The sequence below is a fragment of the Oryx dammah genome, unplaced genomic scaffold, assembly GCF_014754425.2.
Source record: "Oryx dammah isolate SB20612 unplaced genomic scaffold, SCBI_Odam_1.1 HiC_scaffold_11232, whole genome shotgun sequence".
Classification (NCBI taxonomy): domain Eukaryota; kingdom Metazoa; phylum Chordata; class Mammalia; order Artiodactyla; family Bovidae; genus Oryx; species Oryx dammah.
In genome coordinates this window covers 563,632-632,106 of record NW_024080625.1, presented here as the reverse complement: position 1 = coordinate 632,106, position 68,475 = coordinate 563,632, and the positions used below count along the sequence as shown (strand labels likewise).

Sequence of the window (68,475 nt, the reverse complement as noted above, 5' to 3'; positions counted from 1 at the left end):
GGGGTGCATAGGAAGGGCAAAGAGGAGACATTCACAGAAATTATGGGGAGAGGGCCAGAGACGTCAGGGTCGGGGAGAGATTGCTTTATAAGTGTTACCGGAGTAACCTGCACCCTGCGAAGGGGAGCAGCTTTCTGGACGGACCATGGGCTGTCCTCTCATGGGCTTACTGGTCAGCTCAGACAGACCAGCCCCTCCCCACGTGCTGTCCTTTTAACTATATAACCTTGAGTGAGTTGTTTAATCCATCCAAGCATCACTTTTCTCATCTGTAAAATAAAAATAATAACAGCACTTACTTCACAGGGTTATTGTAAGAATCGAATGAGGTAATGCATACACAGCACTTAATATAGTGCTTAGCACACAGTGAGTGCTCAAAAATGTATTGTTGCCCATGCTTATATTTCTATATTATTTATGTCTCCTTAGCTAAATTGCCAGCCCATCAATAATACCTGAAGTAAGCAAAAAGTGAAAATGTTAGTCACTCAGTCATGTCTGATTCTATGTGACCTGATGGACTATAGCCCACCAGGCTCCTCTGTCCATAGAATTCTCCAGGTAAGAATTCTGGAGTGGGTAGCCGTTCCTTTCTACAGGGGATCTTCCCCACCCAGAAAATTGAACCCGGTCTCCTGCATTGCAGCCAGATTCTTTACATCTGAACCACCAGAGAAGGCCTCAGTAATACTGGACTACCTCACAATTTTCAAAGTGATTTCACACACATTTCTCTAATTTCTTTTCTTTTAAATCGCTCAGTCGTGTCCAACTCTTTGCAACCCCGTGGACTATACAGTCTATGGAATTCTCCAGGCCAGAATACTGGAGTGGGTAGCCTTTCCCTTCTCCAGGGCACCTTCCCAACCCAGGGATCAAACCCAAGTCTCCTGTATTGCAGGCAGATTCTTTACCAGCTGAGCCACAAGGGAAGCCCAAGAATCCTGGAGTGGGTTTCTCTTCTTTTTCTCACCCCAATCATGAAAAATAGAAAGATTACTCTCCCTACTTGATAGGCCAAGATGCAGGTTCAGAATTTAAGCTTGGGACTTTCCTAGTTGTCCAGACTTCCCTGGCGATCCAGTGGTTAAGACTCCATGACTCCAGTGCAGGGAGTGTGAGTTTGAGCCCTGATTGAGGAACTAAGATCCTACATGCCTCATGATGCAACCAAAGTGGATGGGGGAGAATTGAAGCTTGTTCAAAGGCTGAGCCGTAACCTAGTGCTAAAACTCAGGTTTCTATAGAACCTGGGTTTATTGCCCTGTTCACTCATGTCCCCTCTGCATCCCAGCCCAGTGCCACAGATGGTCAGTGCCTCATCATTTCCTGACATTGATCCTGGAGCAGGAGTCTCTGGGAAAAGCTAGTCCTGAAGTTTGGGCCTTGGGTTTAACCATGAAGGAAGCATAAAACTCTTAATTGAATCTATAATGAAAAACATTGCCACAAAAGGGGAGTGACTGCTAATGGTTTGGAGTTTCTCTCTGAAGTGGTGAAAGTGTTCTAAAATTGATTGTGGCAATGATTGCACAACTCTGTGAATGTACTAAACACCACTGAATTGTACATTTTAAGTGGATGAATGTATGGTATGAGTTATATCTCAATAAAGCTCTTGTTTTAAAAACTCCCACAGATCAAATACTAGGCTCAGATATGGCACTAGTAAATTCTGCCAAACATTCAAGGAAGTAATAAAGCCAACTGGACACAAATCCTTCCAAATAATAGAAAGAAAAACCGTTCTTCCCAGTTCGTTTTTTTACTTTAAGTTTTATTTTATTTTTAATTGGGGGATAATTCATTACTTTGCTGACAAAGGTCCATCTAGTCAAAGCTATAGTTTTTCAGGTAGTCATGTATAGATGTGAGAGTTGGACTATAAAGAAGGCTGAGTGCTAAAGAATTGATGCTTTTGAATTGTGGTGCTGGAGAAGACTCTTGAGAGTCCCTTGGATAGCAAGGAGATCAAACCAGTCAATCTTAAAGGAAATTAACCCTGAATATTCATTGGAAGGATCACTGATGAAGCTGATGCTCCAATACTTTGGCCACCTGATTTGAAGAGCCAACTCAGTGGAAAAGACCCTGAAGCTGGGCAACCCTGAAGCTGAGAAAGATTGAGAGCAGGAGGAGAAGGGGGCAGCAGAGGATGAGGTGGTTAGATAGCATCACCAACTCAATGGACATGAATTTGAGCAAACTCTGGGAGATAGTGGAGGACAGGGAAAACTGGCATGCTGCAGTACGTGCTCTTGATCAGTCACTTCAGTCATGTCCAACCCTTTGCAACCGTAGTGTGCCAGGCTATGAAGTCTATGTCAGCGGGTTAATGAGTCCCTGAACCCATTCTATGGGTATTTTCCCAGTTCTGCAATGCACAATTGGAATATACTCAGCAGCTGCCAGAATACCAACACTGGTCCCCTGACTTGTGGATTGAGGGCTTTTACTATGGGAAAGGCCAAGTGGAAGCCACTAGAACTGATTCTGCCTAGGAAAATAGTGACCCAAAGCAATACCACATAACCTGAAGGGATTACACATAGATTACTGCCACCCTAAAGTTCTTGAAAGATGCAGGAGTGGTCATTTCCACCACATCACCATTCAACTCACCTATCTGACTTGTGTAGAATATCGATGGATCTTGGAGAATGAGAGTGGATTATTGCAAGCTTAACCTGGTGGTGACTAATTGCCAGATGTGATTTCATCACATGACCAAAATTAACACATCCTTTGGTACCTGATGTGCGTGCTTGGTAGCTGCAGCCATGTCCAACTCTTTGTGATCCTGTGGACTGTAGCCCACCAGGCTCCTATGCCCATGGGATCATCTAGGCAAGAATACTGGAGTGGGGTGCCATTTCCTCCTCCAGGGGATCTTCCCGACCAGGGATCAAATCCGCATCTCCTGTATTGGTAGACAGATTCTTTACCACTGAGCCCCCTGGGAAGCCCTTAGTACCTGACATGCAACTCTTGATCTGGAAAGTGCCTTTTTCTCCATCTTTGCCAATATGGACCACCAGAAGCAGCTGGCTTTCAGCTGGCAAGGCCAGAGATACATCTTCACAGTTCTACCTCAAGGGTATATCACCTCTGCAGCCCTGTGTCATCACTTAGTTCACAGGACTCTCGATCACCTTTTGTTGAAAAAGCCAGTGCTTACAACCTTTCAACTCCCAATCAGCAACATAAGAACGGACGCTGGCCGTGGAACACTTTCTTCTTGTTTGTTGTTGTTCAGTTGCTCAGTCATATCCAACTCTTTGAGACCCCACGGACTGCAGCACACCTGTCTTCCCTGTCCTTCACTATTTCCCAGAGTTTCTCAAACTCATATCCATTGAGTTGATGATGTTATCTAACCATCTCATCCTCATCCTTTTCCAATGAGTCGGCTCTTTGCATGAGGTGGCTAAAGTATTGGAGCTTCGGCTTCAGCATCAGTCCTTCCAATGAATATTCAGGGTTGATTTCCTTTAGGACTGACTGGTTTGATCTCCTTGCTGGCCAAGGGACTCTCAATAATCTTCTCTAGGACCACAGTCCAAAAGCATCAATTCTTCAGCCTTCTTTATAGTCCAACTCTCACATCCATACATGACTACAGGAAAAACTATAGCTTTGACTAGATGGACTTTTGTCAGCAAAGTGATGTCTCTGCTTTTTAATATAGTGTCCAGGTTTGTCATAGCTTTTCTTCTAAAGAGCAAGCATCTTTTAATTTCATGCCTGCAGTCACCATCCTCAGTGATTTTGGAGTCAAAGAAAATAAAGTCTGTCACTGTTTTCACTTTTCCCCCTTCTATTTGCCATGAAGTGATGTGATCAGATGCCATGATCTTAGTTTTTTGAACGTTGAGTTTTAAGCCAGCTTTTCCACTCTCCTTTTGCACCTTCATCAAGAGGCTCTTTAGTTCCTGTTCACTTTCTGCCATGTGTGGCATCATCTGCATATCTGAGGCTATTGATATTTCTCCCGGCAATCTTGATTCCAGCTTGTGATTCATCCAGCCTGGCAGGAGGTAAAGAGCCCATACAGCCTGAATGAGCTTATCACCTTGTGTGGGAATCTCTCTGGGTATCCTGCTCGATGTACTCCTGTGTTCTGCTTAAGCAAATGCACCACTAGTCCTCAGGCTTGCCCCCAGCTATTTCAGATTTTATGGGGAGGGGGAGGAGTCTTTTCACTTGACACCAGAGTGGGTGCGCGTAGGCTAATTGCCCAGCATCGGTTTCCAGGAGGGGACCCACTGGCCACTGGGGACCAATACTCACTATTTTAAATTTTTATTTATTTTTGTTTATTTTTGGCTGTGCTGAGTCTTCACTGCTGTGCATGGACTTCCTCTAGCTGTGGTGAGCAGGGGCTTCTCTTTGTTATGGTGTTCAGGCTTCTCATTACGGGGTTACCTCTCGTTGTGGAGCACAGGCCCTGGAGCATGCAGGCTTCAGTAGCTGTGGCTCGTGGGCTCTAGAGGATGGCTCAGTGGTTGTGGCAGAGGGGTTAGCTGCTCGTGACATGTGGAATCTTCCTGGACCAGAGATCGAACCCATGTCCTCTGCATTGGCAGGCAGATCCTTAACCATCGGACCACCAGGGAAGTCCCCACTATTGAAGTGATCTTGCTCTGTCTCTTCTCTATGTGGGTGACACACTGTTCTACCCAGTGCTTGACTACATTGTTTTCCTTGGCAACTCTGATACCAACAAGCAGCGGGCAGAAGTGCTTAGACTTCTATTCCTGGTGGTCAGCAGGATCTTAGCTCTTCCTCCATGTAGCTGGAGTGCTCCCCTGACACTGGTCACCAGTGCATGAAGTTCTGCTTGACACCTTTCAAAACCAGAAGATATCACACTTATCCACTACACTGATGACATTATGCAGATTGGACTTAGTGAGCAAGAAGTAGCAACTATTGCAGGTATGGGTTTTGTTTCATTTGCTGCATCACGCAACTTATGAGATCTTAGTTCCCCAACCAGGGGATCGAACCTGTGCCCTCAGCAATGAAGGTGCAGAATCCTAAGCATTGGAACACCAGTGAATTCCCCAGACATTGTATTGTTTTTGTCAATTTTTTTTTTTTTGACTGCACTAGATCTGTGTTGCAGTACAGAGGCTGTTACAACCGGGCTTCTCTAGTTTCAGGGTGCGGGCTTAGTTGCCCAGAGGTGATCGGAATTTCAATTCCCCAGCCAGGGACTGAACATGTGCCCTGAATTGGAAGGCAGATTCTCAACCACTGAACCACCAGGGAGGTCCCCAGACATCGGTTTTTATTGGTGAAACATCTGTGTCTCAGAAAATGGGAAATAAACCTAGCTAAAGTCCAGGGCCTGTCAGTGAAATTTCAAAGGCACAGTTGTGTGGGGCACATGGAGATATCCCTTCTGATGTGAAGGAGAACTTGTGTCATCTGGCCCATTCCACAGCCAGCAAAGGAGTCCAACACCTTAACGGGCCTCTTCAGGTTTTGGAAGCAGCATATTCCTCATTTGGGTGTGTTATATTGGCCTGATCACCAAGTGACTTGGAAAGCTATAAGCTTTGAGTGGGACCAGGACAAGAGAAGGCTTTGCAACACGTCAAGCCGCTGCACAAGCTCTGCTGCTCTGCCGTGTGGGCCACACAATCCAGTAGATGCCATGGTGCTGCGGCGAGAGTGGCAGACAGGATGCTGTTTGGAGTATCTGGCAGCCCCAAGAGGTGAATTGCCACACAGGCCCTTAGAATACTGGAGCCAAGTCCTGTCATCCTCCACAGACGACTACTCCTCTTTTTTATTTAAAAAAAAAATTGTTCATAGCTGTGCTGGGTCTTCTTGCTCCATGGGCTTTTCTCCAGTTGTGGCGAGAGGGGGGGTACTCTTTGTGGCATTGTACAGGCTTCTCATTATGGCGGCTTCTCTTGTGGTGGATCACAGGCTCTAGTTGCTTAGTTGCTCCTCAGCAGATCCTGATCTTCCCAGACCAGGGATCAAACCCCTGTCTCCCGCATTGGCAGGTGGATTCTTTACCACTGAGCCACCAGAGAAGCCCCTACTCCTCTTTTGAGAAACAGCTCTTGGCTGCTACTGGGTCTTAGTAGAGACTGAATGCTTAACCATGGGCCTCCAAATCGCTATGTGACCTGAGCTGCCCATCATGAACTGACCCACTAAGCCATAAAGCTGGGTGTGCAAAGCTGCACTCCATCATAAAATTCAGTTCGGTTCAGTTGCTCAGTCGTGTCTGACTCTTTGCGACCCCATGAATTGCAGCACGCCAGGTCTCCCTGTCCATCACCAACTCCCAGAGTTCACTCAGACTCATGTCCATTGAGTCAGTGATGCCATCCAACCATCTCATCCTCTGTCGTCCCCTTCTCCTCCTGCCCTCGATCTTTCCCAGCATCAGGGTCTTTTCAAATGAGTCAGCTCTTCGTATCAGGTGTCTAAAGTATTGGAGTTTCAGCTTCAGCATCAGTCCTTCCAATGAACACCCAGGACTGATCTCCTTTAGGATGGACTGGTTGGATCTCCTTGCAGTCCAAGGGACTCTCAAGAGTCTTCTCCAACACCACAGTTCAAAAGCATCAGTTCTTCTGCACTTAACTTTCTTCACCGTCCGATTCTCACATCCATACATGACTACTGGAAAAACCATAGCCTTGACTAGACGGACCTTTGTTGACAAATTAATGTCTCTGCTTTTGAATATGCTGTCTAGCTTGGTCATAACTTTCCTTCCAAATTAAGGTGGTGTAAAAGAGATCAGGCCTGAATAGACCCTGAAGGTACAAGTGAGTTACAAGAAGAAATGGTCCAAATTCTCACGGCTCCACAAATTTGTCTCTTCTAGCCTCCACCCATAGCCTTAGAGGGAGTTCCCTATGGTCAGGTGATGGAAGAAGAGAAGACTCAGGTCTGGTTTACAGATAATTCTGTGCAATATGCAGGCACCACCCACAAGTGAACAGCTGCAATACTGTAGCCCCTTTGGGGGACAACCTGAAGGGCACTGTAAAGGGGAATGGTCTCTGTGGGCAGAACGTCACACAGTGCACCTGGTCGTTCACTTTGTTTGAAAGGAGAAATGATCAAACGTGTGACTGTATATCAACTCCTAGGCTGCGGCCAATGGTTTGGCTGAATCGTCAGTGACTGGGATGGAACGTGATTGGAAAATTTGTAACATGGAAACTTGGGGAAGATCTATGGGATAGAACTCTCCGAATGGGCAAAAAATATGAAGGTATTTGTGTTCCAAGGAAAAGTTCACAAAGAGGGACCTCAGTAGAGGAGGATTTTAATAATCTAGTGGATAGGATGACCTGTTATGTGAATACCAGTCAGTCTTTTTTCCCAGCCACCCATGTCATTGCACAATGGGCCCATAAACAAAGTAGCCATTGTAGCCAGAACAGAGGTTATGCATGGACTCAGCTACGTGGCTTTTCACTTGCCAAGGCCAACCTGGCTAAGGCAATCACAGAGTGCCCAATCTGGCAACAGCAGAGACCAACACTGGGCCCCCTGCCTGGTGCCATTCCCGCATGAACAGTTGATTACATTTGACCACTTCCATCATGGAAGGGGCAGTGTTTTATTAGTAGAATAAATATTACTCTGGATATGCATTTGCCTTCTCTGCATGCAAGTCTTCTGCCCAAACTACCATTCTGTGGATTTACAGACTGCCTAATCCACCATCACGGTATTCCACACAACATTGCTTTTGATCATGGAAGCTACTTATCAGCAAATGAAGTGTGTCAATGGGCCCATGCTCGTGGGATTCACTAGTTTTACCATGTTGCCTGCTATCCTGAAGCTACTGGTTTGATCAAATGGTGGAAAGGCCTTTTGAAGACTCTGTTACAGTACCAGCAACAGTGGCAATCCAGGCAGGACTACTACCAGCCCAGACCCTTCAGGAATGAGTCTGGGTCACCCCACCAGGTAAAGAGCCATGACTAGTTGAGGTGCTTGCTGAAGGCAGAAAGAATACAATATGAGTAGTGGGAGAAAGTAGTTATAAATTCCCAGTACAACAACATGACCACTTATAGAAATGTGGTTTCTGTAATTCAGAACTATAATTTTTATATTTCCTCATTTTGTTATGAATATGTTTGTGTGTATAAAAATAAAATCGTTTTTCCCCTTTCCTATTCCCTATCATGTAACATAAGATGTCTTGACTTTATATTATAATATTTAAGTATCATGACCTTGTTATTGGCTTTATTTGGAGATTAGGTATAGTTTAAGAAGATGTGTGTTAACAAGAGGTAGACCTGTGATTGTAAAATTTATGTGCCAACTTGACTGAGCCAGAGTGTCCAGACACTTGGTCAAATATTATTCTGAGTAAGTCTGTGAAGGTATTTCTTCATGAGATTAACATTCGAATCAGTAGACTGAGTAAAGCAGGTTGCTCTCCCTTATGTGGATGAGTCTTATCCAATCAGTTGAAGGTCTGAGTAGAAAAAAAGAGCTGAGTAAGAGGGAACTCTTCTGCCTGACTGCTTGGTTGAGACATTGGTCTTTCTGGCCTCTAGACTCAGATTGAAACATCAAATGGATGAAGATATATATTCTATATCTTAAATATTTATATTTTAAATATTATCTATTATATACTTAAAATATTGGCTCTGTTTCTCTGAAGAACTCCAATCCAGGTATTATATCTTCTATTTAAAACAACTCTATTGAGGCACATTTTACATATCATAATTCACCCTTTTCAAACATATAACCCAATGATGTTTTTATCCCAGATTCATCAAATTCTCCAGCATAAATCAGTTTTAGAACACTTTGATCAACCCAATATGCTATCTCTTGTGCATTTAATGTTAATCTCCCTCACCCCCTGCCCCTAGTAATTTGTAGTCTACTTTCCATCTTCATAGCTTTTCCTTTTCTGGATAGTTTACATCAGTGGAAATTTATGTGACCTCTTTTATCTGGCTTCTTTGAGTATGTCTTTCTGGTTTATCCACATTGTAGCATGCATGCATAGTCTGTTCCTCTTTTCATTGTTGAATAGTATTTCACTGTATGGAGAGAGCATATTTTGTCCATCATTCACTTGTTTTTGGAATTTAGGTTGTTTTCAATTGGGCTATTATGAACTGGACATGGAACAACAGACTGGTTCCAAATAGGAAAAGGAGTCCATCAAGGCTGTATATTGTCACCTGGCTTATTTAACTTATATGCAGAGTACATCATGAGAAATGCTGGGCTGGAAGAAGCACAAGCTGGAATCAAGATTGCCAGGAGAAATATCAATAACCTCAGATATGCAGATGACACCACCCTTATGGCAGAAAGTGAAGAGGAACTAAAAAGCCTGTTTATGAAAGTGAAAGAGGAGAGTGAAAAAGTTGGCTTAAAGTTCAACATTCAGGAAACGAAGATCATGGCATCTGGTCCCATCACTTCATGGGAAATAGATGGGGAAACAGTGAAAACAGTGTCAGACTTTATTTTGGGGGGCTCTAAAATCATTGCAGATGGTGACTGCAGCCATGAAATTAAAAGACGCTTACTCCTTGGAAGAAAAGTTATGACCAACCTAGATAGCATATTGAAAAGCCGAGATATTACTTTGTCAACAAAGGTCTGTCTAGTCAAGGCTATGGTTTTTCCAGTGGTCATGTATGGATGGGAGAGTTGGACTGTGAAGAAAGCTGAGCACCAAAGAATTGATGCTTTTGAACTGTGGTGTTGGAGAAGACTCTTGAGAGTCCCTTGGACTGCAAGGAGATCCAACCAGTGCATCCTAAAGGAGACCAGTCCTGGGTGTTCATTGTAAGGACTGATGCTGAGGCTGAAACTCCAATACTTCGGCCACCTCATGTGAAGAGTTGACTCACTGGAAAAGACCCTGATGCTGCGAGGGATTGGGGGCAGGAGAAGGGGGTGACAGAGGACGAGATGGCTGGATGGCATCACCGACTCGATGGACATGAGTTTGGGTGAACTCCGGGAGTTGGTGATGGACAGGGAGGCTTGGCGGGCTGCAATTCATGGAGTCGCAAAGAGTCGGAAATGACTGAGCGACTGAACTGAAATGATTATGACTAATGCCACTAAAAGCATTCCTGTGACAGTCGTTATATGGATACACTCTCACTTCTCTTAGATTGATATCTAAACGTGAAATTACTGGATCACAAGGTAAATTTACCAAAATGGCTCTACCATTTTACCTTTGCCACCAAAATTTGTGAAGATTCCTGTTTCTCCATATCTCTCAAAAGTTATTTATTACATATATTTTAAGATATGGCCATTACGTGAAAAATAATCCCCCCCAAAAGATTTTTAGAATATTCATTGAGGAGGAAAAGACCCTCTCAGAAACTGACTGAGGTCCTCCAGCGAGCAGAGGGCGCTCCAAGACAGGGCACCTGCTCTTAGCTGTTACAGCGCCATCTTAGTGAGATCTCCGTTGCTAGGAGACGGAGATGCGTCCTTTGGCTTGGGAACCCTGCCACACCGCTCTCCCAGGTTTTCTCTAGCCTGAGGTCTGAGATCTAAGGTCTGAGATCTAAGGCTTTAGATCTAACACACATCTGAGATCTAAGGTCTTCAGGGGCAGTCCCAGAAGGCTCTTTTCTAGGGACGTTTTCCTCCTGCCCTTTTAATGCTGGCCGTGGCAGGTGGAGGATCCTCGCCCAGATTCAGCTATGTCTAAGAAAGGGAAAAAAGCCAAGGTGCCGTTGTCGGATGAGGAGCAGCTCCTTCTGTTTCAGCAGAAGTTGCTGGCAGAGGAGGAGATGGCCAAGAAGAAAGAGAAGCTCCTGAACCAGTTCTTGAAGGTGATGGGTTTTTGCATTACTCTCTGCCCAACCCCTGCCTTGGTCTGTCACCTTGACCCTGTCTTTGTGGCAGCCTCATTTTCATGGTAGCCTCCCCTCCCCCTGGAAATCTTAAGACCCAGATAGACTTAGATTTCAGGCAATATTGTATGGGGGAAGGAGCAGTTCTCTGTGAAGCATGGAGGTAGGGAGATGGTATTGAGCTGGACAATCACTACTGAGCCCCAGCACTGGGATAGTAGGTGCTATCATCTGTCTGAGCTATCTGAAAGTCTGATATTCTCCCTCAAGATGAGCCATTACAAACAATGTCCTGCTCTGATGCCTCCATCCAGAAGGAAACTCACCATCAGTTCAGTTCAGTCACTCAGTCGTGTCCGACTCTTTGGGACCCCATGAATCGCAGCACATCAGGCCTCCCTGTCCATCACCAACTCCTGGAATTCACCCAAACTCATGTCCATCGAGTCGGTGATGCCATCCAGCCATCTCATCCTCTGTCGTCCCCTTCTCCTGCCCCCAGTCCCTCCCAGCATCAGGGTCTTTTCCAGTGAGTCAACTCTTCACATGAGGTGGCCAAAGTACTGGAGTTGCAGCTTCAGCATCATTCCTTCCAAAGAAATCCCAGGGCTGATCTCCTTCAGAATGGACTGGTTGGATCTCCTTGCAGTCCAAGGGACTCTCAAGAGTCTTCTCCAACACCACAGTTCAAAAGCATCAATTCTTCGGCGCTCAGCCTCCCTAAAATGCCACTGGGCAGATCCTGTCTTACTTAAGACCCTCCAAAAACAAGAATAAGAACTCCTGAATGTTAGCCATCAGGTGCCTCAGAAAATACAAAGGGTAAGATGTTAGTTGACCTTGTAATTTGATCTTGTTTGTTGTACTGTATCAGGGCTTTTAGCCCTGGTCTCTGGGGTTGTTGTTGTTGTTCAGTGACTAAGTCATATCTGACTCTTTGCAACCCCATGGACTGTAGCACTCCAGGCTCCTCTGTCCTCTATTATCTCCCAGAGTTTGCTCAAATTCATTTGTCCATTGAATCAGTGATGCTATCTAACCGTCTCATCCTTTGACCTCCGGTGTGGGGTTGAGGGGGTATATTTATTCCTTCCCACAGGACAAGCTGGCCAAGGAGGAGCACAACAGTGCTCTGAACCTTAATAAGATTAACACACAGTGGAGAACGGTCCTTCGGGAAGTCAAGACGAGAGAGCTTCATAAGGACATTGAGATCCTCAGCCAAACATTTGAACGAGTGGTGGACTGCAAGGACAGTGTCATCAAGGCAAGCTCTCTTCCCAAAGAAACACTTGATTATGACTGCCTTTGATCTCTTAATAGAATGGGCCTAGTGAGTTAATTCATGTTAAAGCACTCCCAAGACACACGCTGTGAGGCAGCTAGGCTATCGTTCATTTCACTGAAGTGAAAAGTAGAATACTGAGCTGTCACCCCTCCCCTTCTGTTAGAGGAGCCATTCTCCTTGATCATCTGCTGCCTCAAACCAGTACCATACAGTACTAGAGTTGAAAGGCAGAGTAGACATCACCCAATGACTTGAACTTAGTCTTAAACTTTCATTTCAATGTGAGAAGGCTTAGTTCCAGAGAGAAGAAGCAGTTTGCCCAAGATCACACAGCTAGTCAGTGAGAGAGCTGTGACTACAGCATGGATTTCTTGATTCCCAACCAATTCCATGTGGCCTCTTGGATTCAACTTCAGTGGCCCTGGATAAGGTTGTGAAGATCTCTATCGGTAGGAACGGTTCTGGATCTCTAACCAATTCAATCAGCTAACTTTATGCCCTTGGGAGGTTCTTGAGTTGAGTACATACCATCTTTTTCTGTAAGGGATTTTTTTCTCTTGAATTTCAAGTCCCTATATTTAGGATCCCTCAATATCTGTTCCTGTTTGTTGCACTGTTCTTACAACTGAACTCATGAGTTCCTCCTCTCTCCAGTCCCCTTTCCCATACTCCACAATCCGGTCTTCTTCATAATCTCTGTTTGGGTGGCTGGTGCCATACACCATCACCCAACCCGGGAATCTGGGAATCATTCTAGCTTTGGCCTCCATCCCTGACTTCTGGTACTAAGTCTTATGTAAATCTTCTGCTTAAATAAGCCACACCCTGCTCTTCCCCACTATCCTGCTGTAGTTGAGACCCGGGTATTATCTCTACTGCAATAACTTCTTATCTTCCAGTGTTTGATTGTCTATACAACGACCAGGATTATCTTTCTAAAACAAAAATCTGTTCCTGTTACTCCACTGTGTAAATCTCCTTAGTGGCTCCATAAATAATGGCTCCCTTCCTCCACAGAAGGAACAGCAAAGCCTTTCCTGATGTGGCGTCTACCTGTACCTTTCATATAGCCAGCCTTCTTTCCTGTGCCTTTGCACATGCTGTTCCCTCTATCTGGAATTCTCTTTTCCTTATCTCCTCATTTTTCCTGGCAAATTCTTACTCCTCCAAGAGTGACACAAATGACATCTCTACTATGAAGACTTCCCCAGTGCACTCTGTCTTTTATATCCCCTTATCACTGGGGAATCATCAACCTCATAGCATTTTCCATGTTGTGCTGTAACATTTTTTCAAATTTTATAAAATGGGAATTTAATCTGCACCTGGTTTTTTTTTCCCTCAGAATTTATTTGTAATTTTCTGTTTATATAACCTTTTCTACTGCAAGGCTTCAGACTCCTTTGGAGACAGTGAAAATGTCTTTTCATCTCTGAATCCTCAGTATCCAGCATGGTGCTGGTACAGAGCAGATTTAGTACTCCTTAGCTGAGTGAGTGAAAAGTCTTCCATTATCAGCACCTATTTCATAAGATCTTTTCCATACTAAAGTCGCTCTGTCGTGTCTGACTCTTTGCGACCCCACACAATTCTTTGCAACTCCCTGACGGGGCTGTAGCCCGCCAGGCTCCTCTGTCCATGGTATTCTCTAGGCAAGAATAGTGGGATGGGTTGCCATTCTCTACTCCAGGGGATCTTCCCTACCCAGAGATCGAACCTGGGTCTCCTACATTGCAGGCAGATTCTTTATTGTCTGAGCTACCAGGGAAGCCCCATACTAAACAGTGTGGTAGTTTACAGTGAGTGGATCATCGGACATTTGGTAAAGGCTTTTTTGCTTTATTCATTTTAATTTTAATTTGTTTTGCTTTTTTGAATTAGTTCACCCACATTATTCAAAATTCAAAAGATAAAAAAGTTACGTTCAGAAAAGTTCCCTCCCACTGGTGCCTTTCAACCACCCAGTGCCCCTCCTGATAATTTTAGTTGCATGAATAAAGCTTTTTTTACACAGATAGTAGTATTACATAGTGTTCTGCCTCTTGCCTTTTTCAGTTAATAATATATCCTGGGGACTATTCCACATTAGCCCATGCTTCTCATTTTGTTTTACAACTGCATAGTATTCTGTATTGTAATTTAACATGTTACTTTGTCCTCAGTATTTCCTGTGTCTTGGTAATTCCAACTAGAAGCTTGCAGGTGCTGTGTTCTTTTATAGTAGCTGTTGATTAATTCATTGGGGGTTGCAAAATGCTGATTTTCTTTTTTTTTATGCTGATTTTCTAATAGTATCATTCTTTTTTTCATTTATTAGTTCAAATACTTCTATAAAGAGATACTTACTATAATTTACCATTCAGTTACCCAGAGGTATAATTTATATAAAAAATGCCTGACTCTTTCTCTTCCCTTTTATGAACCAGTTTGGTTTTTTTTTTAATTCATTGTCTGGCATCCTCTAATGGGAATTGATTTTTTTAAGTATCCTGATAAACTCATAATCAAACATATTTGATATTTTTTAATCCATTGCCATTCTTATCCTTATTGATGTTCACATTTTCACTTTTTTTTTTTTTTTTTTTGCCAGTGGATGTCTTCTCATTATCTATTATAGCTACATCACAAACCACCTTAAATAAGCGACTTACAATTTATTTCAGTCTCTCTCAGGGTTCTATAGGTTGACTTAGCTTAGCAGGGAGGTTCTTGCCTGGCACCTCTCACATGGTTTTCAGTGAGATGTCACTTGGGACGGCAGTCACCTGGGGGCTTGACTGAGCTGCATGTGTAAGATGACTGACAGCTGCTTCTGACTGTCCACTGGGATCTCAGCGGGGCTGTTGACTGGATGAATGCTTTCACAGGGCCCCTCCACCGGCACTGGCTTCTCACATTCCAAAGCGGGACAACCCGAGCTCCCAGAGCCAAAGAGTTGGCATGTAAGAACTAGGGAAAATAGGAACTAGCTAGCTGAATACATTTTTATTTTCTCACCTAGCTGCCATTCAGCCAAAGTGGTAACTGTTTCCTACCCAGTCTTTAGCAAAGGACCTGTCAGAAGCCGAGGAGCAGCACGCCCACGCCCTGCGCAGCCACTTGCACAGCATCGACCAGCTCTTGGCCCTGCAGAGATGCCGGCTCAGCCTCCTCGAGGAAAATTACAACATGGAGCTGGAGGCCCTAACCAAGGAGTTTGAGACTGAAAGGTGTGGGGGCCTAAGAAGAGCTATGGGGGTGGGGATGGGGGGCGTTGAGCCCAGGGGCGTATCCAGAGCCTATGTCAAAATGCTACCTGTAAGCAGCCACCCATTTTCAGGGATCAAAATCCTACCCATCTACCTGCCAGGAGGACAGCGATAGTGCGGGGAAATTAACAAGATGGCACCATTCAGGCCCTCTCACCCCACCCTCTCATGCCCTCTGCCCCATGTTCTGTAAACAATAACTATGTGATTGCTGAGGTCACTTGTAGCACTGCGCATGCGCCTCAGGAGGTACTCGCTTGGATCCGGACTCCTTTGTGCGGTATGCCTGTATGAGCGTCACCTGAAAAAGCCCAGAAGGGTTGTGTGCAGTTATGTTGTGTTATATCTATGACTGCAGCGTCAGCCAGGAGAGAGGCTGTGTTATGGCTGCCATGCCAGCCTGGAGAGAATAAACCTGGCTACAGTTCCTATAGTGTCTGGGTCTTCTTTCAACCTCTTAGTTCTCGGCTTACCTTTCCTGGGTTCAGCGAACAGTGAGGACAGTGTGAACAGCAAGAAAATTGGCATCTGGAACAGGATCAGAAATATAGATGGGAAAGAGACTTTTCACTGCAACATTTCGTACTTTCAAAATTTTTTTATCATATGAGTATATTACCTATTCAAAAATCAAACTAATATTATTCATTTTTTCTGGCCCTGCAAAGGACAGAATCTGCGCTCCTTCTATTCGTCTTCAGTACCTAAGAGTTTGTACCATTCATATAGTTTTATTACATACTGCTTTGCATTGTCATTATTGGTCCATATGCTTTATGCCTCAGAGCAGGAACAGTATCTTCCCTCCTACAGGAAAACAATTATTGACCAACATGAAAAAGAGATTCACTACCTACAAGATGTCTTCATGGCCATGGAGCAGAACTACATAGATTCTGAATATGAAAGCAAGCTGGAGTTCCAGAGCATGTGGGATGATCTGAAAAACAAGGTACGGAGGGAAAGCAGATGGGCAGGGGGTGGAAAAAGGGAGAAAAAAGTTCTGAAGGTAGTAGAGCTAGAAGAGATCCCTTTAACCAAGACAGTCAATAAAATACCTGTTGCCAATGTAGGTATACCCCTGCGGCTTTTTGTAATTTTGTGAAAATTGGTGAGGAGGAAAGACCATCCTGAAATACCAAGAAAATGCATTTTAAAGCTAACACACACCAAGGAGATCCTCTCACTTCACCTCTGTGATCTGTAGAAGAAGAAATTAAGGTCCAAAGTGGACCTTAATGACCTGCCTAAGTCAGGCTGCTGATCTGTGATCCAGCCAGGGGGTAGTCCAGTTCTCCTGCCACTTGGCACCAAGAGCTTCCACCACCTTGGAGGCTGCCAACTTAGCCAGCCTGCAGACCTGGGTTTGGAGGGTAGAGTGCTTTGTTTTCATTTTGTCCCATAATGTTTCATACAAATTTTTATAAGCTTTCTACATTTAAAATTGGGAGATTTCACAAAAAAATCCAAAACTGCAACTTCCCCTAAACAATTTAAAGATCTGGTAACACCGGGCCACATTTTCAAATGGGGACGTTCCCATGGAGCTGAACAGCTGTGCCCTCACCCCCACCACCAATGGGGCATTTCCTCTGGGGTTCACCACCGGCCCCACAGAGCCCACAGCACTTATTATATCATCTGCCTGGTCTTTGTAGGCATTTTCACTGGCAACCTCTGCACCATGCTGTGCTACAAACAGTTCAAGAGGGGGAGGTGTTGGTGCCAGAGAAAGGGCGCTAATAGGTTAAGTCCAAGCACTGGCTATTGGGGATCACTTCCCAGAATTTAGAAGAGAAGCACTTTCTAAGACTGCAACTGGAGAACATAGTAGAAGATCTGTGGAGAAGGTTCCAGGATGCACTCAAGAATTACACTGATGCTACAGAGGATCGAAAGATTGCCTTCGAGACTCTCAAGGTGAAGGACGAGAAAAGCTCCAAAGAGATTGAAGCACAGATGAAAAAAATACAGAAACTACAGGTTAGTGCAGCTAACCTGGGCGACTCACTGCTTTAACTGCTCCATTATCCCCTGTTCTTCTTCCTGTTTCCCCTGGGCTTCATCACTGTTTGGGGAGAGATGGTATGCTCTGATTTCAGTCCCCAGATAGTCCTTCTATCTGCTCACTGAAGACCCTCACGTAGTCAAGTGTTTCCCCTAATCTACCCTGTTCCTCTAGGATTCCATCATTATTTTAAAAGGAAAGATCCTGGTGCACAGCCGCGAGAGTGAAGAACAGAATCAGGACATTCGTGAAGACAAGGAGTTGGTCCTGGTACAACTGCGAAAACTTAAGGCCCAGAGGACTCAGGCCCGGGGAATAGCACAGGAGAACTTAGTCAAACTCACCCTGGAAAGCAATGCTACCCTCAAGGCCCTGAGGGAGATTGTCAACAAGGTAACAAAGGGGAGAGGGTAGCCAGAACAGAACCAGGGAACCTGGCTCCCTGCAGAGTGAAAGGGGCTGGCAAAACAGAGGGCTTCCTCTAGCTTCCTACCTGAGTGCACACTTGGAATACCTATTTTATTTCATGTTCCCCTGCCTCTCACATATTATTTTATTTATTTAATATTTATTTCTGGGCTGCACCGGGTCTTAGTTGTGGCACGAGTTTCTCTCTAGTTGTGGCGCACAGGCTCAGTAGTTGCTGGACACGGGCTCTCTAGTTGAGGCACTCGGGCTTAGCTGTTCCACAGTATGTGGGATCTTAGTTCCCCAACCAGGGATGGAACCCATGTCCCCTGCATTGGAAGGCAGGTCCTTAACCACTGGACCACCAGGAAGTCCCTCACCTCTCACCTCTTCAATTTAATGAGTTAATAGTGAATGGGTTTTAGAATATGAAATATTTGGAATAGTGCTTGTAAGCCCTTTGTGTTGGATGTATTACTTTTGTATCCCATTTGGCTTCCCTGGATTGAAGCAGGGGAACCAACTCCACTATTTCCCCTTCCCAATCCCTTTCCTGATAGAAGGTTTCTGCTTGCTTCCAACAGGGTGAAAAGATTCTTAAACTTGCTGAAATATGTAGGAAATTTGAAACAGAAGAAGAGAAAGTGCTGCCTTTTTATTCATCGGTGTTGACTCCCAAGGAGCAGGAAGAGATAGAGACAATGGACCTAGAGGAGTTTAATGAAGAGCTTGGAAAGGTAAGGTTCCACGGGCCCAAGGCCACCACCTGAGGCAGAGCAATGGGCTACACTTGCTAACAGATCCTACCACACACCTTCTCCCTGTAACTCACTCCCAGGTGATAATGGACTATAAAGGGATGGAGAATTTCTGGAAAAGGTACAACAAAGTGAAACTGGAGCAACTGAGCCTTCGGCACAGACGTGCTCAGTTGTTAGAAATCAATGAGAAGCTGCGGGAGATGCTCAGGCAATACTTGGATGGCATCTCTGTGAGTGATGATGTGCTGAGCCAGCTCAACCCACTCTTCATCGTCAATCACCGCAGCAACTTACCCCAGCTCCTGCCCACGCCCGCAGCCCAGCCAGGTGACAAAAAACCTCCAGCCACTTACAGCATCATTGAAGCAGCCCATGTGGTCTCCCACACCCTGTGATACAAAGGGGAAAACCTCTTTTCAATTCCCACAGAATGTTTTGAGAAACCCAAGGACTTTGCTATTAAAAATCACCATGGAGTTTATGAACTCTCTATATCTTTTCTATATTGGATAAAACAGTCTACTTGGAGGATATTAGGAATACAGCAGCACTAGGGAGTAGAAAGGGCTTCCCAGGTGGCACTAATGGTAAAAAAAAAAACACCTGCCAATGCAAGAGACGTGGGTTCGATCCCTGGGTTGGGAAGATCCCCTGGAGGAGGGTACAGCAACCCACCCTAGTATTCTTGCCTGGAGAATCCCCATGGACAGAGGAGCCTACGGGCCTACAGTCCATAGGGTCACAAAGAGTCAGCCACGACTGAGCGACTTGGCATACACACAGCACAGGGAGTAGAGAGAGTACCAGGCAACTGCCCCGACGCTTACTTCTCAGTGAGGTATTGCTCCTCGGTGTCAGGACACAACGGGGGCCAAAACCCATGCTTTCAGGACCCAGAGATCCTATGGTCCTTGATGTAAGTTAGGACAGGAAGAGGAGGCCAGGAGAACTGATCCAAAGCCTCCAACCACCCCCTGCCAAGCAGAACCCAACTAAGAATGCCTTTTTCCTCAGCCCTTTATCTCATTCCCACTTAAAAAGGCAGCCGCAGAAAGTATCAGTTGAAGAATGCAAGGTTTTTTTAAAATTGTTTATTATTTCTTTTTGCTCTTGTTTCGTTTCTCTTCCTTGAGCTTCTTTTTGGAGATTTTAGGACTGCTGGCCTTTCTGTATAGATGATACCCAATAAGGCCCAAGAGGGCTGGCACCATGGCCATGCCTACCAGAGGGAAAATGCCCTTCACCAGCTTCTGCCAGTAGTTGGCTCGGATCAGTGCAATCAGTTCCACGTCAAAATGCAGCTCTGCATCCGCTGGAGGCAGAGAGGAGGTGAGGGTTAGAATCCCTGTGCACTGTATCCAGGGCTCAGATTCTGAATGCAAATAGGGAGGGCAAACCGCACTACAGCAACATCTGTGAAGTTGGCAAGATTTAAATGTGGGGCTGAGTTCTCTTAATGCGAGAGGCAGAGGAGGGTTATGAGGCTATTGAGTGATAGTCATGTTTACCCCAAATACACAAGTGTGGCTTGTCTTCACTGACAGGTCTTTGACACAACAGGAGAACCTTTATGAAAAGTACAGGCCGTTCTCCATTTATAAGTTAGAGCACCTCTGTACTAACTGTATCTCTAAACAGCCACATGGATAGAATCTTTGCAAGGCTGAAATTAACTGGACTTCAACTAGACTTTTTAAAATGTCACCAACAAATAAGCACACTCACTATGATTCTTTAAAAAAAGAAAAAAAAAAACAAACAGGTGTTTCAACATGGCTAGAGAGGCAGGATGTGGTTTAAGACGTTCGGAATGGAGAAATGAACAGGAGTGAGATGAGGGAGAAATGTAAACAAGCAGTACTGGAGATGAGGAGGCAACAGAGCTTTGGGTAAAAGAATTTCTCTTTAGTCCCCTGACTCTCTCTCTGGGTCTCCCTTTAAACTAGAACTTAGGATAAGAATTTTTATCCCAGTACAACTCATTTTAGCTAATGGAACATTTCTTATAACCAAAAGCAAAAGATCTGCATCTTGGAAAATTTGTTTAGGCTCAGGCCTTAAAAAGTAGGTATTAGCAGTAACCTGTGAGGGCTTGGCTTTTTTTAAGATTTTTTTTTTTTTGGTTGTGGACCATTTTTAAAGTCTTTATTTAATTTGTTACAATATTGCTTCTGTTTTGTTTTGTTTTGTTTTGTTGGCCCAGAGACATGGAACTCACACCCCCAGCATTGGAAGGGGAAGTGTTAACTAGAACCCCAGGGAGGCCCCGAGGCTTGGCTTTTAAATGTTGTTTTTATTTTGTTTTGAATTACTTGACTGTGACCATTTTCACCAGCTCTTCTCTGGTGGAGGCTGAAAGGAACTGTGGAGATGTGGTGAGAAGCCATGCCAGCTGCACAAATGACAGTCTGGAGTTGTAGGAAAAGCACAGGAAAGAAGTCCAGAGTTCTCAGAGAGGTGGCGCAGGCAGCAGACTCAGGTGGCTCAAGCAAGGGTCACCTCCCTAGAAAGTTGCCGGCTGCCGGAGGACAAGCCTGGTGGCCTTAACAGGTTATATGTCTCTAGTCCCTGCTGGTGATCTGAGGAGGAAAAAGGTGGCCCTGCAGGAGGAGGCATCAGCCAGTCCTATACCATTTAGCAAACTGGGTTTAGACCTCAGGCTTCAAAGTGTATAGCTCCTTACAGCTCCTAGGGACTGTTTTTTCTGTTTGTTTTTTGGCTTTGCTCTCTGGCATGTGGGATCTTAGTTCCCCGACCAGGGCTCACACCCACGCTTTCTGAGTTGGAAGCACAGAGTCTCAACCTCTGGATCGCCAGGGAAGTCCCAGGGACTGGGTATCTCAATAGCCAGAGAGACACCTCGTCAGATTACCTGGGATAGATGGTGGAAATCCCCGTTTTCCATAGGCCAGGTGAGAAGGAATGATTACCCTTCGCTTCTCTCTAAGGAAAGGAATGTGAGTCATAGCCAGGGGTAGAACCAGGCGGGCCAACCACCTCAGTCCATCTGAAGTCCCACCAACAAAAACCTCTGGATATTCACACTCAAAACACGAACTTTCCCACCTGAGCACCAAACAGGTTGACTGGCCAAGGCGTCTCAACTCCACCAACAGAACCCCCAGCCAGAAAAAGCCTGAGGCTTCATCCAGAGCCCCCATGCCCAGAGACCAGGGCCTACCCAGTACGAAGCCAGAGCCCATTCTCTTGCCTCCTCTAGGAGCAGAGACAGCCTCCACCCATGCAGAAAGGGTACACCCAAGCCCACCCCTGCCCAGATACTCACCCCACACACATGTCTAGAAGGCTCTGCTCCAGACCTTGAGGAAGAAGACACAAATGAATAGGAAGCTATCTACATTCCCCAAATCCTGGGAGAGGAAGATCAAACACTCCCCATGACCCTCAATTGAGCTCCCCACTTCTGGAATCTCTGGCTTCCAATGTGGTACGCGGCAAGAGGAGTACTAAGAGTGGGATTTGAAGCTCGGGAGGTGAGTGGCAGAACCCTGGGGGGGTGGGCATTTCCAAGGTAGCTGAGAGGTTAAAGAGACTAAGAAAGGGCTTAGGTTGGGAAGAAATGGAATGGGAGGTGCAGCTCACATACCTGGTATCACCTGCTTTTGGCCGAGTTCTATAACCAGAGGGTCTCTGGTCAGAGATGTGTCAAAGATGCGTCCATCTACCAGGCTGCCCTGGGGGTGGGAGGGAGAGCATCTAGAGCGCACACCTATACCGCTCCCTCCCAGCAGGGTGCGCACACACCTGGCCTCGGGCCGCAACCCCTAGCAGCTGCAGTCTAACGTTCCCTTTCGGGCAGAAAGGAACAGGAAGCCCCAAAAGGGCTGGCAATTCTCGGAGATCCCTCCACCCTTCACTTCACTGCGGAAGAGCAGGGAAGGGGAAAGGGTAGGGATCAGGCGCGCCCCTCCCCCCCGCCACGTGCCGGAGGACCCCAGAGCCGGAGTTACTCCGGGACCGCTTGCCACGTGTCCATGCTAAAGCTGACGTGTTTCAGCAGGGCGCCGCCCCCGGGGCCCCGCCGCGGCCCCCCAGGCCCCTCACCGAGTAGTGTATGTGAAGCGTGTCTCCAAAGGCAGCAGGCTCCGCACACGGCTCAGGGGGCTCCACCTACGATCGCACTACACGAGTCAGGGAGGTTCCTGCCCTCGACGCGGCACCCCTAATTCGGTGCCTGCACTCCCTCCTCCCCGCTCCCAGGATCCTTTAGACCCCGACCTTCCCCGCAACCGGGCCCGACCTCCATCCACAGCGCCCGCCCGGGATTCTCTCCTCCTCACCAGGGTCTCCACTTGGAGGGTCCGGACAGGACTTTCGGTTTCGGACCCAGCCTCCGCCCGGCACACCGCCCCCCTGAGCAGCAGCAGCAGCAGCAGTCGGAGCGGGAGAAGTGAGGGGCGCAGAGTCATAACTGGGTGCGGGCAGGGCTCGGGGCACGCAGGACAAGCCGCTGGATGACAAGGGCTGGGACCGCAGTTCCTTCGGCGCCCAGGCCAGACTGGATGGGACGGGGCGGGTCGCGACGCGCCAGCTCCTCCTCCCGCAGCCCTTCCTCCACCTAGTCCCCACCTCCTGGAGGGAGGAGGCCGCGGGAGCTCTCCCGGCCCTCTGAGATCCCGACGGTGAGACTCCGACCTGTCGGTTAGCTGTTCGTTGGGTCCCACAGCGAGGGGCTGGGTCACATCGTAGCATCCGTTTACGATTACCTATTGGGTTCCAGACACTCGTCTGTAATCCTCAAAACCACCTTGAAAGGTAGACATAATTGTTTATATTTTACAGATGAGGAACTGGGTGTTCGGTTGAGTAACTTTAACTTACTCGTTAAACTAGCTAGTTAAACTCGCTTAACTAGGTTAAACGAGTTTAACTAGCTAGGTGGTGACAGAGGCAGGATTCAACCCTAGGACTACCTGAGTCTAGTCTGCTTGCTCCCTGCTCTTTCCTCTTAAGTCTCCTCACACCTATCCTGCCAGGATCTGGCTGGCCCACCCTAGCCCAGCAGTTGTCAAAGATGGCAGCCCTCTCCCACATCCAGCCATTCAGCTTGCATTCCTGGAGGTCATATACCCAAAAGGAGGCAGGGTGCTGTCCCATCACCCCACCCTTAGGGACAGTAGTTGAAAAGAGCACAGGGCTGTTTACTGTAAGGAGCGGGTGGATCCCTGGTCTTTTCCTCTGAGAGTACCATTTATTTCCTTTTTCAACAAACCTGTCAAAAGGGCAGATACATACACCCCTTTTGTTTGTGCAAAGACTTCAGTTTTTAGGAGTTTTTCTGTTATTTCAGGTGACCCTACCAATCCCCTTCTGCATGATTCAAGCCCTCACTGCCCACTTAGGCCTTAGGTATCTGGATTCTGCCCATCAGTGAGCTCACAGTCATCGTTTGGGGTTACCTCTTAAGCCTTGTCTTCCTTAACATCTCTCCGGTCTGTGATGCCCCTGAGCTCTTACTGCCCTCCCAAGCTTTAGACACAACTTGTGTACTGCAGCCCTCCACCTGGTTGTCTGATCAGTACCTCATATCAACACACACACTACCGTACTCATTTCTCTTTCTCCTCCATCCCACCTGTAACAGTCTGGATTTTGCACTCAGTGTCCTGTTTCTATTTGTTCTGCTATCAGCCTTCTCTATGATTCTTCTCTCACCTGCCCCACATCCAACCAGTCTCCTCTGGATTCTCCACAGCCTCTCCAGCTCTCTTTCCATTCCCATGGCTACCAGCCTAATTAATCCTTCATTCTTTCTTTCTTTGGGGTTGTTTAGGCTGTGCTAGGTCTTCTTTGCTGTGCTGGGGCTTTCTCTCTGGTTGCAGTGAGCAGTGGCTACTCTCTAGTTGTGGAGAGCAGCCTTCATTGCGGTGGTTTCTCTTATTTTGGGGCATAGGCTCTAGGCTGCTCGGGCTTCAGGAGCTGCAGCTTGCAAGCCCTACAGCACAGGCTCACTAGTTGTCGTGCATGGGCTTAGTTGCCCCGAGGCATGTGGAATCTTCCTGGACCAAGGATCTAACCCGTGTTCTCCGAATTGGCAGGCAGATTCTTAACCACTGGACCACCAGGGAAGTCCCTCTTTGGGGTTATCTTTTTTTTCTTTAAAGCCCCTTTATGCAGAGTACATCATGAGAAATGCTGGGCTGGAAGAAGCACAAGCTGGAATCAAGATTGCCAGGAGAAATATCAATAACCTCAGATATGCAGATGACACCACCCTTATGGCAGAAAGTGAAGAGGAACTAAAAAGCCTCTTGATGAAAGTGAAAGAGGAGAGTGGGAAGGTTGGCTTAAAGCTCAACATTCAGAAGACGAAGATCATGGCATCTGGTCCCATCACTTCATGGCAAGTAGATGAGGAAACAGTGGAAAGTGTCAGACTTTATTTTTCTGGGCTCCAAAATCATTGCAGATGGTGATTGCAGCCATGAAATTAAAAGACGCTTACTCCTTGGAAGAAAAGTTATGACCAATCTAGATAGCATATTGAAAAGCAGAGACATTACTTTACCAACAAAGGTCCGTCTGGTCAAGGCTATGATTTTTCCAGTAGTCATGTATGGATGTGAGAGTTGGACTGTGAAGAAAGCTGAGTGCAGAAGAATCGATGCTTTTGAACTGTGGTGTTGGAGAAGACGCTTGAGAGTCCCTTGGACTGCAAGGAGATCCAACCAGTCCATTGTAAAGATCAGTCCTGGGTGTTCTTTGGAAGGAAGGAATGATGCTAAAGCTGAAACTCCATTACTTTGGCCACCTCATGTGAAGAGCTGACTCATGGCAAAGACTCTGATGCTGGGAGGGATTGGGAGCAGGAGGAAAAGGGGACAACAGAGGATGAGATGGCTGGATGGCATCACCGACTCGATGGACATGAGTTTGAGTGAACTCCGGGAGTTGGTGATGGACAGGGAGGCCTGGCATGCTGCGATTCATGGGGTCGAAGAGAGTCGGACACGACTGAGCGACTGAACTGGACTGAACTGAGGGGTGATGGAACACTCTGTATCTTGATAGGGATGTGGGTTACATAGGTGTATGCTTATCAGACTGTATGTGTGCACTGTATGCAAATTCTACCTCAAATTTTTTAAAAAGGAAACAAAATCAAACACAAAAAACTATATTAAAAAAAACCCCAAAACTATTATTTCCAAGTCTCCCTTCAAGTCTGATACAGTCAATAAGATGTAATATTGTCCTGGACTTTCAGGGAGGCTGCTTAAAAGGAGCTAATTTAGCTAAGAAATGTGTCATAGTGCTTCACCTCCTCCCCCAGTCTCCTTCCCTTCCTTCTTCCTGTTACCTAGAATGTAGATGAGATGAACTACACTCTAGCAGCCACATTAGACCACAAGGTGAGCATGAGGATGTAAGCTACATGCTAGGACCATTCCAAGCCTACACCAAGTTACCTTTTAACTGAGGTAGAAATTAACCTCTATCTTGTTAAAACAAAGAGTAATAAGCCCTCAGCCTCTTTCTACTCTAGCCCATTCTGTACACTGTGGCTATCTGTTCAGCTTCAGTCATGTTACCTACCTGCCCACTAAAAAGCCTGCATGGGTCCATACTGCCCAGTGAATTAAATTCAGACAACCTGACATACCAGTTGAAAGGTTTCATTATCTGGTCTTAATCTGCCTTTCCAAATTTTGCTTTGATTCCATTAAAATAAAAGCCTTAAAAACAGGAACTTCACTTTTCCCATTTTTATATTCTCATTGCCTAGTATGGTGCCTGACACATTAGATGCTCAAAAAATGTTTACATAGAAATTGAATCAAATCCTTTTGGCATCATGATGCTCTTGGCATCGGATGAACCTGCATTGTTTTCATCTCTGTGCACAGCTCATGCTCTTCCCTCACCTGTCAAGCTCCCTCTAAGCCAAGCTCAAAGATCATCTCCTCTGGGAAGTTCCGATCCCCTAGCTGAAAGCGACTTAGTTCTGAACTCCAGGCAAACGCTTGGGGACTCTATTGTACTCCCCCTTGTGCTGTAATTAGTTGTGTATTCCTGCTCCTTCCTCCCCTTCTCAAGAGTGACCTCACCGATGGCAAGGACAAGGCTGTGATCACAGCTGGAGTCCCTTAGGTGCCAGCTGCACAATACCCTCCATACAACAGATTCTAGACAAATATGCTTTGAGTAAATACACTATGCAATACTGAGACACCATTAGAGGGAAAACCTAACTATATTAATAGAGAAAACCTCCAAGACAAGCATATATACCTTTAAGGTAAAAAAAAACAACAACAACAAACTAGACTGATACATGTGATAGGAGCCCCTTTGTATTTTAACCCCTTCCCAAATATGGATAGATACATATATTTAGAAAAGGAGAGGATGCACACCCAACAACTGAGGGTGGTTACCTCTGGGAACAGAGGGAGCAGAGGAGAACAAGTACTACATGTTGCTCTGAACATTTATGAGGTATTTGAATCTTTTGCAATAAGAATTATTTGGGTTACAAAAATAAATTGTAAAATTTTGAATGAATGAATGTGATATCCAGCCATCCAAGATGATGTGTGGGAAGTGCTGAAGGAGTTGGGCTAACAGAGCTAAAGGAGCCAAACAGAAGCAAAGCGTCCTTGTGTTGTTTTTGTTCCGGCCGCACTGCATGACTTATGGGATTTTAGTTCCCCTACCAGGGATCGAACCTGGGGCCCTAGCAGTAACAGTGCTAAGTCCTAACCACTAGACCACCAGGGAATTCCTGAGAAACATTTCCTGTAATTACAGAGGACATGGGTAACTTTGCGCTTAGTCACTCAGTCGTGTCTGACTCTTTGTGACCCCATGGACTGTGGCCCACCAGCTCCGCTGTCCATGGGGATTCTCCAGGAAAGAAAACTGGAGGGGGTTGCCATTTCCTTCTTCAGGGGAACTTCCCAACCCAGGGAATGAACACAGGTTTTCTGCATTGCAGGCAGATTCTTTACCGTCTGAGCCACCAGGGAAGCTCGGGTAACTTTGCAGATCCTATAAGTGGGATTTTTTTTTTCTTTCTGAAAGTGGTATTTTTAAACAAGTGAGAAAGGGTATAAAGGCAGAGGGCCAGATATTTGGGGAAAATGAACAGACCAGTTTGGCTAAAGTAAGGGATTTAGCCAGGAGAGTAGACAGAGGTAACTGGAGAGACAAGAGTTGGTATGGAGAGACTTGATTGGTAGTGAGAATCCACTGAAAGTTTCTGGGCAAAGGGGTTACACTGAATACCATGCTGATGCAGGCTGGAGATGGAAGGTTACTCTCTTGTCCAGCTCTGAGGCTTTGTTTAGTAACCTGGATGGGAACGGATGAGAGGGTAATAGCAGAAAAGGGCAAAACAAAGGCAACTGTATCCCCCACAGAGGGCAGCACAAGCCCTCTTGGACCCAGGAGGGACCAGGGAGGGAGTTTTCTCCTTAGGTCAAGTTAAGAGCCTGTGTGTGCATGCTCCGTCGCTCAGTTGTGTCTGAGTCGTGTCTTTGTGACCCCATGGACTGCAGCCCACCAGGCTCCTCTGTCAATGGAATTTTCCAGGCAAGAATACTGGAGTGGGTTTCCATTTTCTATTCCAAGGGATCTTCCTGACCCAGAAATCAAACCTGTATATCCCACGTCTCCTGCATTGGCAGGTGGATTCTTTACCAGTGAGCCGCCTGGACAGGCAGAGAAAGGTGACATGGCCTTGGGAAAGGTAGGGGAGACTGGCCCAACCTGACTCAAGGCACAAGTTAATCAGAGGGCCACCCCTGGAGCGGCTTCCACCTTCAGAGGTGTCTGTGTCAGCAAGTAGGAGAAACCACCACATACTCCTGGCTTCCAAGCTTCAGGGGCACCCACCATGCCCAGCTTGGTCAAAAACAATGATGTTGATTCCTTCGTCAAAGCTGAGTGCCTATTATGTGCCAGATAGCAAGCAAGGCATTGCTTTTTAAATGGTTTTAATATGTTTAACAGATTGCTAATAAATAAAAACTTAAGTGAGTCAGCATATAAAATCTGGGTTCAAAATTGAATGCCATATTTTCAGGAGCATGCATACCCAGGCTGACTAGATTTCTTTTTGCATCTGATTATGTGCTCATAACCAGGAATGATACGTTACCCTGCCCCCCACCCCCACTATCCCCTTTGGCTGTTCCAGCCATGGATGTATTGTGCCATCGATACAAGATCTGGCATAGGCAAAAACAGATTCTCCATCTCCTATTACCTAAAGGCAGGATTCCTATATTCAGAACTCGGAAAAAAGCTAGCATCCAAATCCCTGTAGTTCAAAACCCCAAGCTAAGCCCTGCAACCCTTAGAAGGCCTTGTACTCAATTCCGTTCTGGGACAGTTCTCGATAACATGTGGGAGGGAGTGCTGGGTGGACCAGTTCATTCTCAAACCTCCTGCCTGGCCGAGCCTAGCTGTTCAGACCTCCTCAGAGACAGCTCTCGATGCACCTGTTTTGAAGGAAGGGTCAGGCAGGAAGTGGGTATGGGCCGAGCTGTCGGCTCTGGGCAGAGATAGCAGAGTTCTGGCTTGTGTGCTGCCCTCTCCACCACATTCAGCTCGGAAGTCAGATCTGCTGCTAAACTAGAGCCCAGATACTCTCTTCTGTGGCTCATGGCCACAGTGACACAAACAAGGAGACACTTACCTTCAAGCCTTGATGGTGAATAGTTCTGGCCCAAGTCCCTCACTTCCAGACCTCCACCATGGCCTTTTGGCAGCACTGCGCCCTTTATCAGTCAATGCTTAGATTTCCTCACACCTAACCCTTTCTTCCCTTGCTCAGGAACTCAGGGTCATCCTTACCCTTCCCAGTAATCAAGGCCAGGAAACCTAATTTGAATGAAAAGCCTGCAGAGGAAAAAAGGCACTTGGATCCCAAGACTCCCCAGTGGCCAGCTTGATTCTCTAAACCTCCAGTTCCCAGGTTTAAAAAAAAAAAGAGAGAATTGGACTTTGACTCTTCTACCTCCACACCCTTCTGAGCTGGAAAAGAGACTGTTCTTAATATTATGACTGCCTGCACAAAGACACCACTCCCTGCTCCAAGCAGTGGCAAGCGGGTATCCCTTCTACACTCTCACTACCCTATATGGTACTCTGTGGTTATCCCAAAGAATTCCAGAGCAGCCTAGGAACAGACTTCCTGGTCTCTCCCTTGGTGCCATGGTTAACTCCACTCTTAGCACAGGTCTGCAGACACAAAGGTGTAGAATAAACACCTTCCAGCTGTCTGCTCTAACCAATCTAAGTACCTAAAAGTGCAGACAGTGTGGTGACTTCCCAGAGCTTTCAGACCTAATGCCTCTAGTCCGAGAAAGTCACACTCACTCACACTTATCCTGCCTGTCACTGACTCCATCCCACCTGGCCCGATCCAAGGCTTTCCACTAGCTTTCTCTAGGCTCACTTCAGAAGCTCCCTTGCCCAGATTATCCTGAAGTATATCCTAGGCCAAGCCATGAATGAGGAGCTATTCGTGTTCTGGGAAGAGAAGGTTGCATTTGTCTTAAGAGCTGGATGCTAAACATTCACCTTCCAGGTTAAGTCTCCCTTTCATCTCCCCATGTCCTCCTCCATCCCCCCAAAAGCTAGGAGTTTCAAGCAACTGTCACAAGAGAGCTTACCCTCTTTGCTGGCATCCTAGACTGACTACTGAGGGACACAGGGACTAGACCATCCTCTCCTCAAGTTGTCAGAGGTCAAAAGACCCCCACTGGCCTGCCATCCAGGTAAAGTCCTCTCCATTACCATTATCTTATGCAGGGCTGTAGCTCTGGAAGTTATCTATTTGTTAGTATACAAATAACGCACTTGAGCAAGTGCTCGTAACTTATCAGCAACCTCGGTCACCAAGCAGGACTTCTGAGGAACCCAGGAGAGGGAAAGCATCACCTGGTTTTGACGGTTATGTGGGTAGTGTTCAAAGCTTACAGGGTTGATAAAGCAATGTCTGATTGAAGTAGTTTAAGGGTTTCATAAGGGCAGATGCACTAGACCTTAACCATGATGGCTTATTTTAATAGCAAGAGAGGGGATGAAAAGGAAGATTGCCAGGGGAGGCAGCAGGGAGGTAGCTGAACACAAAGGATAATTTCACACTGGTATTGGGGCTCTCAAACTTATTACATGCCTAAATCCTGTGCCCTTTCCATAACATCAAGTTGGGAAGACCTCTGTCATTGAAGCTTAGGAAAGTGGTGAGAGTAGGGAAGGCCTGCCTGACTCACCCAGACCTCAACAAGAAAGGGGAGCACCATCCCTTTCTTTGCCTGAATAACACCAGGAGAGGAAGAGTAGTGGTGGGAATTGGATGGAAGGACAAGGTTTGTCTTTTTCCTCAAAACATTATCTCTGGATGAGGTCTGGCCTCCTGACAGTGGGGAACCGGACACCTAAAGCAGAGGTGTCATGGGCCATGACAGGACCCTGCCTTACAGCAGGGCCATGAGCTGTAAGGAGGGTCAACTTCATTATGCTACTCAGACCTTTATCCTTCACCTTACTCAATGCCAAAGTCCAGAACTAGATGGGTGAGCAGACTCCAACCTATGGATGAGGGGACCCTGGTCCAACTAGAAGCACCTGAGGCAGAGGGCTGGGGAGATCTGAGAGTGGGGGCTGTGTGAGGCATTAGGGCCCTCTATTGGAGTCCCTAAGTCTACAAGTCTACTAGAAGATGATGAACATGGCTAGGTTCAGGGTTAAACCCTTTACAACTTGAGGGGCAAAGTCACAAAGCCCTCAAACTCTGGGCCCCGATTCATTTCAGCTCCCTTTTGGGGTATCATGGGAAATAGTAAGCAGTGTGGAGATGAACCTCCATCACTTCACTCTCCCCAGTCCAGAGTACCCTTTACCCCTCTGCTGAAACAAAAGGCAGTCTGGAGTGGGACCAGAAGCAGAACTACCTTCACCAATAAACTCTGTGCCACGGCTGCTGCACATCAAGGATGAAGGTCTGCTCCAAAGCTGCATAAAACAAGTTTAATTTCCAACCAGGGTCACAGTCATCGCGTATCCCACATTTTGAGCAAGGAGAGAGAAGGTGAGTTATTAAACATGTACAGTCTACATTCCAGAGGAGAAAAAAAGAAGAGAAAAACCAGTTCAGAACTGCAGTTACCACTATAACACCACAAACAAACTTTTAGGGGGGAACAGGGGAAATTCCCAGGGAGAAGAAAGGCTGGAACAAAGCAAAGCAAAAAATTAAACCTACCAGAGGAAAGTAGGGGAGGGAGTGGGTAGAAGTGGAATGAAACACCCAATTCCAAAAGCGCTTTTGGGTGAATGGGAATGTAGAAAGGACCGCCCCTGCCAAGGGCCTAGCAGCCTGGGATACTAACAAGATCATTTACTGCCCCCTGCTGGACAGATCCTTGAGCAGCACCCAGGCAACCTCCAAGACGGTTTCCCAACACCCTCAGCCCCACCTGTCCCTGAAGGCCCCCAAACCAAGGTGGGGAGTAGGTCTAAAATGAGAAAAACCCATTTGGGACTGACATCTAACTAGGCAGGGTCAGAGAGGGAGTGAGGCAGGAGAGGAGGCAAAGTCCTCACCAATCACAATGATACAGAGTGAGCAATTCTAAGGAAATTTTCTCAAGGAAAAGGGAGACAGAGGCAACAGCAGTGAAGCAGGTGAGAAGGCAAAGGAAAGAGTTCCGGGAGGCAGAGGCAACAGGAACAGGAACCAAAAAAAAAAAAAAAAAATCTGACAAAACAGAGACAAAGGCAAAGTAAAAGTATGAGGGAATCATCTGTGGGGTCAGGGGAGTGAATACATGTTAAAATGAATCAGAAGCTCCAGCAACCCCTCCCCCGACCCTGCCACCAACCACACATACACACGCATACACACAAAGGCCTAGAGCACAAGAGACCTGCATACACCCACTGCATCTTGGATAATTAACATGTCATTAAGGAGCTGGCACTGAGACACCCCTGGAACCTCTCTTTCACAGTTCAATCTGAGGTGGGGTAGGGGGTACTGATCCGCCTGTTGTAGACAAAAGTGGCAGGAAGCCTGGCCCCATGGGATGGGGCTTGGGACAGCCCCTCTGAGAAGGGGTCCCTCAGCCATGCTATGGAGGCCCTGGGCCCTGACATTAGCAAAAAGGTTATGGGTGGCCGTCTTGGAGCTCAGGGCGCAGCCAGCACACACAGGAGCCCACAGAAAAGCCACGGCTTCACAGAAACCGCGGAAGTCAGGAACCCAGGCCAGGATCTCAGGGACAAGTGCCTCCTGTAGACAGAGACACAGTAGCAGCAGTTTCTGAACTACATAATAATGGAGGGAGGACTCGGAAGACCGCTGCATCCCATCAGCACCAACAATCACTTCGGAGCCCGATCTCCTCCATTCCAATGCCCAGATCCATTTACGGGAGGCGGCTGGAGAGGGCAGGGAAAGGCTGTTGGGATGAGTAGGGAGTGACGGCAGGATGGTCTCAGGGTCTGGACACAGAAATTTCTCATCTTTCAGCACACACTGGACTAGATAAAAACAGAGAAGAACTGGCTTGCTGCTGAGGCCTGTGTGCCACCCCCACTCCCCTGCTCCTCAGCAAACCAGCCAGCCGGCTCTGGTGAGGCCAGCACTACCAGGGTGAGGAAACTTCTGACAAAGGACAGGTGAACCACCCAGGCCCAAGATCAGAAGACAGAAGGGGCAGGAAGGCAGGAATAGGGAAACCGATCTGTGTTTCACCTTCTCCTAATAACAAAAGAGGATGAAGACAGAAAACCTGAGCCCCTCTCCCCAGTGCCCTGGGTCCCAAATACAACCCATGGTCTTGCTATCCCTACCTCCCCGCTCCAGCTCGGAGGAACAGATCTAAGGATGAGGGGGAGGATCAGCTGAACACTCTGAGCTGATAAAGAGTGAGTGGGTTCCTCTCTCCTTCCACAAAAAGGCAGGGCAGAATGGCATCTCCTTGGGAACAGTCATCTAGCGACAAATGCCACCCCCCTGACCTGAGTGGGGTGGAGAGAGGGATAGAGGAAGATAGTGGCAGAGAAGCCGTCATCTGCCCTGTATCCAGGAAAACCTACCTGCAGTGGAGAGGCACCAGCCCAGGACTGGGGAAGCCCCCCCTCCACCTCCTTCCCTTTATCTCACCAGCATGGGAGGAACAGCTGATAGACGAGAGTGGGCAGTGTCCTGCTCCAAGCCCTGAGCTGCACCCACCTCCTCTACCCGCTCCTTGGCCCCCATATGTATCTCTCTATACAGATATATACACGCGCACACATGCACGCACACACAGAGAGGCCCGTGCAATTTCCATGTAGAATAGGGGGAGAGCAGCAAAGGAAAGGAAGACGGGGAAGGGAAGAGGGGCCTGTGGGGAGAGGGAAGGGACTCAGATGCCAAGAGCACAGCAACTAGAGCCAAACGAAGCAAACCGGAGGGAACACCCCATCCCACCTCCCAAGCCCCAGAGCTTGAGGGGGGACCCACCCCATGAAACCATAACAACCTTGTTTTTTGTTTTAAATCCGGTAAATTGGAATGATTCATCATCAGGACAGCAACTGGGGACTGGTCATGGATGGGGGAGGGGAGGGCAGGGGAAGCAAGGCTGTTGCTGGGCATGCGGACATGATACCCAGGGCTCTGGCCGCACTGGCAACAGGAAGGAAAAGGGCAGGGCTGGGTCAAGGAGACAGTAGGGGTGCATGGGGTGGTCGGACAGGGCTGTCTGGCTCTCACTTCTTGTTTTTGAGCTGGTTGGCCAGCCAGTCCAGGCCTTCGTACAGCCCGTCCCCGCTGGTGGCACAGGTGGCCTGAATGTACCAGTTGCGGTGGCGCAGGGAATGCAGGCCCAACTTGTCTGTAATCTCAGCGGCATTCATGGCGTTAGGCAAATCCTGGAGCACAAGGGAGACACAAAAAGGAGCCTCAGGATCTTGCAGAAGCTTCTAGAGCACCCACCCAGCAAAGGCAGGTATACCAACACCCTCTCCTCCTTCTTCAGTGGAGGAACCCAGAGCAAGATCCTAAAGAACCACTTTGGATCTAATCATCCTAGAACTCCAGAGCCAAGGCACTAAAGGTCATTCCACTGAGGAGCTGGAAACCAAGTATGGGGTTGCTAGGGAAGTGGAGAAGTGATTCAGATGGGCCAACAAGCAGGTCCATCTGACTGTAAGAGAGAGGGCTGTTCCACTAAAGCAGACAACAGGTGAGATAACAGACGGGCTGGAGGTAAAGGATCTACCACACCAGTCCCTCTGGACAGAAACACTGCTAAGTAAAGCCGGGATGGGGGAAGGGGACAAGAGGAGGAGCATGAAGAAGCCAGCTAATCATATTTCCTACTTTCCAAATTGAGAGCCCAGTCATAGGGTTTACCACACAATGGGCTCCAAGGTCCCATGACTTCCATGGCCAGGCTGCCCTCTCTCAAACGCAGAGGCAGGGAGATGTCACACCTGTTTGTTTGCAAAGACAAGGAGCACAGCATCCCGGAGCTCATCCTCCGCCAGCATCCTCATCAGCTCCTCCCGGGCCTCATTTACTCGCTCTCGATCATTGCTGTCGACCACAAATATCAACCCTGGGGAGGCAGAGCATGGGCTGCACAGAGACGACAGATCAACTCCCCTCCCCCACCGCAAAGAGAAAACACCCTCCTTATACCATTCAAATATCTGCTCCCTCTTCTTCTGTCTCCCATCCCTAGGAGCTGCAGCAGGGCAAGAGCTGGCGCCTGATAACCAAGAACAATGGCCACCCTCTGCTCACACCCAACCAACCCGTGCCAGTCCATGGGCAATTCACACGTCCTACCTTGGGTGTTCTGGAAGTAGTGTCTCCAGAGAGGCCGAATCTTGTCCTGGCCACCCACATCCCAAACTGTGAAGCTGATGTTCTTGTACTCCACTGTCTCCACATTGAACCCTTTGGGGAAAAAACAGACAGTGGTCACTTGGCCAGAAATGCCAGGCCTGCAAACGATGCCCCATTGGGTTATTTCTGTTTCCCCCAGGCCTAGCAAAGAAAAGAAAGTAACGCTTCCTCAGACCTGGTGTTCCCTGACTTAGCAGCATTAAGGCCAAAAAGAAAACCTGAGAGAAGCAGCAGAAGAGGACGAGAAGGGCCAGCCAGGAGGTTCCCAACTGCCCGGGTGAGACAGCATTCCCCACTCGTTCTCAGTCTGACACTCTCCTGCAAAAGAAATGACTCAGCCCCACTCCTGTCCCTGGGCCACCGAGTCGGCCTCAGCTGAGAAGTGGGGCCTGCGAGGCAGAATGGAGAACAAGAAGTGGGTGACAGTCCCGGAGCCCCGAAAGCAGAACCAGCTGATGATGGTGATCTAGAGCTGCTTCCAAATGCTCTCCCTCCCAGAGGCAGGTCTTAACTGGGATCAGGGCCACCAAGGATCTAAACTGAAGCAATTCCAGGCCTCTGGCAGGAACATCAAAGCTCTTCACCTGCTTTTCAAACAACAGAGAACAAACCAGCTCAGCGCTTGAGGGCCACTGTTGGGTGCCAGGCCGCGGAAGTTCCTGCATCAGAGAGGGCCAGGGTAGGTGTGCAAATGGCAGGCCCAGCACCTGCTAGGAAGCTAAATAACCACTCTTCCCTGAACCCCACAGACCGTAAGGACTTGCCTGGTGGCCAGGTTGGGAATCCAGGAATAGGCCCCCTATCTGGCTCAGTGGTGGGCATGAGAGCCTCCAGTGAGCTTTGCCCTTACCAATGGTGGGGATGGTGGTGACGATCTCGCCCAGTTTCAGCTTGTACAGGATGGTGGTCTTTCCTGCGGCATCCAGGCCCACCATCAGGATGCGCATCTCCTTCTTCCCAATCAGGCTCTTGAGAAGGTTTCCAAAGATGTTACCCATGATCACAGCAGTCGCTTTCTGAGGACAGTAGGGTGCAGTGGGGGCAGGGGCAGTCTGGTTCGGGCCTGGACCCTGGTATGGAGGACTTGATCCTAGGCAAAGAAATGCAAACTCACTACCGCCATCTGCTTGTCAGGACTTCAGGCTAATGGGACTGGCCAAAGTCACGGCTGGAGTTCTTTTACGACAAACCGAGAGCCTGAGCGTACCATGAAGATCAAGGCCCCCTCAGATCCTGAGCCTTTGGGAGCAGAGACAAAGCAGGAACACTCAGGTCCCCTGCTTCTGCCAGTAATCCACCCAGGTGACGCTGGATGGGTTATTTCACCTGTTCTTATCTGCACCTGTAAATGGAGGAAGTTGAACTAGATGATTTCTAAAGTCCCTTCAGTCCTGCCATTCTATACTGTATCCCGAGGCATAGGGAGATCATTAATGCCTCTCCTTCCCCCAATCTTGCCCTGAGACTTCTGGAAAAGGTGGGAGAGGAGGGAATGGAATAAGGAGTGGCTCTTTGTGACTCCTGACAAGGTTCAGGCTTGTCAGGTTCCCAAGGTTTATGCTCTCAGGCCTAATCAAGAGATTCTGCTTCTTCCCTTCCTGTGTTTCTACACTTTCCTTCTACACACCAAAATTAAGCAGGAAGAAGTAAGAAAGTAGCACTCCTAAGAAAAGCTGATCCTTTCCGCTCTGTGAACTACCAGCTGCTAAAGCCATACTCTGCGCATACAACAGTGAGCTGAGAGCTGGCGGGGGCGGGGGGGGGGGAGCGTGTGGAGAGGCTCCCCCTCATTCCTCAGCCAGCTAGGTCCCTCCCATGGTCCCTCCTGGGACAGCTGCTCCACATGGTCACCTGCAATGAGGCAGTCAGCTCATTCTCTGCTTCTGTTCTCACCCTCTTCAACCTACTCTCCACAGAGCAGCCACACTGATTGTAAAACCAAAACCAGGTCAGGCTGCTCCTCTGTTCAAAACCCTCTCTGGGCTTCATAGCTCCCTTTCTGTAAAACCCAAAGCCATCCATGGCCTACAAAGTCCGGCACAGCCTGCATTCCCGCTTCTCTCATCAGGCCTACTACTCTCCCCTGGGCATACTCCACTTCAGCTCCCCAACACTCTCTGGTCTCAAAGCTTTTGTCCCTGCTCTTCACTCTGCCTGGAAGGCTCATCTCCCAGACAGCCTTCGTGAGCTCTCCCTTGCTTCCTTCAGGTGTCTGTTCGACTGTCCCTTTATCAAAGAGGCCTTCCACAACCACCTATATCACACACACACACACACTTCTCTAACCCATTATTCCACTTTTTTCTCATAGCATTTATCACCATCTGACACGTTCTGTATTTGTTTCCTTCCGTACTGTTTTTCTCCTCCTACTATAATGTCGGTTCCTTATCTGTTTTGTTCCCTGCTGTGTTCCTGGTGCCTTGACTAGTGCCTGGCACACAGTAGTTGGATAACCGAATTAACTCACAAGGTCTCTACTGACCTCACTAGCAGCTCACTCAGGTTAGACCACTTCTGCCTGATATATCATTGGCGGAAATGAAGGGAGCAGTTAGCACATTACAGAAGTACAAAATGCCTGTCTGCCCACTTTGCCCACTGCCCCAGACTGACAGAATCATAGAGTCATTCATTTCTTCCCTTCTTCTCTCCCATCTGGATGGCTCAGGACAGCCACAGAAATGAGTCTTTGAAACAACAATGAAGCAGGGGTTCAGAATCACCCATGCCAGCCAGCTCTCTGTGCCTGCAGGAGCCGATGCGTCAGCGGCAGCTTATTCAGCAATCACCATGTGCCAGCTGCTGGCGTTCTCCAGAGTCTGGGAACCAGAGGCACACATATGCACACCACAAACCCAGCAGGCAAAGGAACAGGTCAAGACAGAGTGCACCCAAACCCAAGAATGTGAAAGGTGGATAGGGAGGAATCCTATTTTCAAGCTAAAGCACAGGCGTTTGGTGGGAGTTTAGTTGTTTTTTCAAAAACTATTTTAGGTTTGTTTATTTGTTTCCTACTCTCCTCAGTTTGCAGTGAATTCCAGACTGGTAAAAAGGAGCCAGATCAACGGCCTCTGGAGACCAAAGTACTAGTTTGTCCAAAAAACAATCAGTGCTTATGGAGTGTTTCATCTTCAAAGGCCTCCGCAGACATTCACTAATAAGCCAGGCGTGGTGCTCTGGGTAGGTTCCACAGATGAGCCCAGCCCCTGACCCAGAGGGCTCACACCCCAGAGGGAGGGCCTGGCTCAACTTTAGGGTGCAACTTCAGCCAAGTCGCCCACTAGCCATCCACCCGGCCCCTCCTGCCTCAACCACCCAGGCAGACAGATTCCTGAGGATTCTTGAGGCAGGAGGGGAAACCTACCCAGCTAGTAAGATCAGATCCTACCAACTCTGGAAATCCATGGTAGTCAGACTTCTGGTTCTGATGCCTTCACTTCCAGAAATTTACACCTTCCCAAGTCCTCCTAGTTCTTGTTTCCCACTCATGTGTCCTTTCCTTTAGCTCCAGATGACACTTTGCTTTAAAGCTTAGGTAATAGGCTTTGGCCCAGATTCTGAACTGAATTTATACCACCCGTTTATCTTGCCATCCTTCATGACTAGAAGTATTGCTGATTAAATGATTACCAACTGTGAGTAGAGCAATGGCTGAAAGCAAGCCCTTGTCCCAGAACATGCACACACTGTCCTCTGGTCTGCTTCTTTGCTAAGCTATCACACTGAAGTCTTGGTTCAAAAGCGGATCCCCGTGTTACACTGATTTCTATTTCCTGGCAAGCTACATAAAGGCCCCTGAATTACCTGAACCATTCAAGTGGCACTACGTTGTGGAGTTTTTCCTTCTAAATCTGTGCTTTTACTGTCTCCCCAATTTAACCATGTGCTCACCATGTGCAAGGACTATGCCTTTTATTTATTTTGGATCTTTCCTTGTTCCCAGTGCCAAGCCCCACTGTAGGAGTTCAAGCAAGCACACTGGCTGATTTAAGCCTCATCTAAGGCTTGTATCATTTCTTCTGTCCTAGCTGTACTTGGTATCTTGGCGTCTCCATGTGGTGCACAGATGGCTGCTCAGCTTTCCTGTCAATCCCTGGCCATTTTCCACACACACTGACCTTAAGACTGGTTTGGGAAAGCCATGAAAGGACGAGAAGACTAAAAGTGGTAAAATTTTCTCTTGGCATGTAAAACTCAATGGGGCTGGCAGATAACTAATGAAATATTCAAGTAGTTACCATGTGTACCCCATGGCACCCCAGGGCCTTGAAATTAATGAACATTACAACTTTTCTTTAATATAATCAGGAGCTTGACACAGATGAACAGTCCAAAGCAAGTGTTGGCTTTCTTGTCTTGGCTTTCCTTGTTCCTGTCTGTTTCCAGATGGCATGCTGCCCCGACCACCAGGATGGTGGCAACTTTCAGCTCTGTGCCATGAACATACACCTACGGCTATATAGTCAGCTCTCACTTTCACCACACAGCAGAATGGCAAACAAACCAACCTCAGATTGTCTATGTACAGTACAGCCTATAGTCATTCTCTTTTGCCACAGATGGCACTCCTGTGTCAATAGGGCAAACTACCAGGGTTCCATGGGCTGGGAGAAACAGAAAGCAGTTAAGACTGAAGGTGAGTGGCTCAAGATGAAAAATGGAAAACAGCTATATCTCTATAAACAAAAAGGATGTCTCAACATTCTATTGTACAGTTACAAACTTTGTTATCAGTGGTAAAAGCAGCAACAGGAACTCTAAAAAATGCGTTTTAGTATAATCTGTGTTGGACTGTGCAGTTCAATCGGGCACACTGACTGATGTAAGCCTCACCTGAGGATGCCCTCACTGAGGATCACTTATGGCCCCTGATCCCTTCCCCCCAGCCCCAGCCCCCCAGGAGAGGCAGGCTGCCGCTGTCACTGACTGTTCAGTCTCCTGACTTGAGGCCTATCTGCCTCACACTCCAGGTGATTCTGAAAGTCACAGCCCAGTCTGCCAGGCACACTCCCCATTCTCTGTCACAGGCATGTGTCCTAAGACACCCCTGAGGGGACTCCTGATCCAGCACCTTTTCAGGCTGCATGGGCTCAGGGAAAAGACGACCAGAGTCTCCCAAACCCTCTGCTGCCAGGCAGAGTGCACAAAAAGTAGCTATATTTCCAGACAATTTTCAAATTGAGACTTCACTAATAAAGATGCTATTTTTAGCACAGCCATGGAATAGACCAAAAAATTTAGGGAAACCAAAGCAGGGTCTGCCTGTATTTGGTTTCCTTAGTGTAGCTGGCTTGTGACCTATGTAAACTTTCCAAATTTTTGTCTTAGCACTGTAATCAGCACACAAGAACTTGTAGATTAGTATCTCAATGGCTTCTATTAAACTCAAAAGATTTCCCAAAGCCAATAAACAGCTTCTGATGTCAGTTTCCATTCATTCATTAAACGTTTATTAAGTATAATGAACTAGGGATACAGAGGAAGACAGTTTCTGCCTTCATGAAACTCAGTCAATGGGAGAGAAAGACTAGGAAACAGAGGATTACAGTGTGAGGCTAAGAGTGGGATAAGCACACAGTATTATGGGGACAGAAAGCTAGAGCAGTTAATCAAGACTGGAGGATGAAGGCCAATTCCAAGACATGACTCTCTGGTCACACCTGAGCTGACTCTTAAAGGAAGAATACGAATCAGTCAGACACTAAAGAACAGGGAAGGTGGAAGAGGGAAGAGTGTACGCACAGGCATAAAGATGAGTTAGAACAGTGATGAGCCAAAGCCAGGTGCAACCAGGAGGTCATGTATGTGGATGCAGCATCGTGAGTAAAGAGAAGGGATGAGGCTGGAGAGGGAAGCAGGAGCCGGATCGTGAAGGGCCCTAAAGGTAACACTGAGTAACGTGATCAGATATGTGCTTTAGAAAAACCATTCTGACAGCAGTTTAGGGACTAAGTTAGGGAATAAGGGGGAAGGACAGAAGGCAAGAGACCACTTGGGAGGTTCAGTAATAGATAAGAAATCCAAAGTGGGTGGGATGGGGAGGAAGATGAGAGGGAGGTTCAAGACGGAGAGGACATATGTATACCTATGGCTGATTCATGTTGATGTTTGACAGAAAACAAACAAACAAAAAATTGTGTACAGCAATTATCCATCAATGAACAAATAAATTTAGAATTTTAAATAAATAAAATTTTAAAAGAAAAAAAAAAGAAATCAAAAGTTCTGAAACAGAGGTGGCAATAGAGAGAACAGGACAGAATTGAAACACCAAAATAGTAGACTTCACAGGATTTGATAGCTGATTATAGTAGGGAGAGGAGAGTCAAAGACGACTCCCAGGTTTCTGGCCTGTGTGAGTCAGTGGCACTTCTTTAGACTGGAAACACTACAGAAACAGATCTGGCAGCAAAGATGTTTGTTTTTAGATTAATTTTGAAGTGCTAAGGTCTGAAGATCGGGAGAAAAGTCTGGTCAGGGTATTTGGAATTATCTGCATAGACAGTAACTGAAGCCCCAAGAGGAACCAGGAAGATTCAGGGTGGCAGCAGTTACTGGCTGCCTGCCCCAACAGCCATCTTCCCTTCTTTCTTCTAACAGAACCCCTAATTTGTTCAGACATTGGCAGGCAGTGGTAATGAGCTACCCCTCCCCAGCCCTAGGGTATGAAAGCTGATCAGTAAAGGCTCTGGGCATTTCATTTCTCTCACCATGATTTGAGTCACAAATGGTCAAGCACTAATTCTGGGCAATAAGATGTAAGAAAAGTCTACCGGGAATATCTGGGAAAGATTTCCTCAATCTTAAAAAAGAACATATATCAATGTTCTCTTCTCTAGCCTTTGGATGTTAATGTAGAAGGGTGAGATGCTGGAGTAATCTTGAGTATATGAAGGGACAGACACAAGAACACTAGGATATCAGAGCAGAAAAACTTGGATCCTACCAGGTTTAGTTGGTAGATCAAAAGAAATTGTAAGAAGAAATGTTCTACCCCTGAATTACTTCTCCATGTGGTAGACTATGTGCGTGTGTGCTCAGCTGCTGCAGTTGTGTCTGACTCTTTGCAACCCCATGGACCACAGCCCACCAGGCTCCTCTGTCCATGAGACTCTCCAGGCAAGAATCCCTGAGTGGGTTGCCATGCCCGCCTTCAGGGTATCCTCCCGACCCAGGAATCGAACCTGAGTCTCCTGGGCTACAGGTATATTCTTTACCCACTGTGTCACCTGGGAAGCCTTGTGGTAAAATATACATAAATTTTACCATTTTAACCATTTTTAAGTGTACAGTTCAGTGGCATTAAGTAGTTACACTGCTGTGCAACCATCACCACAAGGCATCTCCACAACTGTTTCACCTCCCCAAACTGAAACTCTACTTATTAACCAATAACGCCTCTCCCCTCTCCCCTGGAAACAACCACTATACTGTTTCTGAATCTGACTGTTCTGGGTACCACGTTAATGTGGAAGCAAACAATACTTGTCCTTTTGTGTCTGGCTTACTTCACCTAGATTTCCTGCTAGATGTTTAATAAAGCCTCGGATTATTTGAGCCACAGTGTGTTTTCTTTTTTCTTTTCTTTCTTTTTTTTATTTTGGCTACACTGAGTCTTCGTTGCACATGAGCTTTCTCTAGCTACGACGCTCAGGCTCTAGAGGGTGGGCTCACTAGTTGCACCACAGGCATGTGGGATCGTCCCGGGACCAGGGATAGAACCCAAGTTCTTTGCATTGGAAGGTAGATTCTTAACCAGTGGATCACCAGAGAAGTCCTTCACAGGTGTGCTTTCTATCTTTTGCAACTGATACGTCCTAATCTATATATCTAGAGAGAGTATGTACGCTGAGACAGGAGAAAAGCCAAAGATAAAAACCTGGGGCACATCAACATTTAAAGCAAAAAAAGGCCAGGAAAGAGAGTAGGAAGCAACCAAAAGGGTAAAAAGGAAATCAAGAGACTAAGGCATCAGAGACACCAATGAGGAAAGAAAAAAAAAAAGGAGGGTCAAAGGCTATGGAAAAGTCAAATTAAGATAAGGCCTGAAAGATACCTACTGAACTTAGCTACTAGGCATCAATGAATGGCCTTGTTATAAATTAGAACATGACTAAAATTAGTCTCCACTTAACTAACAGCACTTAGGTTTGAGTCAGAATTGTTAAACATCAGTTTCCCTTCTAGTCCAAGAGGAAGACTCCAGTTCAGGATAACCTGAAGGAAGCCACAAAGTCAAGCAAAGGATTCTCAATTGCCCTGACAGACCCAAAACACCAGAGAAGGGTATGGCTTTTCCCAACGACAAACCTCAGCAAGTGAGTCAGAACAGAACCTCAAGTCTGTTTCAGAATACATGACCTAGCTAGATAAGACAGTGACCAAATAAAAACTAGACTCATTTATTTCCCTGGAACATTCCGTGGCACTGCCCCCTAATCAAAGCTTTCAGTGTCCCCTGTTCCTAGAATTTGACCAGCTTACAACTGTACCATATCCTGATATTTGATGACTGCTCCAATGCCCACATCTCTAGCCTTGGATATCCAGTACACTGTACCTTCCTAATTACAAAACCACTGAAATCCCATGAGTAATCAGCCTAAAGCCCTAGTAAACCTTTGCCCCAATCTGGTCCCACTATGCAAGTCAAGATGGAGCTGCCAGTGAACAGATGAAACAGGAGGCCACGATTTGGACAGGGCCACCTGTAACAGAGCAGCCTAAGGATACAGAAGACAGGGAATGTCCTACCTTGGGGGATAAGAGCCTTCTGTGATCCCTCGGCACCTCAAACACACTTCTACTCTAGGACTTACCACAGAATGTTTTATTTACCTTGGTGTGTTTTGCTTTCCAGAGCTGGAACTTCCCAAATAATGTGCCTTTAATGTAATACAGGTCAGCTGAAGATGCTGATCCCATCAATACTGGATAGCTAGGGCTTACAGTGGCTAGAGCTCATGGGCCAGTGATCTCGGGTTGCAAGCAACCATGCCTGTTTCAGTATTACCATTTTATCAGGACACCATGGTGGGAAAACAACACTAGACTCTCAGTCCCTTGACAGCTGGGACTGTGCCTTATTCATGCTTCACGCTCCCAGCATCCAGCTCCATGACCGATCTGTGGCTAGTGACTGATATACTTGTTGCTGAACTCAGTTCTACTGATGGTGGCAAACGCTTGTGAGGTTGAGGAAGACAGTATGCTATGCGTGATCTCCAATCCTTTTCCTGTAACTGACAAACTGGAAAAGTGGCTTCCATGTTCTCAGAGCCTTAAGGTTCCTTAGATGGGATTCAGAGCCTGCCTAGGGGAAAGGGAAAACTATCTGAGAGACTCTGATTATGGTCCGCCACTCTCCACCACTACCACAGCAGCACTGCTTTTATCCATTTTATGTATTAGACTTCAAATAAGATTTTATATAAGGTAGGGTTAGACTCCTTTTTCTCAAAAAGGGGAGGATGAAGAATTAAACCACTCCAACAGAAAGCTAATGTTCTTCTGCATCCTAAATCATGTTGAAATTTAAACATTCATGCTTGACATGCTTGTGTTTAAGCTCATAAAGGGCAGGTTATGGGAATTCCCTGGCAGTCCAGTGGTTAGGACACCACAATTTCAATGCCAAGGGCCTAGGCTCAATCCCTGGGTGTCGAGGAACTAAAATCTGCCACGCTCAGTCATTTCAACTTTCTTCAGGAATATGGTGATAACTGTGGATCCCTAATATCTTGAGCCATTTCTTTTTCTGGTCCATCTGATGCAGCACGTCCTTTGCAGAAGTCCATGACAAATCTCTAACACCTTTGTAGAATCCCTACCTCAGTCAGTTCTTTCCCAGACTATAAGACAAAGCCTTCAAACATTTGTAGAACTCCTTCCAAATGCTCCCCATGTCCCTTCATTATCCAAAAGCTTTATTAGCACTCCACCTATATTTGCAACAGATGTTGGAAAAGGCATAGTAGGCAGATTTATAGACACTGCAACTCTGGACCATAATACAGTATACTCTGAAACAGAGGCAGACATTTAAAGGAGATATGACTAAGTGAAAAGAGTGGCCCAGGAAATGGAGGATGCTGAAATACCAAGATCTAAAATAATGGGACCCAGGAATCTAAACACCTGACATAGGCCAATCAGGGTGCTCTTCCATGGCAGAGTCAACCATCACCTCAGAGTCACGCTGACTTTTGTATCATGAACACTATTCCTGAGCCCCCACGTCCTCACTCTACATCCCAGTTGATGGTTCAGGGCCCCTGCCTTGCTCCAGCTTCACCTCCCACTCAGGCAACAGGAGCTGCCTCTGTGAGGCTGATGCTGAAAAAAGATTTCATTGCTCATAAGCCTACGACCAGCACAGAAAGTCATGGTAACAATCACCCCTCTACATAGGCGCTTCAGGCAGCAAGTTGGTCTTTTGTAAACCTCCTCTTTTTTAAGGCAGCCCTGAGAGCTCATGTTATTATTACTGTTATGATGGTGATTATTAATAGCAGCTAACATTTACTTGAGGCTTACTATGTGTGCTCTGTATAACCCTAATCACTTTGTATACGTTATCTCATTTAATTCTCATGCCAACACTATGAACAGACACTATCATTATCATACTCTTTACAGATGAAGAAAATGAAGCTAAGAGAGACAAATAATTTCACCAAAATCATACAAGTAGTAATCAGCAGAGGCATGACTTGAACCCAATTGTGTCCGATTCCAAGGTCCACACTCTTAATTATCATACCATGTAACAAAAATGGTGAAGAAAACTATGTTGCACACCTGAAATGAACACAACAGTGTAAATCAACTATACTGCAATTTAAAAAAATGTGAAGGACTTCCCTGGTGATCCAGTGGTTAAGACTTTGCCCCTCCACTGCATGGGACACAGGTTTGATCCCAAGTCAGGCAAGTTCTACAGTAGCCACACACACACAAAAAATGGTGAGGAGCGTGAAATACAGTGACATGTTTTGAGTCTCAGGCCTCTTGAAATCCATTTCTAAAGGTATGTGGGGGAGTAGATTCCACAATTTCCCTCAGTCATTGACTCCTTCTTAACAAACCTGGTTTTAGAGAACTTCCTTCTAAGCAATAAATCCCGCCCACTGTCCTCTGAGTCCATTTCCTCTATCATGACTCCAGTGGAAGAAAGTAGCAGAGACAAACACACTTTATGACTCTGGGCATGTAAGGCTTCACTTCCACTCTTTCTAGCCTGCTGTCTGTCCTCCCTTACACTTGCACTCAGTTTAGTAATAGCAGCTACCTTCATTGCCACCAATTCTATGCCAAGTACCAGATACATACACTGGCTCCCTTCTCCATAATTATCAGGAACTCAATCTGCAGACAACTCTGCAGGACCTAGGTCTAAAGGAGAGACTCCTTTGCTCAAAACAGGGAAGCAGGAGATCTAGGATTTCTGCTAAATAATGACTGTGTTCTAATACTTTTCTCTTGGGGGTCTTAACTTTCATTATCCACAACTCTTTTGTGCCTCTTAGGAAACGTGGAGAGACCAAGACCTTAATTACAAAGGGTAAAGACCTTTAGACCCTCACTCAGCTATCTTCAGGAACTCTATGACAGCCAAGCCATCTCTTTCTCTTTCCTTAAACTGTGGTCAGAAATCCGGAGTTCAGGACTTTCCGGGTTTGATCCCTAGTCAGGGAACTAGATCCCACAACTAAGAGTTACCATGCCCATCCTGCATTCCGCAACTAAAGATCCCAAATGCCACAACTGAGACCCAGTGCAGCCAAATAAATAAATATTTTTTTAAAAAAAGAAAAGAAAACCTAAGTTCTATTTAAAAAAGAAAAGAAAACCTAAGTTCACATTCAGTATTCATGAGAGCATACTGTGTGCCCAGGCAGTATGAGGGACACAAGATGAGATCCAATTCCTGCACTCAGTTTCATCTCTTTGGGAAAGCAAGACATACGCATAAAAAATTTGACTACTAAAGAAAAGAAAATTTTTTTTTCACTACCCAAGACAATAACTCTATGCTGGGAGGCAGGAGGAATGTTAATATGTGATACAAGAGGACCCTTCCAAGCTGAATCCAAGGTCAAAGATCCATTCTGTGAAAAGGTGGATGAGTTTCTTTCTTAGAATGAGCTTTTATAGACATGGTATTCAAACCTAAGTCTAATGCACAATGACCAATTTACTGACCCATTCCAGTCATAGCAAGTGGAGACACCCCAACAAGCTCAAGACAAAATGGTAGCAAATACTGTCACCACCTGAATAGGGATGGGGAAGAAGTATGCAGACCCTAGCTGCACTGACCTAAGCAATCAGACTCCTGCAGCAGATCTCCTACCAAATAAAACTTTCATGCCATAGACCAGGAGTGACCCAATCCAACAGCGACGGAGACACGTTTTAAGTTACACTTCTTCCTCCCCCGATGACCTCACTATTTCTTCTCACTCCTGACCACATACCACAGTCCTCCCGGCCTAGCCAGAGGGAGACCAGCGGTAATACAAGCCAGAAAGAAGGGAACTCTCCCCAAAGAGGAGTTAGAACTTGGCTAATCAAGTGGCCCGGTTTTAACAGGGAATTCCATCCTACCCCTCACCCCCACCTTCTTCCCTCAAACACTGGTGTAAGCAACGGCTCCATTTTCGGTTCCGGGAATCCTGGTACTTCCTAAAGAAAGAAAGCGGATTGGAAGACCGAAACTCAGAGCTGGCGACCAGAAGCTCCCTCCTCCTGTGAGACCGCCCCCGCTACGCCTGGGGGAGGAAGGCACCACCTCTCCTCTCCAAGCAAGACCAGATCCCCCTCCCCCTTCTGCTGCCTCCTCTCTTCTGGCTCCCCACCTGCTGCCCTCTTCTCAACATGCGGTTCCCAGGACCCGAAAGCTCAACCTCCACCAGGGGCTAGTGCCCCTGGGGTGTCCCACTAGCCTGTGTCCCTCACCCCTACGGACCCCTGCCCCACGACAGGGGGAGGGGTGTCATCATAGCAAGGCTTCTCTCTGGTCTATTACCAAGGTGAAAGCGGAAAGCGGGTAGGAAAAAGCGCTATTCCCTAGCCCTTTAATAGGAAAAGAACACAAAACAGTCATCGCCACCCCCATGTCACCTCACCCAGGACTGCTTTCCTCCCCCTTAACCCCGACCCTTCAAAAGCCCACCTCCTGCAGGCGAGGGGCTCCTCACTGCAGCCCAGGTCGCCCCCTTGTGCGAGGCGGAGGACAAAACCGCCCCCCACCCCCACACCAGCTCAGCGTCCTTCAAATGCGGGGGCAGGCGTGTAGCTGGCCCGGCGCCCCCTCCCCGAGCTCTCGGGAGGGAAGGACCACACCGCTCCATGCCAGGCAGTGCCGGGCGGGCGAGCGAGCGGAGAGCGGGGCGAGGGGACTCTATCCTCGCAGCCCCCACCCCGAGCCTCTCCTCTACCCGGACCCGCCTTCCCTCCTCCAAGCCCCTCACCTGTTCCTGCTCCCAGCTCCGCCGCTGCGGCCGCCGCCTCCGCCCCCACAGGCTCCGCTCGGCTCTCGCTCCACTCTCTCTGGCTCCCTCAGCCGATTTCAGCGCGGCTGCTCCCCTGGCCTCGCTCCCGGCTCCCTCCTTCCTGCCCTCCACCTAGCACCGGAAGCAGCGACGGCGACAGGAGCTGTGCAGCTCACCCCCACCCCCAGACCGGGATACTTCCCACCTCCCCGATCGCGCGAGAGCTGCGCACCGGCGAGCGGCAGATCTCGCGAGATTCATCACCATGGCAGCGGCTGCAGCAGAAGCAGTCGGTATTGGAGGCGAAGTCCGGGCGGGGTCCGATGTGGGGGCTGGAATCTGTGGGCGGTGGTGGCGGAAGCTAGGGAATGGGGCTGAGACAGTGGGAACAGGTGAGAAGCCCCAGGGTTATGCCTGTTATTTAAGGACAGAGGCGGCGTAGTGGGCGCAGTGGAGACGGGCTCCTTGGGCAGTCAGGAAGCCAGAGAATGAGTGAACATCTCTTGCTTTGGACCTTACTCCTTCAGTTCTCATTTTCATTTCTTAACCAGGGATAGGTGCAGGCCTCCGAGAGCCCTCACTGCACCAGTGTTGCTACTCACTGCTAAGACTAGGTTGCTGGGGGGTGGGGGGGTGGGGTCTGAATCAAGAGATCTTTTTTTCATAGGGAAGAGGGAGAGTTATGAATTTAAGAGACTGAAGGAAGCAACTGGACACTGGGCCAGTTAGGAAGTTGGAACTTGAAAGATAAACAGTTGAGGCCTAATATTCAGAAGTGTGGTTTGAGGAAGTATACCTCAAGTATGAATTTTAGTATTACAAGGAAAGTGAGGGATTTTGCACCTGTGTTTCTCTGTTCCTGCCCACTCCCACTTTCATCACACTCATTTTTGCACCTGGTCTAGACGTGCAGCGTTACCTTGGAACAGTCACAGCTGTGATACAAGAAGGGCACTAGTAATGCTAAGCACAGAAGGTTCTTGAAATGCCCTTTCTCCTTATTTACAGCAGTACAGATTTTCCTTAGCTTACAATGGGGTTACATCCCAGTAACCCCATTGTAAGTTGAAAATATCTAAAGTCGAAAGTGCATTTACTGAACATCATAGCTTAACCTAGCCTGCCTTAAACGTGTTCAGAATATTTACATTAGACTACAGTTGGGCAAAATAATCTGACAAAAAGCCTATTTTATAATTGTGTTGACTATCTTATTAATCTATTGAATACTATACTGAAAGTGGGAAACAGAATGGTTGTAAGTGTGTCAGTTGTTTACCCTTGTGATGGTATAGCTGACTAGGAGCTGCAACTCACTGCCACTACTGGGCATCACAGGAGAAAGTCATACCACATGGCCTGGGAAAAGATCAAATTCAAATCACAGTTTCTACTCAAGGCATATCACTTTTGCACCATCATAAAGTAAAAATAAAAAGCATTGAGTGGAACCATTGTAAGTTTGGACCATATGTATAAGGGAACACATGGCTCTTCCCTAAAGCTTGAGCCAAAATTGTCGATTTTTTTAACTTGATTTTTTTGGGGCCTTATTTCTTGTCTCCTTCCAAGAAGAACTAGACTCGTAGATAACTCTTGTTATCTACTCTTGTCTACTCCTTGTCCTCATCAATCCCTGGTATATACATTCACCAATCCCTTCCTCTTATCCCAGTCTGTTTTCGCTCTTGTTTTAACCTGGAGAATAACAAAACTCTAGAATGTGAAGTCAAAAGGAACTTAATTTAAAATCGTGAAGGATGAATGATAACCTGTATGAGAAAAGAACCTAAAAAAGAACACATATATGTGTATGTATAACCGAATCGCTTCACTGTCTACCTGAAACTAACACAACATTAGTTTAGTAAATCAACTAGGTGTGCTAAGTCACTTCAGTCACGTCCAACTCTTCGTAACCCTATGGACTGTAGCCCGCCAGGCTCCTCTGCCCCTGGGATTCTCCGGCAAGAATACTGAAGTGGGTTGCCATGCCCTTCTCCAGAGGAGCTTCCCAACCTAGGGATGGAATCTGGGTCTCCAGCACTGCAGGCAGATTCTTTACCATCTGAGCCACCAGGGATGCCCCTAAAATCAACTATACACCAATAAAAGGAAAGGATTATTTTTTTTAAAGTTGGTGAAGGATGATCAAAAACAGACTTGTTACCATATGAGAAATGAGGTGGGAGGTGGGGGGTCGGTAGGGATAAATCAGGAGCTTGAGATTAAAATACACACACTACTATATATAAAATAGATCACCAACAAGGACCTACTGTACAGCACAGGAAACTCAAATATTCTGTGATAACCTATATGAGAAAAGAATCTGAAAAAAATGAATATATATATATGAATAATATACATATGTATAACAATCACTTTGCTGAACACTTGAAACTAACACAACTATAAACTATAAACCAACTATACTCCAATAAGATTTTTTTTTAAAGATGATGAAGAATGAGAGGACTAATGAGTATGTTTATCACAAAAAGAACTGTATCCTATCCGTCCTGGGCTGTTGCCATCAAAGGCCTTTGGCAATCCTAAGCTCTGTATTTTAAATGGCAGAAGACTCCTCCAGTGTTTTTACAGACTCCTAGAGTGTGCTACTGGAGAAAGCAATGGCACCCCACTCCAGTACTCTTGCCTGGAAAATCCCATGGGCGGAGGAGCCTGGTGGGCTGCCGTCTATGGGGTCGCACAGAGTCGGACACGACTGAAGCGACGTAGCAGCAGAGTGGGCTCCATGAGACCTCCAAATGATTTTTCTTTCTATTTCTTTTCCTAGATTTTTTAAGGCACACACCACCAGATTATGCCCTCTCACTGATCACCAAAATTATGCTTTGCAACTGCCCTTGTTAGTGCCTCAACCATACCAAGACGCCTTGTGAGACTCTGACAGGAGGTGACATCTGTCAGTGTTCCTGCCCAAGTCTTCAGATCCTCTCAAGGTTGAGTCCCAGGTATGACAGAAGGAAGGAAATGGTGATAATGTTGTATGGTTAGCCTTAAGTCCCAAGGTATTTGAGTCAGAACTGATGAATGGAACTAGAGAATCTTCCAGCCCTGCTATCCTTCACCCTCTGGAGTCTGGAGAGGGAAGTGTCTATTGCAGCATTACTGGGTGCTCCCGGTAGAGCAAACAGGAGCACAGACAGGCGGGTTGCTGCTCAGCTAGCAATAAGCCAGCCACTGCCACTCCCCAGCTCCCCAGCCACTTGAAAGGCTAATGCTCTAAGGGGAGAAGAGCTGTATTCAGAGCTGAAGGAGGCTGAGAGGCCTGACTACAGTTGATCAGTCTTTCCCCATCCCTCTGGCTGCCATTGGCGCTAACTAAGGCTGAAATTTTAGCCACCCGCTCTGTGGGTTGCACACTCCCCCTCCGCCACTGACCCCAGGCCTGGGCCTGAGCCCATTTCGTGAGCCGGGAGCAGGGGTGGGGAGGGGGTGTTGGCCTCGCTGACAAAATCTATTTGGAATTTCTCAAGGTTGTGGTTTGGGGCTTCAGTTTGCCACAGAGCGTGTCTGACAAAAGAAGAGAGAAAGCTAGAAAGAGAAAAGGAGCCAAAGAGAGCACAGAGGAAGGAACTGAAGGAAAACTGAAATAGTCCTGCTGTGATTTCATTGGCCATTCTCTTCCCTCTTCCTGAGTGTGAGAAATTCCCACTCTGGGTGTTCCTTATCATTATTTTCCCTCATATCCTATGTCTATTCTAGCTGCATCCATCTCTCTCCTGCTGTCCCATGCATACACGAAGCTCAGTCAGTGCCTAAAGGCCTACCTCCATTAAATTCCCAAACCAAGAATTCTCAGTGTGCAAGTGAAAATTTAGGACATCAAGTTTTGCCATAAAGTACTACCCTAAACCAACACCCCTTCCTCTCCTTCCTACCTTGATGCTACCTGATTTTGAGGGTAATTGGGGGCAGATATAGCTATTGCCTAGAGGTATGAAAATGACTATTTCTACATCTCCTGGCCAAGGAGATGACCTGACAGAGTCAGCATCTTGCAACCCCATAAATAATCAGTTATTTGTAAAGTTCTAAATTTGTGCTACAGCTTCCTTTTTTGAATTGAAAGATGATTGTTTATTTTCAATGATACTTGACTAGGAATAGAAAGAAAGTGGAATTGAAATAAAAGAAGTTCTGTTTTCTCTAGATATGAGTGCAGTCGCTCAGTCGTGTCTGACTTTGCAACCCCATGGACTGTAGCCTACCAAGCTCCTCTGTCCATGGGATTTTCCAGGCAATAGTACTGGAGTGGATTGCCATTTCCTTCTCCAGGGGATCTTCCTGACCCAGGGATCGAACCCGGGTGTCCTGCATTGTAGACAGACGCTTTACCATCTGAGCCACCAGGGAAGTCTCTAGATATGGTTATCTCTTAAAAGATAAAGGAGCTGTTTTGCTGAGATTAAGTGCAGAAGAGCTCTGAATAAGGAAAGACAAACTACATATGCAAATAATTCAGGGGGGTAGCATGCTGATTTTGCTGGTTTCCAGAGCAAAAAACTCCAATTTTGAGCATAGGAATCCTTTATATATGTTTCCCGTCAGTCTCGCATCTATCATCAAGTTCTCCAATTTGGAACCACAGAGAAAAGCACCTGCCATTTTTGAGTCCAGGTTCAATGGTGAAACATCTTCAGGACCTGAAAATCTCAGAACAGAGGTGACCTCACTGTGTAGGGTAGGTGTCAAAACAAACCACAGCCAAAGAACCAAATCTCGCCCTGCAGTCCATTTTTGTGAATAAAGTTTTATTGGACATAGGCATGCCCATGAGTTGAGGAAAAAAGAAAAATCCAAGCCCTGTTATAGGGCAGTGGCCAAGGCAAAATCTGGAGGTGGGGCACAGAGAACCTGAATGGGGCCTATGTTTACATCTTCAGCCCCTCACACCTAGAAGTCCCCCTGCCCCACCCAGTTTTTTCCACACTAAAAATTGTCAACTGAGTCACCTGAAGACCATTTCAAATCCTTTCTGGAACGGGGCATGATATACATAAAGTCACTGAGTGTGGGAGGGTAAGAGAATTCACCTGGAAAAGAACCCAGGCTTGGGATCCCAAGTGTGGCTAGAAATATCACCATCTGTAGTCACCATTCCAGGAACTTAATTTATTTTTATTACAAACAAGAACCAAGAACAAGTCTCAGTACAATAAATTAGCCATTCCCACCCCTCCTGCTGAAGAAAGATAAAGAGGCTCAGAGAGTCTTGGGTAAAATTCTTCCTTTGGAGGGTTCCCTTCAACATCTGAATGGGGGCAGACAGCTTCCCTAAGGGCCTTGACAGACAACTTTCAGGGTTCTAGAGTGCCCTGTACCGTGTCCCTTCCCTAAGAAAAACCTCTCTACCACTGGCTCCTATGACGGGGGTCCAGGCTGCAGTAGAGGAGTTTGGAAACAGCCAATAGGAATGAGAGGTCTCTTTCTGGATATAGGTTGTATGGCTCCACACAATGCTGGGGCTATCCCACAAAAGAAAAGAGTGGTCAAAGTATAGGGACTCCCCAGCCAAAAGGAATATGAATATGAGAGTTAAAGGGACCCCAGGTTGGGTGGCTGGGAGAGCAACACAGTTCATCTTATTCCATTCAGGTGTTCAAGGAGCAGAGGAGGGTGACAGCTCCCCCACAAGGCCCTCCTACTGTGGGGGAGAAAGCCACACATCACAGACTCCACCTGACCCAAAGCTGTTTCCAGGTAGACACTTTGAGCGGCCAGGGGCCAAGATTGACCCTGGACAGAAATCAGAGCAAAAGGCTGCAAACGTGGCCCTCCCCTGCCCCAGCCCCACAGTGAGGCTGACCCTCACTTACACACATTGACCCACTCTGTGACCTTGCACTCTTCACACAGCACGTAGCAGCACCAGTGGAAGCGGCAATGACAGCGCTCGACTCGGGTCTGCCGGAGCACGTTGTGCCCGCGGCCACAGCACAGGCTGCCACAGCCGTCCAGCAGGCGGCTGGTCTTGTTGCAGGCCCGGCCCCGCGTGCCTGGGGAGCCCACAGTGGGGTCTCGCTCGCAGAAGTCAGGAGACTTCTCGAAGTAGACCAGCTCTCCTGAGAGGCGACGGGGCCGAAGGCGGGGTTGGAAGGCTCCGGAGTTGCGGTTGTGAGTATCAATGAAGATGGCCCGGCCCAGCCGCTCCCTCAAGACTGCTCCCACTGCCCGGAACTCTGGGGCTGCCCTCCAGCACGTCTTGAACTGGCAGCTGCCTGACGTGCCATGGCACTTGCATTTCCGCTTCAAGTTTTCAGTTACCACCTAGAGCATCAGCGAGGAAGAAATGAGAGGGGAGGGCAGCAAATGGACAGAGCTCAGAGGCACAGGAGAGGGGAGGGAGCAGAGAGCATACAGGAACAAACAGAGGGAAGAATGGCGATGAACTATCAGAAGCGAAAGGGCACCGTGAGACGGCTAATAGCCCCATTCCCTCGTTTTATGTTGGAGAACTAAAGCCAGAGCAGAGAGTAAATTGCCCATCTTCAACAAACAGCTGGTTACGGAGATTTGGCTGGTAACTAGCAGGCAACAGGACTCAGCTCCAGTTTTCCTGACTCCCACTCCAGTGCTCTTTCCAGAGTGAACACTGGTAAACCAGGGAGTCTAGCCCAGAGAACCCCTAAATTCTAGGGAAGGCAGTGACTTGCTTGGCTCTAGGCCACCCCTCGGGTAACAATCACCCCCTACATCTCATCCTCTTATGCTGCTGTGCCCTCTCAAATCTAGCCAGGCCTTAAAAAACGCCAGGAAGACCCAGGACAAGTTGCACACACATACCTGACGCCCCACCCTGTTGTTGTGGATCCGCATTCGTGCCTGGATGTCCCGGGGAGCTTCCCTGGAATCCAAAAAATCCCGAGAGAACTTCTCCCCGAAGTCCATGTCATGGTTACAGCCGCCCCATTCCCACGTGTCCTGGGGACCAGGGCTGGGACCAGAGCCAGGGCCTGAGCTGGGCAGGGAGTGGGGAAAGCTTTTGCCCCGCGATAGTGCCTGCAGCTGCAGCAGTTTGGCCCTCAGTCGATCCTGCTCACCACTGCCCTTCCAGCCACAGCCACAGCTCACCAGCTTGCCCAGGCTGCAGGCGGTGGCTACTGCATGCATGACCCCAGCAGCCAGCATGGAGAAGGAAAAGGCGCTCTCTCGGAAACCTGGGGATGAAAGGGGCGTGGATAGGGGTAAGTCTGACAGGCCACTGACAGTAAGGAGGCCAAAGGAAACAGCCAACCTGCAATTCCAGAATTTCCTAACTGACTCCAGATCCTGCCATTTTGAGTAGCTGAGTAGTTTGGAAGCAAGTCACAGAAGGAAAGGAACCTAAAAGCAGAGTCTCAGTTTCCTCATCTATAAAGGGAGAGTATGAATTGAGATGATCCCTGAGGCCCATTCTTGCTCTGTTTAAGTCTGGGGTTTTCAGGTGTGGATGAAAGAGCTAGGCTAGAGGGAAAGACCCCTGGGGATGAGAGATGACTAACAGAGAGTCCTTGAGGTCTTTGAAGATATGTTCACTTAGTTCTATATCTGAAAGCCTTAGAAATTCCCCAGCCCTGCAGGTGGGATGGAAGCAGAAGGCTTTGGTTTTGTGATGTTGTTGTTTTTTTAATCAAGGTTATTTAAATCAGTCTTTTCACCAACTTACCCTCCACCAACCCAAAATCCCCAAAGTGTTGGAGCTGTGGAGCTGTCCTTCCTCTTTCCAGTTTCTAGTTTTATATTTGCCCATTAAGACTGCCCCTTATATTTATCCTAACCTGCTATTACTCTATAAAATGCTGGGAGAGGGAGAGAGGTGGAGGTGATTCTCCCTAAGGTCCTCTTAAAATGTTGACTTCTTATGTTTTGGAGGTCACAGAGGCTCAGGATGACAAGCCTTCCTCAGGCTTAGATAGACATGCTTCTCATTGGGCCATCAAAGCCTTCCCCTACACCAGGCCCTGTAGAAAAGCAGCCTCCCTCTCTGGAGCCCTAAGTGGATGGGAGCACCTCCTTAGGGGCCAGGCCTCTCCCGTCCCAGGATGCAGGGCTCTTGGGCCCAGCCTCCTGATCCCCCAACCTCAAGCCTCCAGGGGTGAAGCTGTTTGCACAAGTCTTGGGAATTCCCCCACAGATGGCAGCTGCCTATTAACCCCATAGTCCCCAAAGTATTGCCCCCACCCTTGGGCTGAGCCCAGGATGGAAGTTTCCTCCTTGGGGCATGGCCTAGCAAGAGACAGTGATGCCCTTCCAGACCAGGGCCCCCAGGCCAGGCCCCACAGTGCCCTGTTCTCCACACCTCCAGCGCTTCCTCACCTGCTCAAGTGAGAGCCACCTGGGGCCCCCACATCACTGAGGAGAGGGATGCTCCCCGGCTTCAAAGCCACCGGGGTCTTTGTTCCCAGCTTCTGCTCCTGGGAACCCCAGTAATTAGGAGAGTAGGTTTAACCCTTAAACGGTTGGGGGCGTCACCCCACCCCCGCTGAGGCTATGGGGACACCAGCCTGGGCTTGTCCCATGCAGAGAGGAGGGGCAGAAAAATTGGGGGACGAGGAGGAGGGGGGCGTTTAAATCTTCTAGGGCTGGGGGCATCTCTTGCTCACAGGTGCAGCCGAGATCAGCTGGGCGGAGGCAGGAAAGGGGGGCCCTGGGGTAGGGGAGCAGGGACCCAGCTGCCTTGCCGGCAGCGCGCAGGTGGAAGTCTGAAGCACGGGGCCCCAGACGGGTGGCCAGACCCTACTCCGCGCAGCTCCGGGGGGGAATTCCCGGAGAGGCCCCTCCCAGAGTGGTGAACCAGCCCCTTCCCGCCTCCGCTCGCGTCGGCGTGCCCCCCGCCCCCCAGCCCCGGCGGCGGCGCAGACTCGCCCGGTCAGGCTCACCGCGCTTGAGGATGGCGCTGTGGTGCGGCAGGCGGCCGCCGCCCTCGAGCGCCGAGCAGTTCCAGCGCTGATCGCGCAGCTGGTGCTGACACTCGTGGACCGCGATGTGCAGGCCCTGGAGCGCCGACGCCGTCACGTCGGGGCTGCGCAGGCACAGGCCCAGCTGCCGCTTGCTCAGGCCCGACAGCGTCAAGCAGACTGTGTTGGCGGTCAGCGGCGGCTCGCCGCCGCCCGGCAGCTTCAAGCCCAGAATCTCATTGCCGAGGGCCCTGGGAACCGAGAAGGCGTCTCAGGTCTGCGGTCCAGGCCTTCGCGCCCTCTCCGACGCCTCCCGACCCGCTTCTAGCCCAGGGCTTTCTCTCGCGGGCTGGGTGACAGAGGGGCCGCTCACCGACTGCACAACGCCAGGAACAGGAGACCGGCGAGGCCCGAGGGCAGAGGCCGCGGCCGGGGCTCCTCCCGCATGTCGAATCCCGGGCCCAAAGGCCCCGATGGGCAGATCGAGCAGGGCCTGCAGGACAGGGACACTTAGGGAGTGCTCTAGAATAGGGTGGCTCACCTGGGCAACCGAGGGATGCCCAACTCCGGCTCCTAACTCACCAGGGCCACCCCATGGACCCTTCTCATCCTGCTCAAACAAAACAGTAAGATCACGCCCTTGATTCCCAGAGTACCTGGGCCCTGGAAGAAGAGTGGGCCTGGAAACTGGGACTTACGCCAGCGTCCTGGAGCTCACCCAGCCAGACACAGTGCCCGGCACACAGACACACGTGCAAACAGCTGGATAGTCTCACAGACAGCTCTCCACTACCCTGTCCACCGCTCCCTTTTCAAGGGCCCCAAGACTGGCTTCCCAGGCCCAACACAGCTTTACCCGCTCACGCTCAGGAGGCCTGGGGGCAGGATTGAGAGGGGGCAGGGGTGGGGGAGTGTAGTCTCCAAGTGCCATCTAGCAGCTTCCCTGAAAAGGGTGGAGGAATGGGCTCCCCATCCCACTCTGCCCTGTGCAGCCCCAGTAGGGAGCCAGGGGAGGCTCCAGGTGCCACAAGTCTGGGAGGGGACCTTGCTTCCCTCTTGAAATGGGCCATGGTGCCGGCTGAGTCCTTTTCTTCGTCCGCTACTTTTCCTAACTACATGTTCCTCTCCTCCTGGCACTGCCCATCTGGTCCCCACCAGGTCCCCAGCCTCAGCCCCCACCCCTCTGCTCTCCACTCACTGCCCTCCAAATTTAGGGCCACTGCTTTATTTGCTAGGTCTTTTTCTCTGGCAATATCCCGGGCTCTCTCTGCATCTCTGTGCCCCCGTGGGCGGATGCGTGTCTGTCTGATTACCAGAGTGCTTGTCGCGTCCCCAAGTGCAAGTCTCTGCCCTCCCTGCTTTCCCAATTCGGATTACCTCCAGCTGCTCTGGGGCCGAGTCTGCCACCGGCGCGGTTGGGTCGCCTGAACTCGGGCTGTTCAAACCGTGGGGAGACTGCGTCGGGTTCTGGCCCCTCGGCAGAGCCGCATTCTTCCAGGGCAGGGCCACTCCTCTCCGCCGCTTCCCCAGCGCCGCCGCGGCCGCCGGGAGGAAGGGAGGGAGGAAGGGAGGGAGTGATCGAGAAAGCGAGCGAGCGGGCGAGCACAGAACTGGGGGCTCTGGCTCTACTCGCGCGGAGCTTACCGGCGGCTCTGCCGCGGCTGACAGAGCTGCGGCCCCTCCCCGAGCCCGGGGCATCCCCACCCCACTCCTTACACCCCCCGCCTTGACCCCGGGAGCCCAGCCGCTCCCCCTCCTCCCAGCGTACTCACACACCCTCTCCCCCGACGCCTGGGTTTCAGGCTTGGCCCCACCGAAGGGGGAGGTGGCCAGAGTTCCACTCACCTGCTCTGGGACCGCCAAGGCTGCAAGGAGGGTGTGGTGACCCAGACTAGAGAGCCAAGCCCCTGGTCCCCAGTGGTCATGTCTCTTTGCCTCAGTTTCCCCCACCGATAGCTGAGTGACTGGAAGGTGCCGTTGACCAGATGAAGAAGGAACTCAGATCGAACTTGCCTGGCTGGACGGTCTTGGTCTCCGCGCGAGAGCCTGGGGAGAACGCGCTGCAGGGCAATCTGAGCTGGCGGGAGTAGCTCCCTTCTGGGTGGCTTGGCTTCCGCCCACCTCGGAGCCCTACGCCTGCCCCTTGGGAGGGGTCAGCTCTGGCCTCAGAGTTTGGCTGTGGCAGAGGTTCCGGGAGCTCCGGAGATCTTCAGCCTGCCCCTGTGCTTCCTTGGGCTCACAGGCATCCTTGCCAGCAGAGGTCCCCTGCCCTTCCTAAGATCCCAAGTCGCCACTCCGGGGTGGCCCATATTCCTGCTCCAGACTCTCAGACTTGCTTCACGTGGAAAGAGGAGGAATCCCAAACTGAGCCCAGCCTGAGGACGGCCAGGCAAAGAGTCTGATCGTCGGTTGCACAGAGGGAGGCAAACCACCCGAGGGAGTTCCAGCGGCAGCGAAGGGGTTAGGCGCCACTGTGCTCCTGCCTGACTCACCCTCCCAGCTCTAACCACTGTGGGCTATTTTTGCCAGAGAGGGGCCCCAGGCTTCCCAGCCGCCCCCCGCCCCTGCCAGACCGCAGCCCAAGGCATGGCTGGCCCCGCGCGCCTGAGGCTGGCAGTTGACTCAGAGACAGGCCCCCCGGGGAAGCAGAGCCATGGGGTTGAAACCCACAGCCACAGTCATCTCTTCCTTGGTAGTGGCCATGCAGCTCTCCTGGGCAGCCAGCCTCTAGTCTGTGTGGCTGCAGGTCTTGCCCTGGGCTGCAGGGGGCACTGCTGTCTAGGGGGCAAAGCCATCTGAGAGAGATTAATAACTTTCATCTGTTGGGATATTTATTAATCACCTTTATGTGCCAGGCCTCGGGCAGGCTGGGGAGGTGAAAGTACTGACCCTGGACAGCTGTGATCAAAGAGGGCTGCTTTTCTCTGCTTTCCCACCTCTGGGTGGAGAGGGGAGTAGAGGAGAAGCCCTACAGGAGAAGGGGTTCTTGTCCCTCCTTCCTGTTTAGGGGCCAAGAACCAAACCGTGTGTGGCTTTTGAGACCACTAGAATCTGCACCCTATCTTAGTAGCTTTTGAATCCTGTCCTTGTCCTTTCTGCATGTCAGCCTGGAACTTTACCTAGGTCGCTGGAGGAGGGGGACAAGGTTTCCCATGCTCTTGGACACTCGCATTTTTCCATGTGACTCCAAATCTCCCTCAGGTTTCAGACTGCTCCTTCTGATTTTACCCTTGTCGGGCTGCGGTATAGTCAGGTGCCAAGGAAGGGCCAAGGTCACAGCTACTACCACAGATTCCAACATTTTAGTGACCCCCGGGTTCCCCAGGCTGGCCTGTCCCAAATCCAAAGACCCATACTCCTGTTTCCTTTCCCAGCAGAAGCCCAGCTCTGGGACAGGAGGCCACAGGCAGGCAGACTGGGTGGCCTGAGCTGGCCCCCAGTGCCCTCGGCCCGACCGGCTGGCCTGAGCACTGACCCGCAGGCGGCTGGAGGGTGGTGGGGCAGGCGGGGCCTGGAGAGGGCTGTGGGTACACACCCATTGCCTAATACCCCAAGCACGCGGCCAGCTCCAGGAAAGGAGAGGGGCGGGAACCAGAGAGACCTTGACAAGGGTTGGGGCCATGACAGCAGGGGGAAAGTGAGGGGCTGTCATTACTTCAGGGAGGGAGTGGGAGCAAGCTGGTCCCCCTTCCCCTGCGGGGAAGAGTAGGGGGCTGACTTCCCATCATAGGGGTGGACATATCAAGAGCAATCTGAGAACACTGGGGCTCTATAGGGCGGGGGTCAAAGAAAAAAGTGGGGGTCCCTGGAGATTGGGGGATCCAGCAACTGAGGCGGTGGCTAAAGCTGAGTGCAGCCTCGAAAGCCTCCTCCTCCTCCTCCTCCCCCCCATGTTTGCCTTGGCCCGGGGTCCCGGGTGACTCATCTATTGCTGAGCCGCTGATAGGGGCGGCTAGGCCCAGGGAACCCAAATTATAGGCCCTGGAGGGATGGATGCACCCGCGGCGGCGGTGAGCTCAGCTGTGCTGCCCACCCTCCGCCTCTCACGCCTTCTGCTGCAGCACCCTAGGCCACCACCCGGAGGCACCAAAGCGTTCGCAGCTGACTGCACTGGACTCCAGAGAAACCCCCAACACTCAGCAGTTGCCCCCAAAGTATCAGTAAAATTACCCACCACAGAACTTTGCACCCTTCTCCACCAGAGGCTGATGCCTTCCCAGCCCAAAGAGGGAGTGCCACCTGCTGGTGCTTCAAAAGAAGGTAGGCTCCTCTGCCCACAGCTCTCAGCCCTGGTCCCCTGCTTCCTCCCCAGAGGAAAGCCCCTCTCCTATTTTAAGAGGGTAGTTTACTACTGACTTTCCACTTTAAGCCTTTAAAGGTATCCATGCTCAAAAGCGATGCAAAAAATAAATAAAGCAGGGTAAAGGAGATAGGTGGCGGAATTCCATTTTATATAGGGGGAGGAGAGAAAGGGATGTGGAGGAACAAACACATGGGAAGGGCATTCCAGAAGACAGAAAAGCAAGTGCAAAGATCTTGAAATAGTTACTTCCTTGGTATGTTCAAGGAATTAGCAAGGAGGCCAATGTGGCTGGAGGGAGGAACCTGCAGGGGTTTTGAAGACAGAAGAACAGGAGTTTTGTTTTCTGGGTTTTTTTGATTGATTTGACTTGAAAAAGTATAAAAAGGCAGACAAGTCAAGGATGGCTCTAGTATTCTCATCCTATGCAACTGAAAGGACGGAATTGCCTTTCACAGGGATGGGGATGACTGAATAAAGAGTAGGTGCAAGTGAATAACTGGGAGTTTAGTTTTGGATATTGTACATTTTGAGATGTTTATTCAAGTGTTACATATGCAAGTTCAGAGTTCAGGGCCAGAGATAAAAGTAGGGAGTATGAGACTGTATAGTTCGCCAAACGAGTGAGTGTAGATTGAGAAGTCCCAGATTGAAATGGGGTGCAGTCCCATGAGTCATGTAGAAACTGGGTGCAAAGGTGGACCCAGATAAAGAGACTGAGAAGGTGAGCAGTCAGGGAAGTAGGAATAGTGTTCCAGGAATCAAGTGAGACTATTTCAAGGGCGAAGTGTTCAACTTTGTCTGCTATTCCTAAAAAGTTTGTGAGGATGAGAACTGAGATTTGACAGTAGAGCAAAACGGAGGTCATGGATGATTTCGAGGAGGAAGTGCAGTGGGTTGAAAGGTGTGATTAAGGTGGTGGAAAGAGAGAATAAAGAAATGAAACTGGCACCAGGATGATTAAAGCAACACTTTGAGTTGTGCAGTAAAAGACAACAAAGAAGTAGGGCACACTTAGGTGGTAATGTGAAGTCACATAAAGTTGTGGGGTTTTTTAGATGGGAGACATTACAGCATATTTGTAAGCTGATAGGTATGATCCAGTAGAGAGGTAAACTGATGACACAGGAAAGGAAGAGAAGGCAATTGATAGAGTGATGATTTGATCTAAATAAACTTGGGCCAGGTCCTACAAAATTTGACTAGACCTAGAGCCTTCCCACTCTTCCCTACTATTCCTGGTGGGTGGAATAGTGGAACAAAGGATATGGAATCCTTCTTTCCTCCCTTCCCACTTATGCTTGTCACCAGTGGCCACAGACAGGACTGCCGTATCTTCAAGCCCAGCTCTCTCCTCCATGGGGTTTTATCAACCCACTAAACCAAAAGATGTGACCCAGGCCCCAGTGGGAAAAACTCCTAAGGGACAAAGGGCAAGGTGCCCATGGTACACTGTCTACTTACTTGAGCCATCTGTGCTGGGTGGCCTCCTCAGGGGCCACTGGCTTTTAGACCTGTGGAAGATGCTAAGCCAGTACACCTTGTCCCTCAGGGTCAAATCCTTGGAGGGGCAAAGGGCGTGGGAAAGATATTCCCCTCAAAAATAACCTCCATCAGGTTTCATTTGGGTTAATATGCACCCTTTTAAAATGCAAGTGCCCCATGAAGATTCATTAAACTTATCAGGCATTTATTCTTTAGAGTGATTTTCCTGCACTGGCGGGGAGGCCTGATCATTTCTGGGACTTGGAACTCTTTGGGACCAGGCCTGGTACATTACTCAGTCAAAAAAACATCCTAAAGTCAGGGAAGATGAAAAAAAGAAGATCAAAAGGGAAGCAGGAAGATCCTAAAGACCATTTTTATTTCTCTCCCAGTTTGGGGAAGGGCCCCCAGCCTGCTATAGCTGCACAATCACAAGCAGCCATTAAGGTGGAAAAAGCATGGGGTGTGAGTCAGAACACCTGGCTCTACCGTTCATCCCTTTATTAGCTCCGGAGTCCATGGAAAACTGCCTAATCTAGTTTTTCCTTTGTAAAATGGAGAAAGAGAGGAGAAATGTAAAGGAGGAGAGCCTCCTCTTCCAGGGGCAACCTGAGTGTGTTGGCGAGGCCTGATAACCAGGCTGGCAGTGCCCCCTATATCCCACATGGGGAACAGCAGTCACTCCTTCCATAGGAGGCAGAGGGACCCTGAAGCTGAGAGGTTGTAGGGAGGTGCGTTAGGGTTAGGGTTAGGTATCCCAGCATGGTGAGAGAGAAGAGTCAGGGTTTTAGGTGGAGAAGACAGAAACTTGGTAGAAAATTTCAGAAAGAAGCAGAAACATGGATGCACAGGTTCTCTACTCTGGGTTCGGTTTAGCCAGCAGCCCTTCTGCTCCCGGCCCCTCCACACACACACCTGACATCTAGTCTAATGCCTGTCTTTTCTGAGCCCAGCCTCAGAGCCTCCGCTGCTCCAGGCCTCATCCGTTATGATGCCACCTTGGTTACAGGTTTTGTCCCCCGCCCCCAGTGACATGCACAGGTTGACACATGCCATGGGGTGACACACTACAGGATGACACACGGCACACAGGGTAAGAGTGACACACATGTGCATATTTAATCTCCTACTCATCCACCCACCTGCACACACAGTTCCAGACACCGTTCTTCGGTCAACCTTCTGGGTCTCTCCTGACCACCCCCTTCCCGACACGTAGGAGATGATGCACTGTCCCAGGTGGTGGCTGTGACAAGATGACTCGATGATGCCTTCTGACCTGAGCTAAATTCCAGGATTCTTGAGAAACGCTCCTAAAATCCCTCCTCAGAACATGGAGTGTCTGTACGTGAAGACACACACTCGTGTGTATGCACATTCTCACAGGCAGTCTCATTGACAACTCTCCCAGTTAACGCACACACTGGCAGGCATTTGTGCACTTCTTTCCTCCCACAAGTACAAGCCTCTGCTGCCTCAGGTTTCTCTCCATCGTCGGGCTCTGTGTGCTCAGCTCATCCCCCCATCCCAACCCGCCCCTGGGATTTCCCTGACCACAGCCCCAACCCCACCCGTCTCCCCCTTCTCCTTCCCTGTTCAGCCGTCGGGGGTTCACGGGCGGGGAGGCGTCTCCCCAGAGCTGCTGCCCAGAACCACAGTTTTCCTTCTTCCACTCAGGATGGGGGGCCGGGGTGACGTCGAAGGGACAGCCCCACAGCGGGCAGCGAAGTGGCTGAGCTCCTAGCAGTTTGTCCCCGCAGCACACTGGTCGCTGCGCCCCCTGGCGGACGCTGGTCCCCGACGGGCTCCGGACGCGGAGAGGACTGAGGCGGGCGCGCGTGGGAGGGCGTCCCAAGGGGAGGGGTCGGCGGCCAGTGCAGGTCCGGAGGCGGGAGCCACCGGGCAGGGGGCGGGGGTGAGCCCCGACGGCCAGCCCGTCAGCTCTCGCCTCAGACGGGCGGGAGCCACGGCCCCGCTCGCTGCCCATTGTCTGCGCCCCTGACCGGTGCGCCCTGGTGCCACAGTGCGGCCCGGCGGGGCAGCCTCCTATCGTCACTTCAGCCAGCGCCGCAACTATAAGAGGCGGTGCCGCCCGCCGTGGCTGCCTCAGCCCACCAGCTGGGACCGCGAGCCATGCAGCCCGTCGCCCGCCCCCAGGGCTGTTAGAGCCAGACTGCGAACTCTCGCCACTTGCCGCCACCGCCGCGTCCCGTCCCACCGCCGCGGGCAGCAGCCAAAGCCGCCCCAACTGCAGCATAGAGCGGGCAAGGCCGGGCAGGCCATGGGGCACTGGGCGCTGCTGCCTTGCTGGGTTTCTGCTGCGTTGTTGCTGGCGCTGGCCGCTCTGCCTGCAGCCCTGGCCGCCAACAGCAGTGGCCGATGGTGGTAAGTGAGCTGGTGCGGGGTCGCCACTTGTCTCGGGGCACAGAGCCAGGGGCCAGCCCCATCCAGCTCCCACGCTCTGGGATCCGTCCGCAGACAGACTTCCTCCAGCGCTCTGACTTCCCTTTGAGACACCGAGGGGCGCTCTGGAGCGGAGCTGGTCCAGAAATTCCAGCTCTGGTGAAGTGGGGTGAATGGTCCGCCCGGTGGCCCACGATACTCCAGGAGGGGAGCCCTCTCCCATCTAGCACTGCCCTTCTTCCAAGAACCCCCAAACGAGCTTCACGGTGGTAGTCACACTACGGGGCTTCCCAGCCTCTGGAGAGAAAGGGCAGGCGTGCACTCCGAAAGAAGCCCATAAGCGGGTGGAACTCCCAAGCATTTCACGCCTTGGGTGGGCATGGACGGCAGGCCAGGATTTGCGAGCCAGACTGTCCGGAAACAGGCTCTGAGAGCCAAGGTGAATATCTAGTCCCTAGGCTCTCCATGCCTCCGCTGTCCAGCTCCGGGCGCAGGCAGCCCTAAGATTCCTGGGAACACAAAAGTCTGAAAGCCAAGTCCTTTCAAACTAGTGAGTGCCTAAGCGCGGAATCGTTACCTTATTATTGATCTCTCCCCGCTCTTGTGGGCAAATAGCTCCAGGAAGAGGACAGGGCGAGCAAGACCTTTCTGGTTAGGGTTAGGGTGCAGGTCCCCTTCCAGAGCTTGAACTCCTCTCATGCATCTCACCAGGGGCATCGTGAACGTAGCCTCCTCTACGAACCTGCTGACCGACTCCAAGAGTCTGCAGCTGGTACTCGAGCCCAGTCTGCAGCTGCTGAGCCGCAAACAGCGGCGGCTGATCCGCCAGAACCCGGGGATACTGCACAGTGTGAGCGGGGGGCTGCAGAGCGCTGTGCGAGAGTGCAAGTGGCAGTTCCGGAACCGCCGCTGGAACTGTCCCACGGCTTCGGGGCCCCACCTCTTCGGCAAGATCGTCAACCGAGGTGGGTACCCCGGAAGGTGACGCTTCCGGGGACCAGGGGAGCGCGGGGTCACCTCAGGGCACGGGCGGGCAAGTGCAGAGAAGATGTCCGGGGCATCTGCAGGGTCACAGAATCAGCCTGCCAAGAGCTTCATGCCAGCACTAGCTCTGGGCCAGACTCCTTCCACCAGGAGGTTTCAACCCGTGCGCCTCGGGCAGGAAGCTTAGCTTTTCTGAGCCACTGCTCCAGAGAAAGGGAGTGCTGAGTGGTGGACGCTCGCTGGCCACCACTTTCCCGCAGTCCCTCTCAAAGAAGCCTGGGAGGCTGCTCTCTTGCCTCCAGCCCAGCAAGGCTTGCATCGCTGATGTGAGCTGGAGAGTTCTCGGCGGTGCAGAATTCTTCCGCTCCCCTCTATTCTCTTTTCCCTCCGGGGCTGCCCTACTTGCACCGAGAAGTCAAAATGAGCCCGGAGTCTCAGTAAAGCGTGATTACAAGTATGGAGGAGGTAGCGTGCCCACACACGTGCTTTCGCGGGGAGACCAACTTCCCAACACAGCCGGTTGCCAGGCTTCCAGGACCCTAAGGGCGTGGGACTCAAAGATCCCAAGGCCTCCCCTGAAGGTGCAGGCTGCACCCCGCGTGCCCCCTCGCTGATCCCCTCTCCCATCCCCGATAGGCTGTCGGGAAACAGCATTTATCTTCGCCATCACCTCGGCCGGGGTCACCCACTCGGTAGCGCGCTCCTGCTCAGAGGGCTCCATCGAATCCTGCACGTGCGACTATCGGCGACGCGGTCCTGGGGGCCCCGATTGGCACTGGGGGGGCTGCAGCGACAACATCGACTTCGGCCGCCTCTTCGGCCGGGAGTTTGTGGACTCCGGAGAGAAGGGGCGGGACCTTCGCTTCCTCATGAACCTTCACAACAATGAGGCGGGGCGCACGGTGAGCCTGCTTGAGGGTGTCCGTACCCGAAACGGAATGGCAGGGATCTGGGAGTCCCTGCCTTAGGCTAAGCTCGAACTTGGGAAGTAACGGTCGGTGTTAAGGCCAGAGGTTAGGGTAAGGAACCAGGCGAGGGCGTCCGGAGGGCGCGGGGGTTTGGAGGGATTCACAGAATGGAAGGGATAGCCTGACAACGGAGAGGTTAGAAGTCATGTAACCCATGGACTGTGTTGCCTACGCCCGCCACTGTTCAGGTTCAAAAAATAAGGCTGAGAGGCAAAGACAGATTCTCTGGGTGGAGCAGAGTTGGGTTTGGCGTCCAAATCTCTGCGGGACATTTCGTGGCTCCCTTCCTTTGGGCTCGGCTAGGCCTGGGCCTTTGCTGAGATCCCGGCGACGACCAGGAGGGGGCGGTATCCGGAAAGGTGGCTCTGGCTCTGACGGCGTCTCGGGCCGTCCTTTCTTCTCCTCCCCGCCCCCCTCCCGCCTCCCCAGACCGTGTTCTCCGAGATGCGCCAGGAGTGCAAGTGCCACGGGATGTCGGGCTC

The 68,475-nt window shown here is 49.1% G+C and overlaps 5 protein-coding genes and 1 non-coding gene across 8 annotated transcripts in view; 2 read left to right on the top strand and 4 right to left on the bottom strand.

The window, feature by feature from the left end:
• Positions 1-10,455: 10,455 nt before the first annotated feature.
• LOC120861287 (dynein regulatory complex subunit 2) lies at positions 10,456-19,174 on the top strand. 2 transcript variants are annotated; one of them, XM_040236917.1, is made up of 9 exons: positions 10,519-10,541; positions 10,677-10,835; positions 11,956-12,123; positions 15,187-15,356; positions 16,209-16,347; positions 17,181-17,378; positions 17,578-17,796; positions 18,396-18,548; positions 18,650-19,174. In XM_040236917.1, exons 2-9 carry the CDS (start codon positions 10,704-10,706, stop codon positions 18,965-18,967), a joined length of 1,497 nt encoding a protein of 498 aa, XP_040092851.1. In that variant the 5' UTR covers positions 10,519-10,541; positions 10,677-10,703; the 3' UTR covers positions 18,968-19,174. The 2 variants fall into 2 exon arrangements, with proteins under 2 accessions (XP_040092850.1, XP_040092851.1); XM_040236916.1 differs by having other exon boundaries at positions 10,456-10,835.
• Positions 19,175-19,648: 474 nt separating this feature from the next.
• Positions 19,649-23,219, bottom strand: LOC120861286 (peptidyl-prolyl cis-trans isomerase FKBP11). The gene is made up of 6 exons (XM_040236915.1): positions 22,874-23,219; positions 22,638-22,703; positions 22,180-22,267; positions 21,859-21,892; positions 21,445-21,515; positions 19,649-19,884 (listed from the first exon to the last, which is right to left on the bottom strand). Exons 1-6 carry the CDS (start codon positions 23,000-23,002, stop codon positions 19,667-19,669), a joined length of 606 nt encoding a protein of 201 aa, XP_040092849.1. The 5' UTR covers positions 23,003-23,219; the 3' UTR covers positions 19,649-19,666.
• Positions 23,220-27,241: 4,022 nt separating this feature from the next.
• TRNAN-GUU lies at positions 27,242-27,314 on the bottom strand. The gene has a single exon. It is a non-coding gene; the product is annotated as a tRNA-Asn (tRNA).
• Positions 27,315-31,555: 4,241 nt separating this feature from the next.
• Positions 31,556-49,180, bottom strand: LOC120861285 (ADP-ribosylation factor 3). Of its 2 annotated transcripts, none has more exons than XM_040236913.1 (5): positions 48,927-49,180; positions 36,299-36,538; positions 35,389-35,499; positions 35,031-35,155; positions 31,556-34,466 (listed from the first exon to the last, which is right to left on the bottom strand). In XM_040236913.1, the coding sequence occupies exons 2-5, from the start codon at positions 36,444-36,446 to the stop codon at positions 34,305-34,307; spliced, it is 546 nt and encodes a 181-aa protein (XP_040092847.1). In that variant the 5' UTR covers positions 36,447-36,538; positions 48,927-49,180; the 3' UTR covers positions 31,556-34,304. The 2 variants fall into 2 exon arrangements, with proteins under 2 accessions (XP_040092847.1, XP_040092848.1); XM_040236914.1 differs by lacking the exon at positions 48,927-49,180 and adding an exon at positions 36,656-36,785 and having other exon boundaries at positions 31,564-34,466.
• Positions 49,181-54,074: 4,894 nt separating this feature from the next.
• Positions 54,075-58,300, bottom strand: LOC120861284 (protein Wnt-10b-like). The gene is made up of 4 exons (XM_040236912.1): positions 58,227-58,300; positions 57,836-58,104; positions 55,761-56,134; positions 54,075-55,244 (listed from the first exon to the last, which is right to left on the bottom strand). The coding sequence occupies exons 1-4, from the start codon at positions 58,298-58,300 to the stop codon at positions 54,786-54,788; spliced, it is 1,176 nt and encodes a 391-aa protein (XP_040092846.1). The 3' UTR covers positions 54,075-54,785.
• Positions 58,301-65,919: 7,619 nt separating this feature from the next.
• LOC120861282 (proto-oncogene Wnt-1) overlaps positions 65,920-68,475 on the top strand; it is a 2,992-nt gene continuing 436 nt past the window's right edge. Inside the window, exons 1-4 of the mRNA XM_040236911.1 lie at positions 65,920-66,023; positions 66,753-67,006; positions 67,662-67,927; positions 68,423-68,475. The exon at positions 68,423-68,475 is cut by the window's right edge and continues 436 nt beyond it. Coding sequence (XP_040092845.1) covers positions 65,920-66,023; positions 66,753-67,006; positions 67,662-67,927; positions 68,423-68,475 — 677 coding nt within the window. The remainder of the gene's footprint in view (positions 66,024-66,752; positions 67,007-67,661; positions 67,928-68,422) is intronic.

Excerpts from the sequence above, each read along its gene's own strand:
- LOC120861287 (XM_040236916.1), top strand. The coding sequence starts at position 10,704 with ATGTCTAAGAAAGGGAAAAAAGCCAAGGTGCCGTTGTCGGATGAGGAG. Across the intron at positions 10,836-11,955 it reads TCCTGAACCAGTTCTTGAAG|GACAAGCTGGCCAAGGAGGA; the intron begins GTGATGGGTTTT and ends TCCTTCCCACAG. Across the intron at positions 17,797-18,395 it reads TGAGGGAGATTGTCAACAAG|GGTGAAAAGATTCTTAAACT; the intron begins GTAACAAAGGGG and ends TGCTTCCAACAG.
- LOC120861286 (XM_040236915.1), bottom strand. The coding sequence starts at position 23,002 with ATGACTCTGCGCCCCTCACTTCTCCCGCTCCGACTGCTGCTGCTGCTG. Across the intron at positions 21,516-21,858 it reads CTTCTAGACATGTGTGTGGG|AGAGAAGCGAAGGGTAATCA; the intron begins GTGAGTATCTGG and ends TCCTTTCCTTAG. Across the intron at positions 19,885-21,444 it reads ATTTCCACCATCTATCCCAG|CGGATGCAGAGCTGCATTTT; the intron begins GTAATCTGACGA and ends CTCTGCCTCCAG.
- LOC120861285 (XM_040236913.1), bottom strand. The coding sequence starts at position 36,446 with ATGGGTAACATCTTTGGAAACCTTCTCAAGAGCCTGATTGGGAAGAAG. Across the intron at positions 35,156-35,388 it reads CTACTTCCAGAACACCCAAG|GGTTGATATTTGTGGTCGAC; the intron begins GTAGGACGTGTG and ends CTGCCTCCCCAG. Across the intron at positions 34,467-35,030 it reads TTGTCTTTGCAAACAAACAG|GATTTGCCTAACGCCATGAA; the intron begins GTGTGACATCTC and ends CTTGTGCTCCAG.
- LOC120861284 (XM_040236912.1), bottom strand. The coding sequence starts at position 58,300 with ATGCGGGAGGAGCCCCGGCCGCGGCCTCTGCCCTCGGGCCTCGCCGGT. Across the intron at positions 58,105-58,226 it reads TTCCTGGCGTTGTGCAGTCG|GGCCCTCGGCAATGAGATTC; the intron begins GTGAGCGGCCCC and ends CTCGGTTCCCAG. Across the intron at positions 56,135-57,835 it reads CAGCGCCATCCTCAAGCGCG|GTTTCCGAGAGAGCGCCTTT; the intron begins GTGAGCCTGACC and ends TTTCATCCCCAG.